This window comes from Rutidosis leptorrhynchoides, chromosome 4 (assembly GCF_046630445.1).
Source record: "Rutidosis leptorrhynchoides isolate AG116_Rl617_1_P2 chromosome 4, CSIRO_AGI_Rlap_v1, whole genome shotgun sequence".
NCBI classification, from domain to species: Eukaryota; Viridiplantae; Streptophyta; class Magnoliopsida; order Asterales; family Asteraceae; genus Rutidosis; species Rutidosis leptorrhynchoides.
The window spans coordinates 476,533,920-476,606,008 of NC_092336.1; the positions used below are offsets into that span (position 1 = coordinate 476,533,920).

Genomic DNA, 72,089 nt, shown 5'->3' on the forward strand with positions numbered 1-72,089 from the left:
TTTACAAACATTGCATTCGTTTTTAAAAGACAAACTTTCTTTACATCAAAAATTAACGGCATGTATACCATTTCATATTACATCCAACTATAATTGACTTAATATTAATCTTGATGAACTCAACGACTCGAATGCAACGTCTTTCAAAGTATGTCATGAATGACTCCAAGTAATATCCTTAAAATGAGCTAATGCACAGCGGAAGATTTCTTTAATACCTGAGAATAAACATGCTTTAAAGTGTCAACCAAAAGGTTGGTGAGTTCATTAGTTTATCATAATCAATCATTTCCGTAATAGTAATAGACCACAAGATTTCAGTTTCTATAAATATCCGTACACTCGCAAGTGTATAAAAGTATTCTATAAGTTGTAGGCACCCGGTAACAAGCCTTAACGTTCATGTTTTACCCTCTGAAGTACACCAGATCAGGTGTGTTTAAAATAACCTCGAAGTACTAAAGCATCCCATAGTCAGGATGGGGTTTGTCAGGCCCAATAGATCTATCTTTAGGATTCGCGCCTACCGTACATAGACAAGTAGTTTAATGTTACCAAGCTAAGGGTATATTTCTGGTTTAAACCCACATAGAATTTGTTTTAGTACTTGTGCCTATTTCGTAAAACATTTATAAAACAGCGCATGTATTCTCAGCCCAAAAATATATATAAAAAGGGAGTAATGAAACTCACCATACTGTATTTCGTAGTAAAAATACATATAACGTCATTTAACAAGTGCAAGGTTGGCCTCGGATTCACGAACCTATATTAATTATATATATTTATATGTTGGTCAATATTTGTCTAACAATTTTTGGTCAAGTCATAGTGTACCACAATCCTAATGCTCGAGACTAATATGCAAAAGTCAACTTAACCCAAAATGACTTCTAAAATTTATACGTGTTTATTATATAACTTAACTATAGTCATTTTATATATTTAAATATATTTATTAGATTTTATAATAATAAAAGTCATTTATTAATAAAAATTTATATTAACGTTTATATATGATAAAATATACTTTTATATATCTTAAGTAGTAAAATTTATAAAGTTCACTTAATATCGTAAAACTATAGTGGTAAGTATTATTAATGTAATTATATTACGCGTGGTGAAAAATATCTTTGTATCCCCTATTTATTTGATAAAATAATATTGATCATAATAATAATAAGTAAAAGTTGTATTATTTTGTAATAATAATTATTATTATTCTATAAAAAAATAACAATATTTATATTTACTAAAAATGTTGTTATGATAAAATGATAATACTAACATAATAGTAATAATGATATTTTATAATAACAATTATATTTCTATTAAAATAATAACGACGATAGTAATAATAATCATTTTAACAATAATACTAAATTTCAGTTGACTATAACTTCTAATTCGTTCATCGAAACCATTCGATATCTAAATGAAAAGTTCTTAATTTTTCGCTAGCTTTTCAATGACATGCATATCATATACCCTATCTCAGTAGCATATGTATCTAATTCAGGATTCAACAACCCTATCTAAGGACAATATCGAATGTACAAGCATGCATAATCCTATATACTCGAGCACTAGTCAGGGATACACTATTGAAATATAAAAGTTAAGTTATGAGTGCTCACGTATCAATATTGAGATTCAATATTGCAGGAAAGTACGTAGACGAAACGAAAATGATAAACGTTAGGTTGACCTCACGAGCAATACCCTCGATCAATACCCATAACCTCCATAGCTATAACCCATAATTTTCTTAGCTTTATTCCGTTTGAAAACTTATTTTAAAATCGTCTGAATATAACTCCGTCGTAGTATTTTATGTATACTAATAATATCTTGAAATAATACAAAGAAAATATATATGTGTAATTCGATTGAGAGAGTTTAGAGAAATATATTTTCAAGTTTCTATGAAATAATAAAACCTATTGAATTCTATTTATAATAGATTTTTGAATTATTAAAGTGAATTATTAAAGTATGAATTATTAAAGTGAATTATTAAAGTATGAATTATTAAAGTGAATTATTAAAGTATGAATTATTAAAGTGAATTATTAAAGTATGAATTATTAAAGTGAATTATTAAAGTATGAATTATTAAAGTTAAAGTAAAGTAAAAGTAAAGTAAAGGTAAAGTTAAAGTATAGTAAAAGTATAAAACTATGTACGTATAATACGCGTATAAATATATATAATATTAATTTAAATCGTTATATATATTTGATAAAATAAAATATAAATATCGTTATTTTATCATACTAGTTAAGTAATGAGTGGTCAAAAAGAATAGATTTCTTAAATCACAGTGGACCTCATAACATAGGCCCGTAATCATATCATAATGTATCTGATAATTCAATCATTTGATATTATCTCTTAATTCTGTCAATAAATATATCGAAACAAATACGTTCATGTAAAGTATCATATATCTAATACTTTGTTAATGTTTTCAGTTAATATTATATATTATATACACATATCTATATACACATAATTGTTCGTGAATCGTCGAACACGGTCAAAGGATAATTGATTACATGAATGTAGTTCCAAACTTTTTGAGATTCAACATTACAAATTCTGCTTATCGTGTCGGAAACATATAAAGGTTAAGTTTAAATTTGGTCGGAAATTTTCGGGTCGTCACAGTACCTACCCGTTAAAGAAATTTCGTCCCGAAATTTGATCGAGGTCGTCATGGCTAACTATAAAAATGTTTTCATGACGAATATGAGTTGATAAATAGAGTTTTATCATCATTGAGTAATATAGATAAAACAATTTGATTACGCGAAGAGTATAAGTGAAGCTATCGCAAGAGAGTGAAATGAGTAAACGTATATTTATTTTAACCGATGACGTAGTTATGATTGATTTCCAGAATTCATTGGATTTAAAGAAAATCTTTGCAATAAGATTTGGTTCTTCGGCGATTAAGAAAATCATGACCTTCTTTGATTAAATGCGATAATCTGTCTCGATTTCTCTGTCTGATATTTTACTATAAATCCACCCCCTTCGTTTCTTTATTTCCACAGCTCACACCTTCTAGTCTTTCTCCCCAATTCATACTTTAAAGGATTCGTTAATATGCTTCATCCAGTATTGATTCTTGATATACTCTTAACTTTCATATCTGTCATTCTTCTTTTTCATCTACCACCGGAGGAAGTTATTTTCTTCTACCATTACCTTGGGGTTATTGTGTTTTTTATTCTCCCGTGTCTTTATATTGCTATACGCATTGATATACACGGTTTGTAATTTTGAGGTTGTTATCGGGCTTTATATTCTCCATTATATTTCGGAGCTTCATGCTTTCATTTTCTCTTCCCAGCCTTAAGTCAAGCGGATAATGGTCCAGAATTCGTAGATATGAATTTTTGGATGAACATAGTTAATGTTCCAAGAAGAAAATCGTAATGGCACGATCTTAATTTGGCAACTTACCAAGATATCTGAAAATATAGAGCTATCAAGATGATATGTTCTTAATATGTTTGGAAATTGGGTAGAATGTAAGAGTCGTGTAAATAGTACATGATGACGGTATGTTCTATGAATCATCACGTTCCATTAGAAACTCAGCATGACTTATTGTAATATAATCACGTTGATCAAGTGTCATTATATTATACTAACTCATGTTTCAGTTCCCAACACTGCTTTAAAAACATTCATATTTTAAATTCGAATTTTTTTTTTCTTCAGAATTTAGAAACTAACACAGTTTCTTTTTATGTTGTAACGCAGATATTGCGAAGAGATAAAAGATTTCGGATAAGAATAGTTGTGAAAATATCTTCAGGAATATCGAAGATATTTATAATAAAAGATACGATAATATCTTAGAATTCTTAACATAGATGGATGATGAAGAAGATTTATCTGTGAAGGTTTAGAATAAGAAGTAAGGTGTTTGCTAACGATTTCAGTAGACACTGAAACATTTGGATCCTTTGAAGGCAGGTTTAGTCTTTGTGATTTGTCCACAGCCTCCTTCATGGTCTGCTCAATTCATTTTCCAGTTTCAAACCTTCTTTTTTTCTCAGCTTTACCACCATACTATTCTTTATCATCAAACTTTTGACTGTTAAAGTCGTTTACAGTTTTTGCTGCTTCATCAGCATTTTTCCAATTTCGGAGAACTAGTTCATAGTTTGGGGATGTTTTTCAGAAAATTCACATTCGAAGTATGTAAGTCTAGGAGATAGACGTTATATGTATACATATAACTTTTAACATAAAATTGTCGCGAAATTCAAAATATTGATTGCTAATTCCCAGTAGTTGGTGTGACAATTATTGTTACAGGATGTAGGTGAGTACATGATGGGGTTTTAATGAATAAGTATAGTGAATTTTCGGAGAGGCTTAAGTAGAAGGTTAATGAAGTTGTTGATAAGTTTACTGCTAATGTGACGAGATATGAAAGGTTCCCCGGTAACCATTATGAAGGGTTTATTCGTATAAACAAATGAAGGTGATTTGCTGGAGCTGTGACAAAACTGTCTATTTTGGAAAGAGATTGAAAAATTATATTTGGTAATAAATATCAAAGGATTTGACATGGATACGTGTTAAACTATAACTTTGGTTTCGAGAGCTTTTCAGGCGCATGACAGTGGGTAATGTGTGGTTGGATAATCATCTCGCATGTCTTTAGGAATTTCGAAGTGTTTGAACACATATTGTAATTGTTAATATACATATGATGTTCTAAGATTTTGAATGATACAAATATTTTTGTGAGTTCCATGAATAGAAATGAGGTTCTAGGACAGTTTTGAAGTCAAAGTATAGTTTTGAAAGATGTAGGAATCTAAGAGTGATGATTTCGGTTATATCTTGAATCGAATTCTGAGATTTTAAAATCAGAATATGTAATTAGATTTTGAATGAGTATGGTTGTTTTGATTTCTATAAAAGAATGTATATTGTTGTGAAAGTAGGGAGTATAATGGATGACTTGCTGAATCAGATTCGAAGAATGTAACATATTAATTGTGAATTTATATATCTCTCGGGTATTATCTACCCGTAAAAAAAAATTCACAATTAATATTTTGTACAAAAGAATTTTATTACAGTCTTTATGGAAATATATATGTGTATATTTCTTCAGATGTAATATAGATTTAATGAGTTAATATTAAATTAAACTCATTTGATTTATGGTTAAGGCTAGGATAGATAATTTCTAAACTTTAGAAATTACATAATCGCCGTAGAATGTTTCCCCAATGAAGTTATGAATCAATACTTAATCGTTGTGGTATTCCTTGGTATCTACATGGCGTATGACGTCGATGCTCGTGGGACAGATTGTGAAGTTGAGATTTGCGATGCGGTTGTTGTTGGTGGTGGTAATGGTACTGTTGATGTTGTTGATGGTGGTACTGGTTATGCTGCTGGTGCTGCTGCTGGTGTTTGTAACCTTTGCACCATATTCTCCAAAGCCACTACCCGAGCGCGAAGCTCGTTGACTTCTTCTATTACACCGGGGTGATTGTCGGTTCGGACGAGCGGATAAATAAGATCTAGAATTTGGTGTAGTATATAATCATGACGAGATACTCTGGAAATGAGAGAGTATATAATCATGACGAGATACTCTGGAAATGAGAGAGAAAATGGTGTTTCGGACAGGTTCGCCGGTAAGTGCTTCAGGTTCATTGCCAAGAGGGCAATGTGGTGGATGAAAGGGATCACCTTCTTCTTGTCTCCAATGGTTAAGTAGAATACGAACCCATCCCCAATTCATCCAGAATAGATGATGGCTAATTGGTTGATCCATTCCGGTCACGCTGCTTTCGGAGCTCATGTGGAAATCCATATCGGCATAGCTGTCGGAATCCGAGGAACTCAAACTGGTTGTGTCATAACCCGTCCTTAACCATAAGAACGTGTTAGATAACGTATGATTTCATTACGAGGTATTGACCTCTATATGCGACATTTTTAAAAAGGAAAACTGCATATATTATACATTACAAACCAAACCATTATTTTTGTTACAAGCTTTAGACAATAAAAAGATGATTATCGTTTAACGATAATCTTCGACTTACAAACTTTACAAATGATAATAACAACACGATTTCTAGCATATTTTACAACACACGTCCTCGGATATGCAGTTTTATTTTTGACACAAATATGAGTACGCATGATCCTGCTTAGATTCAACATAATGCAGCGGAAGCTTTAATTATCACCTGAGAATAAACATGTTTAAAAACGTCAACATAAAGTTGGTGAGATATAGGTTTAGTGCGCAGCAATATATATATATAGACCACAAGATTTCGTATATAAACATTTCAATAAAAATATTCTAAGTGGTTGAGCACTTGGTAACCATACTTAACATTTTCACGTCGCATATTCCCTTTAATATGAAATCTTACTACACCGTACCAAGTGTAGTCACAAAACGAAGTACTGTGCAACCGTTGAATACTGGTCGTCCAGTCCGATTGGGGTTGTCAGGCCCGATAGATCTATCAACAGGATTCGCGTTTACAATACCGCTGTAAATATTAGTTACCAAGCTACAGGGAAGTATGCCAGTGGTACAACTCAACGTAGAACATATTTTTCAGTTACTTGTGTCCATATCGTAAAACATAAAATACATGTATTCTCATCCCGAAATATTTAGAGTTTAAAAGTGGGACTATATACTCACTCTTGTCTTGATGATATATATATTTTGACTCGGTCTTCCGGTTGATATCACGAACCTATCCATATATAATATATCAATATGTTTTCATTTTAAAACAAACGTTATATATATATATACTTGTTATACTTTTAATATTTTGAATATTTCCTTAGTCCGTAGTTAGCATTCCGATGTTAGTAACTCAATTTTTAATGGTTCATTTTTAGATGTTTAATATACCCGCAATAAACAAAACCCCCAACGAAATAAATAAAACCCCATCGTATATGTATTGGTCGAGATTAATCTTGACCCATGGTACCGGTGTTGTCAAATGACGTGTTGCGTACATAAAGTACCGGTGTTGTCAAATGACGTGTTGCGTACAATCATGGGATCTTATGATTAATCTTCTCGTGTTGTTTACGGGTGATCCTGAACCATATGAAATTGAATTATGAGTACATATATATAAAATATCATGTTATCTTAGAAGTATGTGATTTTATGTAAATTTTTCCAATGAATCCCGAAGTTGAAAATGTCTAGGATAGCCAATTTTGTTTCGGTCATAGTTTCTTCGTTACAAGTCCGTTTTCGTTGATTCAAATTGCCATCTTCTTGGATCGAGTTCTTCTTTAAGACTATGAACTGTAAATACCTTGGTTTGTATTCAAAATCATACGGCATAGGTGAAAGTTTAGTGAAACATATGAAGTTAAACATTTTTGTTACAACAAAATCATTTAATGACCATTTTTCCAAAAATACTTATACTTTGAAAAACCAAGTTTTACCTTGTTAAATTAACATATAAATAAGTTATGTTACATGTCTTGAAGTATTTTAAAAGTTAAGTTAGAAGGATCTATTTAGTTTGCAAACAAGTTTGAAAACATTCAAACTATGTTCTTGTTGTTAAACTTTTGTACCACAAAATAAGATAGCTATATATATATGAATCGAATAAGGTTATGAACATAGATTCTACCTCAAGTTCCTTGGATGAAGTTGCTGTAAAAGAGAAGTAAGAAGCTAGAATCAAAAGGGTGATAGAAGTGTATGAAAGATTGGAAGTAAGTTGGTGTTCTTGGAGGGTTTTCTTGAAGTGTTTTTGTATGGTTTTCTTATGGTGTTTTAGTATGGTTTTTGAAACTAGATCTTCTTGGAAACTTTGCTGAATTGATTAAGGGTTTTAAGGGTTGTGAAAGAGTGTGTGTTTAACTAAAAATGAGGTTAGAAAATGAACTAGAAATGGTGATACTTATAACCTAAAAAAAACATGTATCATGTAATACATGATAAGATTTTTAGTTTGTAATTTTGTTAATTAGTCAAGTAATCATCCAAAAGTAATTACCTAGCTCTAAGGGCATGAATAATGGCTGGTTAGGTGGTGATTTTGATGTGTATTTACTATTAGTAAATACGTATAGAAGCTAGGTATGATACGAGTACAAATACTCTAAATATACGTATAGAAATTTTGTGAAAAATGGAATGAGGATTCAAATATAGCTATCTTTTGTGAATACACTTATATGATTTTATGTATTTAAGTTCTTAAAAGTGATTAAATACATTACTTATACAATATATGTATAAACATTATAGTCTTAAGTATTTAAGTCAAATAACGTTACGTATTGTTATCGTTTTGAAAACTTAAGTTAGTAGTTTCAAAATACACATATAACTTGTTGTTATTAATACAAAATGAGATATTAAAACATTCATTAATCATGTTAAATATGTATATATACATATATATACACAAACGTATAATTATCATATATTGTATAGTTCGTGATATCATCGGTCAAACTAGACGGTCAAACGTTGTGTAAAACTCTTTTCGGAAATATAAGTCTCGACAATTTGGATTGCTTATCATGTTGGCAAGGTTTAATTTATGTAAATATTAATCTTATAAGTATAGTATGATCGAAAAAGTGCGGGTCGTTACATTACCTCCCCGTTAAATAAATTTCGTCCCGAAATTTTAAAATTGTACCTATTTTGCGTCATCGAGAAACAAGTGTGGATACTTTTGCTTCATCTGATCCTCTCGTTCCCAAGTAAACTCGGGACCTCTTCTAGCATTCCAACGAACCTTAACAATCGGTATATTGCTCTGTTTGAGCTTTTTAACTTCACGGTCCATGATTTCGATTGGTTCTTCGACGAATTGTAGTTTCTCGTCGACATGGATTTCTTCAAGAGGAATGGTAAGGTCTTCCTTTGCAAGACACTTCTTAAGGTTCGAGACGTGAAAGGTATTATGTATTCCGGCGAGTTGTTGTGGTAACTCGAGTCGATAAGCTACCGGTCCAATGCGTTCGATGATCTTAAACGGGCCTACGTATCTTGGGTTCAGTTTACCCCTTTTGCCGAAACGTATTACACCTTTCCAAGGTGACACCTTTAGCATAACCATGTCCCCGACCTGAAACTCTAATGGTTTCCTTCGAACATCGGCGTAGCTCTTTTGGCGACTACGGGCTGTTTTCAATCTCTCCTTGATTTGCACTATCTTCTCAGTCGTTTCATGTATGATCTCGGGACCAGTTAAATGTCGATCTCCTACTTCATTCCAACAGATAGGAGATCTACACTTCCTTCCGTACAATGCTTCGAATGGCGCAGCTCCAATGCTCGCATGATAACTATTATTATACGAGAATTCTGCTAACGGTAGATATTTATCCCATCCGTTTCCAAAATCGATCACACATGCCCTGAGCATGTCTTCGAGAGTCTGAATTGTTCTTTCACTCTGCCCGTCCGTTTGCGGATGATATGCGGTGCTCATATCCAAACGAGTTCCTAGGGCCTCCTGTAGTGATTGCCAGAACTTTGAGGTAAATCTACTATCACGATCAGATATAATGGAAATAGGTATTCCATGCCTTGAAACAATTTCCTTTATATACAATCGTAATAGTTTCTCCATTCTATCCGTTTCCTTTATAGGCAAGAAATGTGCAGACTTGGTGAGACGATCAACAATCACCCAAATGGTGTCGTATCCCCAGGCAGTCTTTGGTAACTTCGTGATGAAATCCATGGTAATACCGTCCCATTTCCATTCTGGAATTTCTGGTTGTTGAAGTAACCCTGATGGCTTCTGGTGTTCTGCTTTAACCTTGGAACAAGTTAAACACTCCCCAACATATGTTGCAACGTCTGTTTTTAAATTAGGCCACCAATAATGCGTCTTAAGATCTTGGTACATCTTTCCAACTCCAGGATGTATCGAATATCTTGTTTTATGTGCCTCGTTCAATATCAACTTCCTTAATCCACCCAACTTCGGTACCCAAATACGATTTGCAAAATATCTAATTCCGTCTTCCCGTATAACGAGTTGCTTCACATACTTCTTCATTATTTCATTCTTTATGTTTTCTTTATTGAGTGCTTCTTGTTGAACTTCTTTGATTTGTGAGTTGAGATTCATGCGAATTTTTATATTCATTGCTCGAACTCGAATTGGTTCTCGTTCCTTTCTGCTTAAAGCATCGGCCACCACGTTCGCCTTTCCGGGATGATAACGAATTTCACAATCATAGTCGTTTATTAACTCGACCCACCTACGTTGCCTCATGTTCAATTGTTTTTGATCGAAAATATGTTGAAGACTTTTATGATCAGTAAACACGGTGAATTTAACCCCATACAAGTAGTGTCTCCACATCTTCAATGCAAACACGACTGCTCCCAATTCTAGATCATGCGTCGTATAATTTCGCTCGTGAATCTTCAATTGTCGGGATGCAAATGCAATAACTTTCTTCCGTTGCATAAGAACACAACCAAAACCTTGTCGCGAAGCGTCACAATATATTTCAAAATCATCGTTCCCTTCTGGTAACGATAAAATAGGCGCCGTAGTTAACTTCTTCTTCAGTAATTGAAATGCGTTCTCCTGCTCCGAGGTCCATTCATATTTCTTCCCTTTTTGCGTTAACGCTGTCAACGGTTTAGCTATTCGGGAAAAATCTTGAATAAACCTTCTATAATAACCGGCTAAACCCAAAAATTGGCGTATCTGCATTGGTGTCTTAGGAGTCTCCCATTTTTCAATGGCTTCAATTTTTGCTGGATCAACCTGAATTCCTTTGCTACTAACAACGTGGCCAAGAAATTGTACTTCTTTCAACCAGAAAGCACACTTAGAAAATTTAGCATAAAGTTGTTCTTTTCTCAACAACTCCAGTATCAACCTTAAATGCTCTTCATGCTCTTGCTCACTCTTGGAATAGATAAGAATATCATCAATGAAAACGATAACAAACTTATCTAAATACGGACTACAAACTCGATTCATGAGGTCCATGAATACAGCTGGCGCATTCGTCAATCCAAACGGCATAACCAAAAATTCGTAATGACCATAACGTGTCCGAGAAGCAGTTTTCGGAATGTCCTCTTCTTTGACGCGTAGTTGATGATAGCCCGATCTTAAGTCGATTTTCGAATACACACATGATCCTTGCAATTGATCAAATAAGTCATCAATTCTCGGTAGTGGATACCGATTCTTGATAGTTAACTTATTTAATTCACGATAGTCTATACACATCCTAAAAGATCCATCTTTCTTCTTAACAAACAAAATTGGAGCTCCCCACGGTGAAGTACTCGGTCGTATGAATCCACGGTCCAGTAATTCTTTTAACTGACTTTGAAGTTCTTTTAACTCGGACGGTGCAAGTCTATATGGAGCACGAGCCACTGGTGCAGCTCCTGGTACTAAATCTATTTGAAATTCTACCGATCTAAATGGAGGTAATCCCGGCAATTCTTCCGGAAAAACTTCAGGAAAATCTCTTGCCACAGGCACGTCGTTGATGCACTTTTCTTTCTTTTCGACTTTATTAACATGTGCTAAAATAGCGTAACATCCCTTTTCTAAACACTTCTTGGCTTTCAAACAGCTAATGAGTTTTAGCTTTGAATTACCCTTCTCTCCATAAATCATCACTGGCATTTTATCCTTACCAGGAATACGAATTGCCTTCTTGGCACAAACAACTTCCGCTCCTATTTTGGACATCCAGTCCATGCCGACTATTACATCAAAACCTCCTAATTCTACGGGTATTAAGTCGATTTTAAACGTTTCTCCAGCTAGATTTATTTCACAATCACGACAAATTTTATCGGCTTCAATTAGTTTACCATTAGCTAACTCAATCAAGTACTTAGCATCTAAAGGTAATGATGAACAATTCAATTTAGTGTAAAAATTTATACACACGTAGCTTCTATCGGCGCCAGTATCAAATAAAATAGATGCTGATAAGTTATTAATGGTAAACGTACCCGTAACAAGCTCCGGGTCTTCTCGTGCCTCTCTAGCATTAATAACAAACGCTCTTCCACGTGCAGGTCCGCCATTCTGATTCGGGCACTGACTCTTATAGTGACCTTGTTTTCCACAACCAAAACAAGTAATGGTAGCCAAAGCAGTTCTATTTGCGTTGGTGGCAGGAGTCTTGTTGCCATTTGTAACGAGAGCCTTACAATCTTCCGCAAGATGACCTTGTCGATTACACTTGGTGCATAACACACTACAGTAACCAAAGTGATGTTTGTGGCAAAGGTTGCATAAAGGACTTTGTCCTTTGTAACCAAAGCCTGAACCGCTACCCGCACCTTTCGTGGTTTCTTGTTTCTTATAAGGTTGTTGTTGGTTACCTTGATCATAACCTCCATTCCACTTTTTCTTGTTCCCCAATACCTTCACCTCAGTATTGAATGCTTTCTTGTCCAAAATGACCTGATCCATTAGCTCATTTGCCATGGTTATAGCTTCATGAATTGTCTTAGGTTTCGATGCTGTAACATTTGCCTTGACCTTTTTGGGCAAACCAGCTTTGTACATTTCAATCTTCCGTTCTTCGGTTGGAACCAATTCAGGACATAGCAAAACTAATTCCATGAATCGCTGGTTGTAGTTGGTGATTTCAGTACCAACCACCTTCAAACTTCGTAACTCATCTTCTAACTTAATAACCTCATTCCTTGGACAATACTCGGTGATTATCATTGCTTTGAATTCTTCCCATGGAGTATCATAAGCTACATCTCCTCCTACCGCCTTCACATAATTCTTCCACCATGTGAGTGCACTATCTTGTAAAGTGCACGATGCAAACTTGGTCATGTCTTTTTCATCACAACCACTGATTTTAAACACCGTCTCCATCTTTTCTATCCATCGGGTTAAACCGATCGGCCCTTCCGTTCCACTGAATGATGAAGGCTTGCAAGCTTGAAACGTCTTGTAGGAGCATCCTACACGAGGATTTGGATTAACTGCAGCAGCTCTTGCAGCCTCAACCCATAACATTCTGTCGTTCACTCGCTGGTTGATGAGTTCCTCGAGTTCTTGTTCCGTCATTCGATTCAATCGCGCCATTTCCTAATGAAAGAAAATAATTATTCACATGGATTATTATAGATGTAGTGTGTATTTATAGTACATTATAGCTTATTAATAATATGAACTAGGTATTATTATAAAAGCCTTTTCTTCTTATTAGCGTTTTATAATTATATCTTGGGTAGTACCTACCCGTTAATGTTCATACTTAATAGCTTAGTACAGAATCAATTACTACAATCTAAATAATACTTAACCATGGAAAATTATTGCATTTCATACTTCAATATTTTACATATGCTTATCTTACATCGAACATTAAGCAAACCACACTATTAATATTATACAAAACATTATTCGGTTCCATGGTTTGACACAGCAGCGCATCGTTTGATCTATTTTCTAGGACGTTTAGACACAAAGATTTGCTTAACGCTTATCCTAACTGTCTGCCTATATTTTGGCTGTGGGACTGAAGAACTGGATGCCGGGACAGAACGAATAGGAATAGCGGGGATAGGGGTGGTAGTGTTGAGTGGAATTGGTGCTACGTCATTCTCACTAAGTTCGGGATTTGAATTTTCTAATTCATTCGCTTTTCGTTTCTTTCCTTGATCGAATTTTTCTTTCGTAATTTCTAGTATTTCTTCCTCGGGTTCACTTTCCTCCTCGGGTTCACTTTCCTCCTCGGGTTCACTTTCCTCCTCGGGTTCACTTTCCGGGTTCTTTATAGTTGGTTCATCCGGAATTTGTGAGTCTTCCCCAAGGATATCATTTTCGTCATCGGACAGGTTAATGACTGGAACGCCATCTGAAGATTCTGATTCGGAGTCGTTGATTGTGATAACAATTTTTGAGCTCGACATCTATCACACAACAACTAACCCATTAGTACTTATATAATATTTACATATAAATTTTAACCAACAGTGATAAGCAATGGTTTTTTTTTTTTTAAATCAGACCCGGTCAAAGTCCAGACTTACTAATGTATCCTAACGGCTTCTCGGTTAGACACACTAATGCAGACCTGGTTCGCTAAGACCAACGCTCTGATACCACATGTCATAACCCGTCCTTAACCATAAGAACGTGTTAGATAACGTATGATTTCATTACGAGGTATTGACCTCTATATGCGACATTTTTAAAAAGGAAAACTGCATATATTATACATTACAAACCAAACCATTATTTTTGTTACAAGCTTTAGACAATAAAAAGATGATTATCGTTTAACGATAATCTTCGACTTACAAACTTTACAAATGATAATAACAACACGATTTCTAGCATATTTTACAACACACGTCCTCGGATATGCAGTTTTATTTTTGACACAAATATGAGTACGCATGATCCTGCTTAGATTCAACATAATGCAGCGGAAGCTTTAATTATCACCTGAGAATAAACATGTTTAAAAACGTCAACATAAAGTTGGTGAGATATAGGTTTAGTGCGCAGCAATATATATATATAGACCACAAGATTTCGTATATAAACATTTCAATAAAAATATTCTAAGTGGTTGAGCACTTGGTAACCATACTTAACATTTTCACGTCGCATATTCCCTTTAATATGAAATCTTACTACACCGTACCAAGTGTAGTCACAAAACGAAGTACTGTGCAACCGTTGAATACTGGTCGTCCAGTCCGATTGGGGTTGTCAGGCCCGATAGATCTATCAACAGGATTCGCGTTTACAATACCGCTGTAAATATTAGTTACCAAGCTACAGGGAAGTATGCCAGTGGTACAACTCAACGTAGAACATATTTTTCAGTTACTTGTGTCCATATCGTAAAACATAAAATACATGTATTCTCATCCCGAAATATTTAGAGTTTAAAAGTGGGACTATATACTCACTCTTGTCTTGATGATATATATATTTTGACTCGGTCTTCCGGTTGATATCACGAACCTATCCATATATAATATATCAATATGTTTTCATTTTAAAACAAACGTTATATATATATATACTTGTTATACTTTTAATATTTTGAATATTTCCTTAGTCCGTAGTTAGCATTCCGATGTTAGTAACTCAATTTTTAATGGTTCATTTTTAGATGTTTAATATACCCGCAATAAACAAAACCCCCAACGAAATAAATAAAACCCCATCGTATATGTATTGGTCGAGATTAATCTTGACCCATGGTACCGGTGTTGTCAAATGACGTGTTGCGTACATAAAGTACCGGTGTTGTCAAATGACGTGTTGCGTACAATCATGGGATCTTATGATTAATCTTCTCGTGTTGTTTACGGGTGATCCTGAACCATATGAAATTGAATTATGAGTACATATATATAAAATATCATGTTATCTTAGAAGTATGTGATTTTATGTAAATTTTTCCAATGAATCCCGAAGTTGAAAATGTCTAGGATAGCCAATTTTGTTTCGGTCATAGTTTCTTCGTTACAAGTCCGTTTTCGTTGATTCAAATTGCCATCTTCTTGGATCGAGTTCTTCTTTAAGACTATGAACTGTAAATACCTTGGTTTGTATTCAAAATCATACGGCATAGGTGAAAGTTTAGTGAAACATATGAAGTTAAACATTTTTGTTACAACAAAATCATTTAATGACCATTTTTCCAAAAATACTTATACTTTGAAAAACCAAGTTTTACCTTGTTAAATTAACATATAAATAAGTTATGTTACATGTCTTGAAGTATTTTAAAAGTTAAGTTAGAAGGATCTATTTAGTTTGCAAACAAGTTTGAAAACATTCAAACTATGTTCTTGTTGTTAAACTTTTGTACCACAAAATAAGATAGCTATATATATATGAATCGAATAAGGTTATGAACATAGATTCTACCTCAAGTTCCTTGGATGAAGTTGCTGTAAAAGAGAAGTAAGAAGCTAGAATCAAAAGGGTGATAGAAGTGTATGAAAGATTGGAAGTAAGTTGGTGTTCTTGGAGGGTTTTCTTGAAGTGTTTTTGTATGGTTTTCTTATGGTGTTTTAGTATGGTTTTTGAAACTAGATCTTCTTGGAAACTTTGCTGAATTGATTAAGGGTTTTAAGGGTTGTGAAAGAGTGTGTGTTTAACTAAAAATGAGGTTAGAAAATGAACTAGAAATGGTGATACTTATAACCTAAAAAAAACATGTATCATGTAATACATGATAAGATTTTTAGTTTGTAATTTTGTTAATTAGTCAAGTAATCATCCAAAAGTAATTACCTAGCTCTAAGGGCATGAATAATGGCTGGTTAGGTGGTGATTTTGATGTGTATTTACTATTAGTAAATACGTATAGAAGCTAGGTATGATACGAGTACAAATACTCTAAATATACGTATAGAAATTTTGTGAAAAATGGAATGAGGATTCAAATATAGCTATCTTTTGTGAATACACTTATATGATTTTATGTATTTAAGTTCTTAAAAGTGATTAAATACATTACTTATACAATATATGTATAAACATTATAGTCTTAAGTATTTAAGTCAAATAACGTTACGTATTGTTATCGTTTTGAAAACTTAAGTTAGTAGTTTCAAAATACACATATAACTTGTTGTTATTAATACAAAATGAGATATTAAAACATTCATTAATCATGTTAAATATGTATATATACATATATATACACAAACGTATAATTATCATATATTGTATAGTTCGTGATATCATCGGTCAAACTAGACGGTCAAACGTTGTGTAAAACTCTTTTCGGAAATATAAGTCTCGACAATTTGGATTGCTTATCATGTTGGCAAGGTTTAATTTATGTAAATATTAATCTTATAAGTATAGTATGATCGAAAAAGTGCGGGTCGTTACAGGTTGAGGGATCCATCTTGTATGATCAGGGAAAGAATTTTTTTTGTATGAAATAGATTGTAGAATTTAGATTTGGTATTCTTCAATACATAATTTACATATGTATATATAATACCAAAATCCCATAAATTACGGAGGAATCTTTGAAAGATGTCAGTCAAAGTTCACAGTAACAGATATGCTAAGATAAGAATTCGTCTATACACTATTATGCAATAAATGTAGGAAAACGCATCTATACTTAAGAATGATAAGCAGGTAATTTCCTAAGGGTGGTAAGTAGATGATTTCAGACTAAAAATGATAAGCAAAACTTTTGACATGCAGACACGGTCGAAGTCCAGACTCACTGATGCATCTTAACAACTATCAGTTAGACACACTAATGCAAGACCTGGTTCGCTAAGACCACCGCTCTGATACCAACTGAAAGGATCCATTCATATACATTATAAACGATTCACAATAGTTGATTACATCGCGAGGTATTTGACCTCTATATGATACGTTTTACAAACATTGCATTCGTTTTTAAAAGACAAACTTTCTTTACATCAAAAATTAACGGCATGTATACCATTTCATATTACATCCAACTATAATTGACTTAATATTAATCTTGATGAACTCAACGACTCGAATGCAACGTCTTTCAAAGTATGTCATGAATGACTCCAAGTAATATCCTTAAAATGAGCTAATGCACAGCGGAAGATTTCTTTAATACCTGAGAATAAACATGCTTTAAAGTGTCAACCAAAAGGTTGGTGAGTTCATTAGTTTATCATAATCAATCATTTCCGTAATAGTAATAGACCACAAGATTTCAGTTTCTATAAATATCCGTACACTCGCAAGTGTATAAAAGTATTCTATAAGTTGTAGGCACCCGGTAACAAGCCTTAACGTTCATGTTTTACCCTCTGAAGTACACCAGATCAGGTGTGTTTAAAATAACCTCGAAGTACTAAAGCATCCCATAGTCAGGATGGGGTTTGTCAGGCCCAATAGATCTATCTTTAGGATTCGCGCCTACCGTACATAGACAAGTAGTTTAATGTTACCAAGCTAAGGGTATATTTCTGGTTTAAACCCACATAGAATTTGTTTTAGTACTTGTGCCTATTTCGTAAAACATTTATAAAACAGCGCATGTATTCTCAGCCCAAAAATATATATAAAAAGGGAGTAATGAAACTCACCATACTGTATTTCGTAGTAAAAATACATATAACGTCATTTAACAAGTGCAAGGTTGGCCTCGGATTCACGAACCTATATTAATTATATATATTTATATGTTGGTCAATATTTGTCTAACAATTTTTGGTCAAGTCATAGTGTACCACAATCCTAATGCTCGAGACTAATATGCAAAAGTCAACTTAACCCAAAATGACTTCTAAAATTTATACGTGTTTATTATATAACTTAACTATAGTCATTTTATATATTTAAATATATTTATTAGATTTTATAATAATAAAAGTCATTTATTAATAAAAATTTATATTAACGTTTATATATGATAAAATATACTTTTATATATCTTAAGTAGTAAAATTTATAAAGTTCACTTAATATCGTAAAACTATAGTGGTAAGTATTATTAATGTAATTATATTACGCGTGGTGAAAAATATCTTTGTATCCCCTATTTATTTGATAAAATAATATTGATCATAATAATAATAAGTAAAAGTTGTATTATTTTGTAATAATAATTATTATTATTCTATAAAAAAATAACAATATTTATATTTACTAAAAATGTTATTATGATAAAATGATAATACTAACATAATAGTAATAATGATATTTTATAATAACAATTATATTTCTATTAAAATAATAACGACGATAGTAATAATAATCATTTTAACAATAATACTAAATTTCAGTTGACTATAACTTCTAATTCGTTCATCGAAACCATTCGATATCTAAATGAAAAGTTCTTAATTTTTCGCTAGCTTTTCAATGACATGCATATCATATACCCTATCTCAGTAGCATATGTATCTAATTCAGGATTCAACAACCCTATCTAAGGACAATATCGAATGTACAAGCATGCATAATCCTATATACTCGAGCACTAGTCAGGGATACACTATTGAAATATAAAAGTTAAGTTATGAGTGCTCACGTATCAATATTGAGATTCAATATTGCAGGAAAGTACGTAGACGAAACGAAAATGATAAACGTTAGGTTGACCTCACGAGCAATACCCTCGATCAATACCCATAACCTCCATAGCTATAACCCATAATTTTCTTAGCTTTATTCCGTTTGAAAACTTATTTTAAAATCGTCTGAATATAACTCCGTCGTAGTATTTTATGTATACTAATAATATCTTGAAATAATACAAAGAAAATATATATGTGTAATTCGATTGAGAGAGTTTAGAGAAATATATTTTCAAGTTTCTATGAAATAATAAAACCTATTGAATTCTATTTATAATAGATTTTAGAATTATTAAAGTGAATTATTAAAGTATGAATTATTAAAGTGAATTATTAAAGTATGAATTATTAAAGTGAATTATTAAAGTATGAATTATTAAAGTGAATTATTAAAGTATGAATTATTAAAGTGAATTATTAAAGTATGAATTATTAAAGTTAAAGTAAAGTAAAAGTAAAATAAAGGTAAAGTTAAAGTATAGTAAAAGTATAAAACTATGTACGTATAATACGCGTATAAATATATATAATATTAATTTAAATCGTTATATATATTTGATAAAATAAAATATAAATATCGTTATTTTATCATACTAGTTAAGTAATGAGTGGTCAAAAAGAATAGATTTCTTAAATCACAGTGGACCTCATAACATAGGCCCGTAATCATATCATAATGTATCTGATAATTCAATCATTTGATATTATCTCTTAATTCTGTCAATAAATATATCGAAACAAATACGTTCATGTAAAGTATCATATATCTAATACTTTGTTAATGTTTTCAGTTAATATTATATATTATATACACATATCTATATACACATAATTGTTCGTGAATCGTCGAACACGGTCAAAGGATAATTGATTACATGAATGTAGTTCCAAACTTTTTGAGATTCAACATTACAAATTCTGCTTATCGTGTCGAAAACATATAAAGGTTAAGTTTAAATTTGGTCGGAAATTTTCGGGTCGTCACACCCTTAAAGTTCTGTTAATTAGTCTACCTAAATTACCAAACACGTCTAATTAAACAAACAATGTAACGGGTTATTTAGGGTTCCATATTGAACGGGTTAATAAACAAGCATGTCTAATTAATAGGAAGTTAGTTAGTTACAGAAGAGTTAGGAAATAATTTGATAACCAGGAATGGATTTTGATAAGTATATATAATATAATTATAATATTATAAAATTTTATATACCTTAAATAAATAAGATTTATATTGAAGTTATAAATACTATAAAATATAAAAAATCTTTTCATAAATATAAAAACACACGTTTTTTAGTTTTTTTTTCCGGCTTGCTCTTGTTTGCTTGTTTAGCTTCGTCGCAGGATTCAAAGATAATGGAGACTTCAAAATCATCAGAGGTAATTGAATATTGCTTTTACTTTATACACTTGGGCGTTTGTTCTGAAAGTTTGTACAAATATATCACATGATTCACACATGTTTTAATCAGGCTTATAAATCAGGTTTATAACACATGTTACATTGGATCTATAGCACTAGAATTTGACTATATAACACACCATGATTCACACGATTACCCAACACGCTTGTAGACATGTAGTGCAGACCTGGAGTAGAACTGGACAAACAAACGACACACAACCATCTAACTGTTTTAACACTCCAGATTACACAACACGATTCTAAACATCATACAACACTATATAACAACATATAAACTTTATTAACATCATATAAACACACTATATGTAACCTATAACATATAAACCCTTATTATGCAATGAAAGAAAGTTATACTATATAGTAACAATAGGCAAACACAACCTGATAGTAGTAGCAGAACCAACCGGGTCAGCTTAAACAAAACCTGGATAACAACTCAACGCTATGTTTGGTGAAGTAATAATAACTCAAAACCTGGATAACAAAACCTGGATAAACTGATTATTTACCTGCTACACAATATGGCAACCAAAAGAAAACCAAACATATAAACCTATTCTAATATATATATGCCTAATTTAGAAACCAATTTAGAAAAAAACCCATGAGGTAGTATACATGTCATATCAGACCCAATAACCAATATGATAAGCAATGTTGACCTTATAACCACCTTCAGTGGCAATCATAACCCAAAGTACAATCTTTACCCTAATCATAACCCTAAGTACAGTTGCATTGGCAAATTACCATAAACAAAGATAGTTATATTAGCAGATCAAAACTTCATACAAAAGGAGCATCACAAATATTCATTAGCTCCAATATAAAGTAGAATCACAAATATACATTTAAAAACATAGTTATATTAGCATCAATAATATTCATCACAAATTACAATTTTATTGGATTGTTCTCACTCATACCTATGCCATCTTTGACGAAAACATTTTTTGAAAGCTTCTGTAATAAGATTCTTTCAGACTTCCTTCTTCTTGGTGGAGGACTGGGTTTCATTCTGAAATTTGTTAGCTCTGCATCAATATATCTAATCAGTGGATCTTGCTCTGTATTAACTTCTTCCATCAACATTTCTTCATCAATATCGTCAGAAAACTCTGCAACTTTTTCTGCTTCATTAACCTTTTTAGACACTCCATCTTTTATTTCTTGAACCACAAAATCTTCTTCTTTATCCATATTTTCTTCTTCGTCTTCGTTCATCACCATCTGGACATCATCATATGAAACATACTCTGCATCTTCTTCAATCACTGCGTCTTCTTTTTCATTGATGTTGTCATGAACATTTAAATTTTCATCAGGCATTTCTTTTTCAACATCCTGTTCATTAACAAACATGAATAACTAAATGTGGTAAGTAATTTAAAAGTCTAGAAAAAAACAACATTTAGTTCAATCAGTTACCTTTATGTATTTCGATTGTTTCACTATTTTTTTGGTGAATTTCTGATGTTTAACATCCTCATCATCATCAACATCCTTTTCATTTTCACATTCCCCTTCAGCAGCACCTTCCACTAAATTATCAACTTCCCATTCATTAGCACACCTCTCATCAACATCTTTTTCATCTTCATCATTCTCTTCATCATCAACATCTTCTTCATCATTATCATCATTATCTTCATCATCAACATCCTCACCATCATCACTCTTTTCATTTTCCTGAGCCCATTCATCAGCACCTTCCACTTCATTATCACCTTCATCTTCATTATCAGCCTTCTCATCAACATCCTTTTCATCTTCATCATTCTATTCATCATCAACATCTTCATCATCTTCATCATCATCATTCTCTTCATCCTCTTCATCATCAAGCTTTTCCTTTTCTTGAGACTTCTCATTAGCACCTTCCACTCCATTATCACCATCATCTTCATCATCAGACTTCTCTTCATCATCAACATCATCTTCATGATCAGAATTCTCATCAACATCCTCTTCATCATCTTCTTTCTCTTCATCATCTACATCTTCTTCATCATCATCATTCTCTTCATCATCATCATTATCTTCATCAACAACATTCTCTTCATCATCATGCTTTTGGTTTTCCTGAGACTTCTGATTAGCAAACATGAAATATAAAATGTAGTAAGTAAGCATTTAAATATTGTAAGAAACATATAATCAGTTAAATCAGTTACCCTCGTTCCTTTATCGTCTGATTTCTGTTTCGTTATGATTTTGCTGTATCCTATTGTGCTACTTATACCCCTTTTTCGACCACCGTGTTCCTTCCCCACATGAGTTAACAAGGCATTCCTGCCTTCTTTATCTGTCCTAACCTGGAAAAAAAACACAAGTAATCAATTATAGAAAAATTATAAGTTGGTTAGTCTAAAAAGTTCAAATATAAATATATTACAATTTTCTCTATAAGCGGCGCAAATGTTTCTACTGCCGTCTTCCCTTTGTCATCCGGCTTCATCCTGCCCAGCACGTAATACCTCGCTGTAGGATCTTTGATATTGTGGTATGGTGTACGTTTATGAGGATCATTTGCTTCTGTATCCCATTGTGCTTTTTTCCCACGATATCCCGAACGACCAACTCGAGCATACTTTTCTTTTTATTTTTGTAAAGCGTTTTTCCTGCCTTTTTCTCTTAGTTCCTACACAGTTTTAATGCGATTAAATGCCTTTTTCAAAGCGTTACAATATCACAATGTACCTCCAAACCTGATACAAATCAGGTTGAATAGCACTTACTCGTCTAGCAGGCGTATCTTCGAGTTCACAAAATTTTTCCCATTTTTCTGGAGTTATGAAATCGTAATCTTTTACTTCCACATAAGGAAGCTTGCCTTCATCCATATTAGTTCTTAACTTGTGCTTAAATCTCGTAAACGCTGTGTTGCATTTTTGCAGTGTTGTTTATCGTGCAAAATCGTCTTCAATATTATGAAGTTCCTGTATAACGTAATCTAATGTAAGTGTTGAATGTTGTAACATATATAAATAAAAATTAATTAAACAAAATCTTAGATTTTAATACCTTTATTTTTTTCCATAAAGTTTATTTTTGATCAGGAGACACATGCTTCCAATCCTTTACAAGAAAATCACAAGTGCTCCTAGTTAAGACGCCAATGTTGCTCGAAAAAATAGCTTGGGTTTTTCCAATAGCTTGGCCAAACTCGTCAAATTCAATCTTCAACTTAACAACCGCTGACTTCTTTTTCAGTTTATTTACACTTCTTTTTTTATTTTTTTGTTGCATCTGTACACAAAATGCAATAGAAAAGATACACATCAAATGCAATAGAAAAGATACACATCTAAGCACCTGCATATACAAATTAAGATAATAGTACAACAAACACAGGCTTATACACAGGCTTATACACCTTAATATCATTTCAAACACATGCAGTCTTATTATTGTGTTATGAATAACACAGCAAACATATCACACATACACAAAATGCAATAACAAGGAAATTGACTGAACTCATAACCAAACCCATTTCAAAGACTAAATGCGCGACAATAATATTCACGTTTTTTTCTGAACAAAAAAAAGTAATAAATTTAGATTATCAAATATACAAAATTAATTATTAATTATAATTACTGATAGGAATTAACCTTTGAAATACACTCCTTTTCTCTTGTGATAAGTTGCTTCGTGTAAGGCATGGTAGCAAAGTAGAATCGTGCTGAGACCGAATCTATAATAGAACAGAAATCGAATAGGGTATCGAACAATTAGGGTTTACAGATTCAAGTGATTTGGGTTACTTCGCGGTTTTTTTAGAACACAGACAGATAAAAACTCAATTGAGGTAACACAAGAGAAATGATAATGAGGTAATGGGATTATGATCGATAAAAACTCAATTGATTTTGATTTGGGGTTTTTTTTTAACAGTAGACGATACTTGATATTTTTATAGAAAATAAATGTAAATCAGTCAGGTTAACACAATTGCTTAGATGGTTAGGATGTTGCTTGGTAGAGAGGAGGTCGTGGGTTCTAGTCCCTTTTCCAACTTTTTACATTCTTAATTATTAATAATGTATTAACTTTTTCAATGTTGCTTGTAGATGGATCGGAATACTTGGATGTACGAGATAGGTCGCGCTACCTCTGAGTTTATGGATAGTGTAGATGAATTTATTACAGTTGCTGAGACTGATCAACTAGAAAAAGGAAACACCGCAATTAGTTGTCCTTGTAAGAAATGCAAAAATGCACGGTGGTATGCTGATTCAACCGATATTAAAAGTCATCTAATTGCACACGGATTTATGAGAGGGTACACATGTTGGTCTTTTCATGGTGAGTCATTAGCTGACCTTAACCCGTCTGGTTCGGATAACGATACCGATAATGAAGACGATTCATACAATAGTGGCAATAATGTTAATTTTGATGACATGTTTGACGATTTGGATATGGAGGATAATGTTGCTGATAAGTATCATGACAGATTACAACAACTATTTGTTGACGCTGAAAAACCTTTATATACCGGTTGTATGAATTTTTCAAAACTTTCGGCCGTGATACAACTGGTTAATTTAAAATCAAACAATGGTTGGAGCGACACAAGTTTCACTAGCCTGTTAGAGTTGTTGAACAAATTGCTACCAGAAGGTAATGAGTTGCCGGTTTCAACATACCAAGCAAAGAAATTAATGTGCCCAATGGGATTGGAAATACAGAGAATACATGCTTGTCCAAATGATTGTATGTTATACAGGAATGAAGACAAAGACCTTCATCAATGTAAGGTATGTGGTACATCTAGGTATAAACGTGGAAAACCGACTGATAATGTTGATAGTGATGTGTCAGAAAATGGACCTCCTGCAAAATTATTGTGGTACTTGCCTATCATACCAAGATTAAAGAGATTATTTGCGAATGAGAAAGATGAAAAATTATTACGTTGGCATGCTGAAGATCGTAAAAATGATGGTAAAATGCGACATGTGGCCGATTCACTTCAATGGAAAAATTTTGATAAAGATTTTGAAGAATTTGGGGATAAGATACGTAATATAAGGTTCAGACTCAGTTCAGATGGAATTAATCTGTTCGGAGATTTGAGTAGCCGTCACAGCACGTGGCCTGTTCTTCTATGCATTTATAACCTACCGCCTTGGCTATGTATGAAAAGAAAATACATAATGATGTCTCTTTTGATTCAAGGCCCAAAGGAACCTGGAAACGACATTGATGTTTATTTGCAACCATTAGTTGATGAAATGATGGAATTATGGAGTACCGGCATACACGTTTATGATGCATACAAGAAAGAATACTTCCAACTACGGGCAATGCTTTTTTGCACCATTAATGATTTTCCTGCTTATGGTAATTTGTCTGGATATAGTACGAAGGGGAAAAAGGCATGTCCTATTTATGAGGAAAATACTCACTCGATATGGCTCACAAATTGTAAGAAACCGGCATTTATGGGGCATCGGAGAGAGCTTGCTGAGAATCACCCGTATCGTAAAAAGGCGGATTTATTTGATGGTACTATAGAGGATAGAAAACTACCAGCACCGTTGGATGGAGAAACTACACTCTCCAAAGTTGCTAATATAAAAGTTGTGTGGGGAAAGAAAGGTTTTGGTCCTCCAAAAGGTATTTGGAAGAAAAAGTCTATTTTTTGGAAATTACCCTACTGGAAGCATTTACGAGTCCGACATTGTATTGATGTTATGCATTTTGAGAAAAATGTGTGTGAAAGTTTGATAGGGTTACTATTGAACATTCCTGGAAAAATAAAAGATGGAATTAAAGTTAGAAGGGACATGGAATTAATGAATATTAGACCAGAGCTACAACCTAAAGATATTGATGGAAGGTCCACCAAGTTTCTTCCTCCGGCCTATTATACTATGTCGAAGTTCGAGAAAACTAAATTTTGTCAATGTTTATGTAACGACCCGCACTTTTCCGATCGTTCTATACTTATGAGATTAATATTTACATAAATTAAACCTTACCAACATGATAAGCAATCCAAATTGTTGAGACTTATGTTTTTGAAAAGAGTTTTACACAACGTTTGACCGTCTAGTTTGACCGATGATATCACGAACTATACAATATATGATAATTATACATACATATTTAACATGATCTAAGGATGTTTTAATATCTCATTTTGTATTAATAACAAAAAGTCATAAGTATATTTTGAAACTACTAACTTAAGTTTTCAAAACAATAACCATACGTAACGTTATTTGACATAAATACTGATGATTTATAATGTTTATACATATATCGTATAAGTAATGTATTTAATCATTTTTAAAGGGCTTTTATACATAAAACAATATAAGTATATTTACAAAAGATAGTTATATTTGAATTCTCGTTCCGTTTCCTCAATAATCCTATACGTATATCTAGGGTACTATACACAGCTTCTAGAAGTATTTACTATTGGTATATACCAATAGAAATCTTCAATTATTGGAATAATATGTCATTCATGACATAATAAATTTTAACTTATCTTAGATATTTTCACTAAAAACCAAATTTTCAAGCCTATAAATAAGCACCATTTCTAACTCATTTTTACACATTCATTTTCCAAATTTTACTTCCAATTTTCACACACACTTGCAAGAACTCTCTCAACTTTTATTTTACTACTTCTTTCCAGCAACTTTACATTTTAAACTTGAGGTAAAAACTCTACTTCAACTCTTTTTCAATTCATATATTTAAAGCTATATATATAAGAGTTTATAAACTAGAACATAGTTTGAATGATTTCAAACTTGTTCGCAAACTAAATAGATCCTTCTAACTTAACTTTTAAAATACTTCAAGACCTGTAACATATCTTAATTATATGCTAACTTAACAAGGTATAACTTGGTTTTTCAAAGAACACCTTAAAAACTGTTTTTATGACGTCGGAGTGCAACCGGGGGCTGTTTTGGGTTGGATAATTAAAAACCATCTTAAACTTTGAATTGGAGGTTTATTTTCTGGAAAAATGATTTTTACTATGAATATGATAACACATAAAAATTTCATGATTTAACTCAAAGTATAAGTATTTTTAGAAAAATAATCATTTAAGGTTGTTTACATGATGGAAAATGATTAACTTCATAAGTTTCACTAAAGTTTGACCTATGACCTGTGATTTCGAATACAAACTAAGGTATTTACAGTTCATAGTCTTAAAGAGGGACTCGATCCAAGGAAGTGGCAAGTTGAATCAACGAAAACGGAGTTGTAACGAAGAAACTATGACCGAAACAAAATCGGATATCCAAGACTAGTTTAGCCACGAAAATAATTGGGAAAAAATTAAATAAATCACATCTTTTTAAGTTAACATGATATTTTATATATATGTACTTATAATTCAATTTTATATGGTTCAGGATCACCCGTAAACAACACGAGAAGATTAATCATAAGATCTCATGATTGTACGCAACACGTCATTTGACAACACCGGTACTTTATGTACGCAACACGTCATTTGACAACACCGGTACCATGGGTCAAGATTAATCTCGACCAATACATATACGATGGGGTTTTATTTATTTCGTTGGGGGTTTTATTTATTTCATTGCGGGTATATTAAACATCTAAAAATGAACCATTAAAATTGAATTACTAACAACGAACTGCTAACTACGGACTAAGGAATTATTCAAAGTATTAAAAGTATAACAAGTATATATATATGTGACGTTTGTTTAAAAAGAAAAGGTATTGATATATTATATATGGATAGGTTCGTGATATCAACCGGAGACCAAGTCAAATTATATATATATCTTCAAGACGAAAGTGAGTATATAGTCCCACTTTTAAACTCTAAATATTTCGGGATGAGAATACATGTATTTTATGTTTTACGTTATGGACACAAGTAACTGAAAAATATATTCTACGTTGAGTTGTACCACTGGCATACTTCCCTGTAGCTTGGTAACTGTTATTTACAGCGGTATTGTAAACGCGAATCCTGTTGATAGATCTATCGGGCCTGACAACCCCAACCGGACTGGACGACCAGTATTCAACGGTTGCACAGTACTTCGTTTCGTGACTACACTTGGTACGGTGTAGTAAGATTTCATAATAAAGGGAATATGCGACGTGATTAAATGTTAAGTATGGTTACCAAGTGCTCAACCACTTAGAATATTTTTATTAAACTGTTTATATATGAAATCTTGTGGTCTATATATATATTGCTGCCGGCACTAAACCTATATCTCACCAACTTTATGTTGACGTTTTAAACATGTTTATTCTCAGGTGATAATTAGAAGTTTCCGCTGCATTATGTTGAATTTGAGCAGGATCTTGCGTACGCATATTTGTGTCAAAAATAAAACTGCATACCCGAGGATTTGTGTTGTAAAATATACTAGAAATCGTGTTGTTATCATTATTTGTAAAGTTTGTAAGTCGAAGATTATCGCTAAACGATAATCATCTTTCTATCGTCTAAAGCTTGTATCAAAAATAAGATTTGTGGTTTGTAATGTAAAATATATGCAGTTTTCTTTTAAAAATGTCTCATATAGAGGTCAATACCTCGCAATGAAATCATACGTTATCTAACTCGTTATTAGGGTTAAGGACGGGTTATGACATGTGGTATCAGAGCGGTGGTCTTAGCGAACCAGGTTTGCATTAGTGTGTCTAACTGATAAGTCGTTAGGATACATTAGTAAGTCTGGACTTTGACCGGGTCTGATTTAAAAACCATTGCTTATCATTGTTGGTTAAAATTTATATGTAAATATTATGTAGTACTAATAGGTTAGTTGTTGTGTGATAGATGTCGGGCTCAAAACTTGTCATCACATTCAGCGACTCCGAACCAGAATCTTCAGATGGTGTTCCAGTCATTAACCTATCCGATGACGAAAATAATATCTTTGGGGAAGACTCACAAATTCCGGATGAACCGACTATAGAGAACCCGAGGAGGAAAGTGAACCCGAGGAGGAAAGTGAACCCGAGGAGGAAAGTGAACCCGAGGAAGAAATACAGGAAATTACAAAAGACGAGTTCGAACTAGGAAAGAAACGAAAGGCTAATGAATTAGAAAATTCAAATCCCGAGTTTAGTAAGGATGATGTGGCACCAACTCCACTAGACACTACCACCCCTATTCCCGCTATTCCTATTCGTGCTGTCCCGGCATCCAGTTATTCAGCCCCACAGCCAAAATATAGGCAGACAGCTAGGATAAGCGTTAGGCCATTCCTTGAACCTAAACGTCCTAGAAAATAGACCAAACGATGCGCTGCCGTATTAAACCATGGGATCATATAATGTTTTGTATAATATTATTAGTGTGGTTTGCTTAATGTTCGATATAAGATAAGCATATGTAAAATAGTGAAGTGTGAAATGCAATAATTTTCCATGGTTAAGTATTATTTAGATGGTAGTAATTGATTCTGTACTAAGCTATTAAGTATGGACATTAACGGGTAGGTACTACCCTAGATATAATTATAAAACGCTAATAAGAAGAAAAGGCTTTTATAATAATACCTGGTTCATATTATTAATAAGCTATAATGTACTATAAATACACACTACATCTATAATAATCCATGTGAATAATTATTTTCTTTCATTAGGAAATGGCGCGATTGAATCGAATGACGGAACAAGAAATCCAGGAACTCATCAATCAGCGAGTGAACGACAGAATGTTATGGGTCGAGGCTGCAAGAGGTGCTGCAGTTAACCCAAATCCTCGTGTGGGGTGCACTTACAAAACTTTTCAAGCTTGCAAGCCCTCATCATTCAGTGGAACAGAAGGACCAATCGGTTTAACCCGGTGGATAGAAAAGATGGAGACTGTGTTTAAAATCAGTGGTTGTGTTGAAAAGGACATGACCAAGTATGCATCGTGCACTTTACAAGATAGTGCACTCACGTGGTGGAAAAATTATGTGAAGGCTGTAGGAGGAGATGTAGCTTATGATACTCCGTGGGAAGAATTCAAAACAATGTTAATCAACAAATATTGTCCAAGGAACGAGGTTAGGAAGTTGGAAGATGAGTTACGAAGTCTGAAGGTTATTGGTACTGAAATCACCAACTACAATCAGCGATTCATGGAATTAGTTTTGCTATGTCCTGAATTGGTTCTAACCGAAGAACGGAAGATTGAAATGTACAAAGATGGTTTGCCCAAAAAGGTCAAGGCAAACGTTACAGCATCGAAACCTAAGACAATTCATGAAGCTATAACCATGGCAAACGAGCTAATGGATCAGGTCATCATGGATAAGAAAGCATCCAATACTGATGTGAAGGTATCAGGTAACAAAAGAAAGTGGAATGGAAATTATGATCGAGGTAACCAACAACAATCTTTTAAGAAACAAGAAACCATACAAGGTGCAGGTAGTGGTTCAAGCTTTGGTTACAAAGGACAAAATCCTTTATGCAACCGATGCCACAAACATCACTCTGGCTACTGTAATGTGGTATGCAACAAATGTAATCGAAAGGGTCATCTTGCTGAAGATTGTAGGGCTCTCGTTACAAATACAAATGGTACCAAGACTCCTGCCACCAATGCAAATAGAACTGCTTTGGCTACCATTACTTGTTATGGGTGTGGAAAACAAGGTCACTATAAGAGCCAGTGTCCGAATCCAGAGAAGAATAATGGATCTGCACGTGGAAGAGCATTTGTTATTAATGCTAGAGAGGCATGTGAAGACCCGGAGCTTGTTATGGGTACGTTTACCATTAATAACTTATCCGCATCTATTATATTTGATACTGGTGCCGATAGAAGTTACGTGAGTAGAGGCTTTTACGCTAAATTGAATTGTTCATCATTACCTCTAGATGCTAAGTACATGATTGAGTTAGCTAATGGTAAACTAATTAAAGCCGATAAAATTTGCCGTGATTGTAAAATAAATTTAGCCGGAGAAACATTTAAAATTGACTTAATACCCGTAGAATTAGGAAGTTTTGATGTAATAGTCGGCATGGACTGGATGTCCAAAGTAGGAGCTGAAGTTGTGTGTGCCAAGAAGGCAATTGGCATTCCTTGTAAGGATAGAATGCCGGTGATGATTTATGGAGAAAAGGGTAACTCAAAGCTAAAACTCATTAGTTATTTGAAAGCTCAAAAGTGCTTGAAGAAAGGGTGCTATGCTATCTTAGCACATGTTAATAAAGTCGAAAAGAAAGAAAAAGAGAAGTGCATCAACGACGTGCCTGTGGCAAGAGATTTTCCTGAAGTTTTTCCGGAAGAGTTGCCGGGATTACCTCCATTTAGATCTGTAGAATTTCAAATAGATTTAGTACCAGGAGCCGCACCAGTGGCTCGTGCTCCATATAGACTTGCACCGTCCGAGTTAAAAGAACTTCAGAGTCAGTTAAAAGAATTACTGGATCATGGATTCATACGACCAAGTACTTCACCGTGGGGAGCTCCGATTCTATTTGTTAAAAAGAAAGATGGATCTTTTAGGATGTGTATAGATTATCGTGAATTAAATAAGTTAACTATCAAAAATCGGTATCCACTACCGAGAATTGACGACTTATTTGATCAACTCCAGGGATCATGTGTTTATTCGAAAATTGACCTAAGATCGGGCTATCATCAACTACGTGTCAAAGAAGAAGATATACCGAAAACTGCTTTTCGGGCACGTTATGGTCATTACGAATTTTTGGTCATGCCGTTTGGGTTGACAAATGCGCCAGCTGTATTCATGGACCTCATGAATCGAGTTTGTAGTCCATATTTAGATAAGTTTGTTATCGTTTTCATTGATGATATTCTTATCTATTCCAAGAGTGAGCAAGAGCATGAGCAGCATTTAAGGTTGATATTAGAGTTGTTGAGAAAAGAACAGCTATATGCTAAATTTTCTAAATGTGCTTTCTGGTTGAAAGAAGTGCAATTTCTTGGCCACGTTGTTAGTAGCAAAGGAATTCAGGTTGATCCAGCAAAAATTGAAGCCATTGAAAAATGGGAGACTCCTAAGACACCAATGCAGATACGCCAATTTTTGGGTTTAGCCGGTTATTATAGAAGGTTTATTCAAGATTTTTCCCGAATAGCTAAGCCGTTGACAGCGTTAACGCAAAAAGGGAAGAAATATGAATGGACTTCTGAGCAGGAGAGTGCATTTCAATTACTGAAAAAGAAGTTGACTACGGCGCCTATTTTATCGTTACCAGAAGGGAACGATGATTTTGAAATATATTGTGACGCTTCGAGACAAGGTTTTGGTTGCGTTCTTATGCAACGGAAGAAAGTTATTGCATACGCATCCAGACAATTAAAGATTCACGAGCGGAATTATACGACGCATGATCTAGAACTGGGAGCAGTCGTGTTTGCATTGAAGATATGGAGACACTACTTGTATGGGGTTAAATGCACTGTGTTTACTGATCATAAAAGCCTTCAACATATTTTTGATCAGAAACAGCTGAACATGAGACAACGTAGGTGGGTTGAGTTAATAAACGACTATGATTGTGAAATTCGTTATCATCCCGGGAAGGCGAACGTGGTGGCCGATGCTTTAAGCAGAAAGGAACGAGAACCAATTCGAGTACGAGCGATGAACATAAAAATTCGCATGAATCTCAACTCACAAATCAAAGAAGTTCAACGAGAAGCACTTACTAAAGAAAATATAGGAAATGAAATAATGAAGAAGTATGAGAAGCAACTCGTTATGCGGGAAGATGGAATTCGATATTTTGCAAATCGTATTTGGGTACCGAAGTTGGGTGGATTAAGGAAGTTGATATTAAATGAGGCACATAAGACAAGATACTCGATACATCCTGGAGTTGGAAAGATGTACCAAGATCTTAAGACACATTATTGGTGGCCTAATTTAAAGACAGACGTTGCAACATATGTTGGGGAATGTTTAACTTGTTCCAAAGTCAAAGCTGAACACCAGAAGCCGTCAGGGTTACTTCAACAACCAGAAATCCCAGAATGGAAATGGGATGGTATTACCATGGATTTCATCACGAAGTTACCAAAGACTGCCTGGGGATACGACACCATTTGGGTGATTGTTGATCGTCTTACCAAATCTGCACATTTCTTGCCTATAAAGGAAACGGATAGAATGGAGAAATTATTACGATTATATATAAAGGAAATAGTTTCAAGGCATGGAATACCTATTTCCATTATATCTGATCGTGATAGTAGATTTACCTCAAAGTTCTGGCAATCACTACAGGAGGCACTAGGAACTCGTTTGGATATGAGTACCGCGTATCATCCGCAAACCGACGGGCAGAGTGAAAGAACGATTCAGACTCTTGAAGACATGCTCAGGGCATGTGTGATCGATTTTGGAAACGGATGGGATAAATATCTACCATTAGCAGAATTCTCGTATAATAATAGTTATCATGCGAGCATTAAAGCTGCGCCATTCGAAGCATTGTACGGAAGGAAGTGTAGATCTCCTATTTGTTGGAATGAAGTAGGAGATCGACAATTAACTGGTCCCGAGATCATACACGAAACGACTGAGAAGATAGTACAAATCAAGGAGAGATTAAAAACAGCCCGTAGTCGCCAAAAGAGCTACGCCAATGTTCGAAGGAAACCATTAGAGTTTCAGATCGGTGACATGGTTATGTTAAAGGTGTCACCTTGGAAAGGTGTAATACGTTTTGGAAAAAGGGGTAAACTAAACCCAAGGTATGTAGGCCCGTTCAAGATCATCGAACGCATTGGACCGGTAGCTTATCGACTCGAGTTACCGCAACAACTCGCCGGAGTACACAATACCTTTCACGTCTCAAACCTTAAGAAGTGTCTTGCAAAGGAAGACCTCACCATTCCTCTTGAAGAAAACCATGTCGATGAGAAACTACAATTCATCGAAGAACCAATCGAAATCATGGATCGTGAAGTTAAACAGCTCAAGCAGAGCAACATACCAATCGTTAAGGTTCGTTGGAATGCTCGAAGAGGTCCTGAGTTTACTTGGGAACGAGAGGATCAGATGAAACAAAAGTATCCACACTTGTTTCTCGATGACGCAAAATAGGTACAATTTTAAAATTTCGGGACGAAATTTATTTAACGGGTAGGTACTGTAACGACCCGCACTTTTCCGATCGTTCTATACTTATGAGATTAATATTTACATAAATTAAACCTTACCAACATGATAAGCAATCCAAATTGTTGAGACTTATGTTTTTGAAAAGAGTTTTACACAACGTTTGACCGTCTAGTTTGACCGATGATATCACGAACTATACAATATATGATAATTATACATACATATTTAACATGATCTAAGGATGTTTTAATATCTCATTTTGTATTAATAACAAAAAGTCATAAGTATATTTTGAAACTACTAACTTAAGTTTTCAAAACAATAACCATACGTAACGTTATTTGACATAAATACTGATGATTTATAATGTTTATACATATATCGTATAAATAATGTATTTAATCATTTTTAAAGGGCTTTTATACATAAAACAATATAAGTATATTTACAAAAGATAGTTATATTTGAATTCTCGTTCCGTTTCCTCAATAATCCTATACGTATATCTAGGGTACTATACACAGCTTCTAGAAGTATTTACTATTGGTATATACCAATAGAAATCTTCAATTATTGGAATAATATGTCATTCATGACATAATAAATTTTAACTTATCTTAGATATTTTCACTAAAAACCAAATTTTCAAGCCTATAAATAAGCACCATTTCTAACTCATTTTTACACATTCATTTTCCAAATTTTACTTCCAATTTTCACACACACTTGCAAGAACTCTCTCAACTTTTATTTTACTACTTCTTTCCAGCAACTTTACATTTTAAACTTGAGGTAAAAACTCTACTTCAACTCTTTTTCAATTCATATATTTAAAGCTATATATATAAGAGTTTATAAACTAGAACATAGTTTGAATGATTTCAAACTTGTTCGCAAACTAAATAGATCCTTCTAACTTAACTTTTAAAATACTTCAAGACCTGTAACATATCTTAATTATATGCTAACTTAACAAGGTATAACTTGGTTTTTCAAAGAACACCTTAAAAACTGTTTTTATGACGTCGGAGTGCAACCGGGGGCTGTTTTGGGTTGGATAATTAAAAACCATCTTAAACTTTGAATTGGAGGTTTATTTTCTGGAAAAATGATTTTTACTATGAATATGATAACACATAAAGATTTCATGATTTAACTCAAAGTATAAGTATTTTTAGAAAAATAATCATTTAAGGTTGTTTACATGATGGAAAATGATTAACTTCATAAGTTTCACTAAAGTTTGACCTATGACCTGTGATTTTGAATACAAACTAAGGTATTTACAGTTCATAGTCTTAAAGAGGGACTCGATCCAAGGAAGTGGCAAGTTGAATCAACGAAAACGGAGTTGTAACGAAGAAACTATGACCGAAACAAAATCGGATATCCAAGACTAGTTTAGCCACGAAAATAATTGGGAAAAAATTAAATAAATCACATCTTTTTAAGTTAACATGATATTTTATATATATGTACTTATAATTCAATTTTATATGGTTCAGGATCACCCGTAAACAACACGAGAAGATTAATCATAAGATCTCATGATTGTACGCAACACGTCATTTGACAACACCGGTACTTTATGTACGCAACACGTCATTTGACAACACCGGTACCATGGGTCAAGATTAATCTCGACCAATACATATACGATGGGGTTTTATTTATTTCGTTGGGGGTTTTATTTATTTCATTGCGGGTATATTAAACATCTAAAAATGAACCATTAAAATTGAATTACTAACAACGAACTGCTAACTACGGACTAAGGAATTATTCAAAGTATTAAAAGTATAACAAGTATATATATGTGACGTTTGTTTAAAAAGAAAAGGTATTGATATATTATATATGGATAGGTTCGTGATATCAACCGGAGACCAAGTCAAATTATATATATATCTTCAAGACGAAAGTGAGTATATAGTCCCACTTTTAAACTCTAAATATTTCGGGATGAGAATACATGTATTTTATGTTTTACGTTATGGACACAAGTAACTGAAAAATATATTCTACGTTGAGTTGTACCACTGGCATACTTCCCTGTAGCTTGGTAACTGTTATTTACAGCGGTATTGTAAACGCGAATCCTGTTGATAGATCTATCGGGCCTGACAACCCCAACCGGACTGGACGACCAGTATTCAACAGTTGCACAGTACTTCGTTTCGTGACTACACTTGGTACGGTGTAGTAAGATTTCATAATAAAGGGAATATGCGACGTGATTAAATGTTAAGTATGGTTACCAAGTGCTCAACCACTTAGAATATTTTTATTAAACTGTTTATATATGAAATCTTGTGGTCTATATATATATTGCTGCCGGCACTAAACCTATATCTCACCAACTTTATGTTGACGTTTTAAACATGTTTATTCTCAGGTGATAATTAGAAGTTTCCGCTGCATTATGTTGAATTTGAGCAGGATCTTGCGTACGCATATTTGTGTCAAAAATAAAACTGCATACCCGAGGATTTGTGTTGTAAAATATACTAGAAATCGTGTTGTTATCATTATTTGTAAAGTTTGTAAGTCGAAGATTATCGCTAAACGATAATCATCTTTCTATCGTCTAAAGCTTGTATCAAAAATAAGATTTGTGGTTTGTAATGTAAAATATATGCAGTTTTCTTTTAAAAATGTCTCATATAGAGGTCAATACCTCGCAATGAAATCATACGTTATCTAACTCGTTCTTAGGGTTAAGGACGGGTTATGACATTTTACGTGGTATTAAGGTTCCATCAGGATACTCTGCTAACATTAGGAAGTTGGTTTCGATGAAAGATTTGAAGTTACTTGGTATGAAGTCACATGATTGTCATGTACTAATGACCCAGATGATTCCTATCGCAATTCGTGGAATTCTTCCCAACCGTATTCGACACACAATAACAAAACTATGCTTATTTTTCAACATAATTCATTCAAAGGTGATTGATCCTGATGTGCTGGATGAATATCAAAGAGATATCATACTTACTCTTTGCGAACTCGAGATATACTTTCCACCTTCTTTCTTTGATGTCATGGTTCATTTGGTATCTCATATTGTAGGAGAAATAAAGGCATGTGGTCCAGTTTTCTTATGGTATATGTATCCATTTGAAAGATATATGGGTATCTTGAAAGGTTATGTAAGGAACCTTAATTGACCCGAAGGTAGTATCGTTGAAGGATATGCATCCGAAGAGGAGATCGAATTCTTGACAAACTATATGGATGGGTTTAAAAGTGTCGGGATTCCACAAAGTCATCATGAAGGAAGACTAGCAGGTCAAGGGACACTTGGGCGCAAGACGGGCTATTCAAATGTTGCCGATTATCAAGAGGCTCATTTTAATGTCTTACAACACACTACATCTATTGATCCATTCATACAAGAACACATGGCGTTCTTGAGACAACAAAACCCTAAAAAGAGGGCAAAGTGGTTGGCAAATCAACATAAAATAACTTTTTCAGAATGGTTGAAAGACAAAGTTAGGAGGACACTTCCAAATATTGATAAAACGATCGAAGCTTTGGGATTCGTCCCTAAACATGTGTTCCAATATCAAGGATATGACATAAATAGGTATACCTTTTAAACTAAAGCTCAAGACTAGAAGAGTAAAACGCAAAATAGCGGTGTCACGGTGATAGCCTCATTGACGGAATTCACCATGGTCAATCGTGAAGAAAGATCAAGGATCGCTAAAAAATCTTATTATGGTGTCATTCAAGAAATATGGGAATTAGATTATGGTTATTCGTACACTATACCCTTGTTCAAGTGTAAGTGGGTTGATAATGACCGCGGTGTTCAAGTTGATGAAGATGGTTTTACAACTGTTAATCTTTCCACCAATGGATATAAAGAAGAACCATTCATTCTAGCAAAACTAGTTACTCAAGTATTCTTTATCGAAGACCCAAAGGATCCTAGATGGCATGTGGTTCAGTATGGAAAACGACGGATTGTTGGTGTCGAGAACGTTGTTGATGAGGATGAGTACGACTAATTTGACGAGTTACCGCCATTTTCAGTTGGTGTTCAACCTATGAATGAAGTTGTTGTTGGAAATAATACAATCTACTTTAGAGAAGACCATCAGGAAGGAGACGAGGTTGCAGACACAAAAAAATTGTTAAAACCTATGATTGATTACCTTTTTTTTGTACACACACGAGTATATTTTTAATGACTTATGCAACATGTCTTTTATGTCTTTTGTTAATTTTTTTTACCATGAAAAATTTACTTTATGTTATTACCTTTTAAATTAATAATACCAATCTATACAATACATATACAAATAATTCTAAAACACACACACACACACACACACACACACACACACACACACACACACACATATATATATATATATATATGCACATTTTTCAATATTAATACCGGGAACAAACCGCGATCACTAGACCATCCAACTTCTTCGTATACCCTAAACCATCCCACTTCGTCATCAAACCACCGGAAACACCCTACTCCATCATCATAGAACGGCGATTATTTGACGAACAAAATTGATTTCGTCCTCACGGCCGAAGGATTGTCTCAAATACAGGTATTGATGGTTTTTTTAGTTATCTAATTGTTCTTTACTCGAATATTCTTGCTATTGACGTAATGACCATAAAATCATACTATTATACTTGAATCGAGTTGTGTTATTAGGAAACAATAATCAAAAATTAGGTTATATACATGCACATTTTGTCTTAGATTATTCAGAAAATGGAAACAATAGGGTTTAAAAGTGGTTAATAGATGCTGCAGAAAGAGTCTAATATATTTTGTGTTAAAGACGAAGTGCCCTAAATATCAGACTATTATACCTAAATCTAGTTGTGTTAATTTGACCATAATTATTATTGTTACCTACATAACTGATATGTACATATATGTTGATTTTACAGAAGCAGACATAATCTCTGAAGTTGTCATTTATGGCTACCTACAATCGTCCACCATCGTTCATCCACATAATATGATTAGCAGATAAGCTTGAACTGGTATTGTTTCGTTGCTGTTTTAACCTTAAAATTATATATTTTATACATCAAAACCATTGTAAGACATATCAGGTTATTATGTTTTGTTACAGGCTTTGCCACATGGATGGTATGTTGACCATTATGATACCATGGTTCCAAGACATTCTGTTATCATCCACACCCTGCTAGGATATAAATCTGAAGTTACATTTTCGATGAATGATCGTAGCCGTATGATACTTGGCGATGGCTGGTTGAAGATCATGAATGATCTTGATATTGGAGAAGGTGATATCCTACTAATGACTGGAATCGACAAAAGAAACTACGAGTTGGCTATTTACTCACCTGACCTGTTTCAAAAGAATTTTTATGATCCATTCACATCTTTCAAACTATTGACTTGAATTCAGGAAAAAGTGTATGCAAATGCTCCATACAGACGTTTCCCTTCATTCATGAAATTCGTCAACAATCCAAATGAACCAGGATTGGTATGTTCATTTTTCGCTCTCGCATATGTAACACACATTTAGTATGTGTACATGATTATTATCTTAACAAATTAGTTTTATATTTCTTTAACAAAAATAGCATTATTTTTGATTGGATGTAGATACTGCCAAAGGAATGGTTAACAACTACTTTCGGAAACTCTGGACCCAAACAACAAATGATTGTTCACTTTCAAAGATGGTACAACAAAAGGGTGGTGGTAATCTCAGTTGAAGACGATGTTGTTTTGTGGGAAGGATGGTCTGAGTTGCTTACATACCCTAAAGTGGCGTCTGGTAATTGTATGGTCTTTTATGCAACTGATTCAGAAAATCTTGTGCTGGTGCTTTATAACCACCGTGGTGTAGAAAAGGGTTGTTTATTGACTTTTCAGCTGATGGACGATGATGTTTCTACTAACTGGGAAAGAGGATCAACTTCCCAATCCATTCCTGAAATCATTTACATTGATGACAGTTCAGATAGTGATACCGAAAGTGATACCTCAGAAGATGAACCAATGCCTCAACAACATCAACATCTTGATCGTGTTGTGATTATCAAAATACCGTCTGGTAACTTGTTGGTAGGCTTCTTATCTATTTAAAGTTTAACATTCATCAACTGATAAATGGTGGTACACTACTTGTCTTATCTTTTTACATATCAATGTTTTATGCTTCATCATTATAGAATAACAATTTGGTTAAACCATTGGCTAAATATGTATTTTCTTTTTTGTTAGCATCTTCCAACAGAGTTTATTGGACTCCCAGGACTGAGGAGTGGGTGTTATGTGAGTTGCTTTAATCATGATGGTGATGAATTCCAGTGGCGTTTAAAGCAGGAGACAGGGAAAAAGAAACCAAATCTGGCAGTTACTTACGGTTTTCCAGAGTACCGATCAATCAATGGCCTGATTCCTGGTCAATATTATGAACTAATGTACAATCTGGAGCAACAAAACGTTTATCTTTAGTTGGTTGATTTAAACAATTGTACTTACTATTGGTGTATAAGTGCTGTACATTCTGGATGTTGTTAGGTTACTAATTTTTTGTTGCACTTGTACCATGTATTTAAGTGTGTTTGTTGTAAACTTTTGGATACGGTAATGTTTTCCAATGATGCATGCAGTTTAGTAATATTTACTTCTTGCATTACTTTTGATTACAAATCTGCAACTCAATGCAATTTTAAGCATTTACCAATGATGGAACAATAGACTCATTTAAAACATACATTTCATTAGAAAATCTTCTACATTTACTACATTGAAAAAGCCAAATACATACAATTTACCATGACAAGTGAACCAGCTTTTAAGGTTGTTACTTGTGACGCGCAACTTCAAATATGATCAAACTTGAATTAGACAAAATAGTTTATTGTGCACTACAATGTTCCATTAGTAAACAAGATTAAAGAACCTACACATTGAACAATAATTGTATGCGATTACGGTAGTAATTTACCAAACATCAACATCGACTATTAAATACGAACATAATTTACATATCATAATATAGAATTCTTACATACATTAGTAAATCTAAAACATAAATTGTACTCCGGTGAGGAACTAAAAAAGTTATCAAAACATGTACACGTGCAAATCGTACATAGACTACAACTACTCCACAAATTAGAGTTATTAAAGCTGCACTATCAAAAGACTATTGACCCTAATGAGATTGTTAAAGTGGGCGGCGTCCATCCATGACCATGAAAAAACTCTTGTACCGATGTGAGAACCCAATCATACACCTATCACCTACTTTGTACCCATTCAAAGCCACAAAGTACTCCCATCCTTTCAAAACAAAAAGCTTTTTTTTGGTTACATCTGTGGCCTGTTTTATGTCCCACTAATGGAATATCCCTTCCATATCCAAGCATATATAGGTGCAGCCAGCCTTGAGTTCTCGGATGCGGTTAAAGTCCCTAGGTAGTTCCTAAATGACATTGACATATTATTTGTTAATGATTTCATAATTATTTGTCATTGCTATATACACAAATACGTTTAACTGTTTCTCTAAAAAAGTATCTAACTCACCCAAAAAGTTCCCCTTGGTATGTCGAAGAAGATGTATGTGACATCAACGGTGCTCCATATGTTATACCTTTCAATTCTATTCAGTTGGTCAAGGGCGAGTGCACGTGTTTGACTAGTAGAGGCATCATTGTTTCCAACTGTATTTGTGATTCAATTCATTAATATGAAAACAAAGAACAAAATACTCAATTACATCACAGATCAATTGTTAGATTTAAAATGGTTAGATAAAATGTATATGCTGTCATTTTGAAACCTAAGCAAACTATATTGGTATTGTAGCTTGAAAGTTCACAATACATATTGCTTTAACATAAATCAAACCCTAAGTAACCTGTTGGGAATCTGCAGATAATTAGCAAATAATATATACATGTGCAATATCATAAATGAACATTTGGTATGAACTTAAAGGTATAACACAATAAATTTATAGACTCACACCTACATGAGTGTAATTCCAAAAAAAAAAACACTGATATTATATATCCACATAACTAGATAAAATCGATTCAGGTTCAAATAAAAAAGCATAAATACATGTGAAGTGTAGATCTGTTGTTTGATTTTAATGATTTATAATAAACAAATGTGATGATAAACTTTGTTCTAAATTTTTTAGGTTTTCAATTCGGAAAACCCTGTGCTTACAGTTAATAAACAACAAATTTTGTTTTAGAAAACACATTAACCTGAGCTCGACATGGCAAGAGATGGTTGTAGTTGATCGCTACTGCAAGTACAGAGATGGTGGCAGGTGAAAAGATACTCAGTATGAGGTACTTGAGAAGGTGAGGGATTTTTTGTATTGCCTTTTTTTTTAAACAGATATTTTTTAAAAATACCGGATCATTTTTGCGTGGGCCGGGTCAAGTAGCGTATTATGGTGTATTACGGCGTATTAAAAAATACCAAATATTTTACTATAGGTAAAATACCTAAACTTCTTCATCATCAGATCAGCTTAATGGCCAAATCCCACCATTTGGTCTCGAAAATTTCAAATTAACCGCCAACCTAATTAACACCACTAATTGACACAAAACAACCCGATCATAATTGAAACAAACCGCCAGTCTCATTCACTGTTTTATTATTTTCACAAACCCTAGCAGTGATCCATACTCCCACGAACTCTGTAGGTAACTGCAGAAACCCCCTAAATTCGATAAATTCAAGAACTTGATACATCAAACATCATGGTACGTTTATGATTTCAATTCTATTGTATGCATACCTAGAACTACTAGTATTGTTAAGGTATTAGTCTTGTTATTATTGTTAGCTTCTTATTATTGATTTTTTTAATGTATACAGAGCCAAAACAATAGGCCTAAACGAGGAGTTAGCAAACTTAAAGAAAAATCGGTGATTCCATTTGTGGTTGAATTTGACGAATTTGGGCATGCTATAGGAAAATATCAAGCTTTGTTTTCCAGTAACATAGGTGTTTTACAAGGCGTATGATTGATTTTCTTAAGGATGATTGGAAAGTAGTATCTGACGATGAGAAAGACGCGTTATGGTTGGACATAAAGGTATCAAATCATAACTTATAAGAATTTTGTTTCATAAAGGTATCAGAATTTGTTAAACTAATGTTTAATTATATATATGTAACAACATTTACAGCAACATCATTTTATCAAAGATGATTTTGCGAAGAAACAAACGCTTCATCATTGCAACGGGACTTTTAAGAGATTCAGGGCCAAGTTAAGAATGTATATGGTTCAAGGCAAGCTTTCTTATCAAGAAGTGCCTGATTATGGTTTCATAACTCCAGTAAAATGGACAGAATTTTGTCAACTTGAAAACACACTAGCAAAAAGGGTTAGTGTTATGCATTTGCTTTTAAACATGTATGGAATTACATTTTTAAATTGATGGCAACTAATGTGCTTTTTAATCCCATGCAAATTGTAAAGGAATTACGAGAAAAAGGCAGAGCAAACGCCTTGAAACAATCAAAAGATAATTACACCCGTGTAGGTCGTTCAGGTTATCGAGGCCATAAAGAAGAATGGGAGTCGGAGAAAAAAGATCCTGAAAGGCGTACCGTATACCACGGTATCTCCAATCCTGCTGCAAGGAATTATGTACTCGGAAGGATGAAGCGAACGAAAGAATTGAAAAGGCCAATAGTTCCAGATACGAATGTGTCCCTTGTAGATAAAATTGTAATATACTTTAAATTGATTTTATAGCCTTATTAACCTAGAATTGTTTTATAACCGATTAATTTTCTTGTTTTGTTCTAGGTTAATACAGATAAAAAAGGTGATGATGCCTTGTTAGTGAATGTGGGGAAAGAACACGGCGGTAGAGCCAGAGGTGTTAGCAGCATGCTAGGATATAGCAAATTCGGTAAGAAATAAAAGGGAGAGCAATTCGTAATAATGGAAAAGGTACAGGAATTTGTGGCTCAGGAGGTGCAAAGGGTGGTGGTACTGGAAAGAGAAAAAACAGGAACACATGAAACTTCACATGAAAGAGCTACAACACTTGAACATCATTACCCGACAGAACATCACGACACTACAGGAAATATGCAACTGGTAGACGAACAAGTCGACGAACCGGTAGACACACTGGAAGTCTTACAGGTAGACGAACTGGAACAGGTAAACGAATAGGTGGTGTTGAATGACAAGTTTGTTGAGAGAAAACGGGGAATGGAAGATCACCCAGTTGTGGAGAAACAAGTGGAGATCCAGCAAATAGAGGTGGAACAAGATAGAGTGGCTAAAAAATAGAAAGTGGATGCACTAGGCATGTGAAAAGAAGTGATTCATGAACCAAGGGTTCAAGAGCAAAGGATCAAGAACCAACCATTTGCAGACTTGCAAAACATAAAGGTAACTGGTCTTCTTTTATTTCAAAAGCTAAATGGATAATTCAATACACATTTAAAGTATTAAATACTCTACATATTATATTTGTTGTTTTTAATTTTTACAGGACGAAGTTGAAATCTTGTTATTTAACCCACATCGTATAGAGTCTCTTGTGTGTGGTCAGGGTACACTATATCCAACCAACGAATTTACTCAAGTAAATGGGGAAAAAGTTATTCCTTTTTACATGAAGGTGAAAATAAACAACTTTACTAAGGACAACACGTCATTGAGGCTTCCAATACCAGTCAAAGACTTGTCAAAAAATACAGTGAAGGAGGTTTTAGGTGATGTGGTTGGAAGTTTTGTACAATGGCCTCTCATGAAAATGACTCGCGTCACCAAGGTACATGTACTGTAGAGCTTACTTACCCATTTCTTGTGTTAATCTAAGTATTATAAATTATATCTTCATTCAGGAATTGGAGGCATATGTAAATGACATCAGTGCCCAAAAAAATAGTACACAGTTCAAGTGGTGACACCACAAAGACTAATGGAATTGCAACAAAAAAAGGTTATTAATGTTTATATTCTGAATAATTTTTTTCATGTAATACTTTCTGTATAGTTGAATACTCTGCCAATATTTGGATACTCTAAATACTTGTATAATTTTTACTATAAATATATTTAAATTTCATGTGTGTAACTTTATAGGTGAAGACAGAAATTGTTTTGTTCCACCCTACGATTTCAGAACCTACACCGTGTGCTAGGGGGCATATGCATCCAACCGATGAGACTACCTTGATACATGGAAAGCATGTGCTTCCGTGCTACATGAAGGTGTCCATAAACTTTGTTTTGCCTAGATTTGAATCTACATTACTTCCAATACCAGATAAAAATCTTGAGTCTAATACACTAAAAGAGGCTATTGGGGCTATGATACAATGGCCTCTCTTGAAACTTCGTCCTTCAGAGAAAAACAAGGTACATGTATATTTGCTTACATAATTTCTTGTATTGGTAAACTGAATTTAAGTGTTATATTTAATTTTGCCTCGATTGTTATCAGGATAGTGCAATGAAATCAAAGAGGGTGGGATTACAAAATAGAATAGATAAAAGCAATGTGTCTATTGGTACTGGTAGTAAGTAGGTATATATATGCTCATCAAATTTAAGTTACATCATCATACGTATATACCTATATAATTTAAGTTATCTGATGTGGTGTTACAGGTGCATCCACGTAACAATGGAGATTCAGGAATGCAACACCAAAAAAACAGAGAACAATTGTATAGTAAGCTGCTTTCAATGGAACATCTTGATAATGCTAAAAACGAACATATATTTCATAGCATTATTCCTCAAGAAAGACAAGCTTTTAGTTGCAATTGTTCTATTTACAAGTGATATTCGTTTAAATAATAAAAGGTGAAGACAAAAGACAGATTCGACGAATTGAAGACGCAAACGACCAAAAAGCTCAAAAGAACAAAAGACAATCAAAGAGGTTCCAATTATTGATAAGAAACGTCTCGAAATTACAAGAGTACAAGATTCAAAACGCAAAGTACAAGATATTAAATTGTACGCAAGGACGTTCGAAAATCCGGAACCGGGACCAGAGTCAACTCTTAACGCTCGACGCAACGGACTAAAAATTACAAGTTAACTATGTATATAAATATAATATAATATATAATTAATTATATTAATTATATATATATTATATATATATTAAAAACCGTCGGCAGAGAAAGACTCCAAGGGTGTGAGATGTAAATTCATTCTCCGCGACTCGCGGAGTTTGAAGAGGATTTCACCGCGAGTCGCGGAGCCCCAAAAATTAACTTTTCCTATAAAAGCAACCGAATTCTGATCGCAATTCATAATCTTTTTCTCTCTTCTCTCATATATACGTAAACGATATATATATATATATATATATATATATATATATATATATATATATATATATATATATATATATATATATATATATATATATATATATATATATATATATAATTTATATTTTAATTTTAATTTTAATTCTAATAATAAGGGTATGTTAGCGAATGTTGTAAGGGTGTAAGTCGAAATTCTGTCCGTGTAACGCTACGCTATTTTTAATCATTGTAAGTTATGTTCAACCTTTTTACATTAATGTCTCGTAGCTAAGTTATTATTATGCTTATTTAAAACGAAGTAATCATGATGTTGGGCTAATTACTAAAATTGGGTAATTGGACTTTGTACCATAATTGGGGTTTGGATAAAAGAACGACACTTGTGGAAATTAGACTATGGGCTATTAATGGGCTTTATATTTGTTTAACTAAATGATAGTTTGTTAATGTTAATATAAAGATTTACAATTGGGCGTCCCTATAAATTACCATATACACTCAATCGGACACGATGGGCGGGGTATTTATATGTACGAATAATCGTTCATTTAACCGGACACGGGAATGGATTAATAGCCACTAGAATAATTAAAACAGGGGTGAAATTACATTCAAGGGTAATTGGTGTAATTGTTAACAAAGTAGTAAAACCTTGGTTTACACGCAGTCGATAACCTGGTGTATTCATTAAACAAAGTATTAAAACCTTGTTACAATTCGAATCCCCAATTAGTTGGAATATTTAACTTCGGGTATAAGAATAATTTGATGAGGACATTCGCACTTTATATTTATGACTGATGGACTGTTATGGACAAAAACCAGACGGACATATTAAATAATCCAGGACAAAGGACAATTAACCCATGGGCATAAAACTAAAATCAACACGTCAAACATCATGATTACGGAAGTTTAAATAAGCATAATTCTTTTATTTCATATTTAATTTCCTTTATTTTATATTTAATTGCACTTCTAATTATCGCACCTTTATTTATTGTTATTTAATTGCACTTTTAATTATCGTACTTTTTAATTATCGCAAGTTTATTTTATCACACTTTTATTATTCGTAATTTCATTATCGTTATTTACTTTACGCTTTAATTTAAGTCTTGTATTTATTTTATATTTTACATTAGGTTTTAACTGCGACTAAAGTCTTAAAATCGACAAACCGGTCATTAAACGGTAAAAACCCCCCTTTATAATAATAATATTACTTATATATATGTTTGTATTTTTATAAAAGTAAACTAATATAGCGTTGAGCTTTGTTTAAAGATTTCCCTGTGGAACGAACCGGACTTACTAAAAACTACACTACTTTACGATTAGGTACACTGCCTATAAGTGTTGTAGCAAGGTTTAAGTATATCCATTCTATAAATAAATAAATATCTTGTGTAAAATTGTAGCATATTTAATAGTATTTCGCACCAAAAATAATACTATTTCGTATACCTTAGCTTTGACATCAAGTATTTTTGGCGCCGCTGCCGGGGAACACTCTTAAACCCCGGAAGCGCAACGCTAATATAAAAAAAAGATTTTTATTTTACTTTTATTAAAAGTCGCTTTTGTAAAAATACGTTTTAAAAATTCGAAAATATAAAAAGAAAAACAAAAATTTATATATTTTTAAAAGTTTGTTAAAAGTTTTATAAGTTTCTTTATTTTTATTTTAGTTTATAAAAAAAATATAAGTTTTATTTAAATATCTTTTATTTATATAAAAAACAGAAAAAAATAAATAAATAAATAAATAAAGAAAAACGCGTTGAAATTATAAGCTGTCATCTGAATTTCTGAACCCCGCGACTCGCGGGGTTTTCTTTAATAAATACCGCAACTCGCGGAGCTTCTCTGACACGCGAACAGGAAGCCCTAATTCAGCATTAATTACGGGTATTAATTAATTATTATTATTATTTAACCCTAATTATTATTATTATTATTATTATTAGTTTTATTTTAAGATTTACTTTTTAATTAATTTGTATTTAGTATTAATTAGTTTTAATTAAATTGTAAAATTAATAGTTTAATAAAATAAATAATATAAAAATAATATTTTTATAAAAATTGTACTTTTTACAACTTTTTATATATTTTTATATTTTGTCCCTTTTTAATCGTTGTAGCATAACTTTTGTATTTTTAGCTCATATTTAATTTTAAACTTAGTTTTTGCCATATTCATTTTTACTCCTAGATTTTTAGGCTTTGCCGTAGAATTCCTTAAGTGCTTTTTCTTTAGACTAAGATTTAGGTACTTTAGAATTTTGCGACGCCTTTTTAAGTTTTAGTTTCTTTTTAAGTTATTTCCATTTGGGATTTAGTTTTTCCTGTAAGCTTTAATATTTTTAGACTTTTACCTATGTATCAATTATCATTCCAATTAGTAATATCAATTTGCGATTATAATTTTAAGTTAGTTGTAGTAATAAGATTAGGTTAGTCAAGTATTTTTAAGTTTTTATAAGTTTCTTTTATTTTTCCGTCACCTTTTATTTTTCAACCATTTTTCTTTTTCGACCTTTTTCGACGAACTCTTTTTCTCTCTTATTTCTCGCTATTCTAGTTTTAGGACATAGATTTTTTCTACTTCTTATCTAAATTTTCTTAAAATTACGAAAATTTATTTTAAGTGGTTAAATTAATAGACATCAAAATTTTCTGGTTCGTAGTAATAGTTGGATTTGTACGTGGACCGGGTTATTGGAGCCAAACAGTCCTCAATTATATTGAGACCAAACGAATCCTGCCCCTCTGCTGCATCTTTTGGCTATTCGAAACGTGGGCAAAATCAGAAAAGTCTATTGATTGGATAACTTATTATAATTTTTCTTTCCTTTTTAAAACTAATAGGATATTCAGTGAATGCACCGAGCAAGACGTTCATCACCTTTTGTACGTTCACCACCTGTAACTAGATCAAGACATTTAGCAAATATAACCGCCGTTGATTTTTCTTTAGAATCGTCATCCAGTCGACCAAGTACTTCAGTTCAAATTTCCGATAATCCATTTTTTGAACCCGACCTCACAATTGAGAATCCGGAAAATATTCAGGAACGGTTCGTAGATCCTGAACCACTAAACCTTCCTCCGGAACCACTAATCATTCAAACAGAGATTGTTGAGGAACGAACCATTAAATCAGAATCATCTAGTGATACCGATTCAACAAATTCAATTATGGAGAATCTGGAACCTTTAAGTATGGAAGACCGAATGAGAGCTAAACGCACTGGTCAAGGTCACGCAATTACTCATCCAGACATTAATGCGCCAGATTATGAAATCAAAGGACAAATTCTACACATGGTGACTAATCAATGCCAATTTAGTGGTGTGCCGAAGGAAGATCCAAATGAACATCTACGTACCTTTAATAGGATCTGCACACTATTTAAAATCCGAGAAGTGGAGGATGAACAGATATATCTCATGTTATTTCCCTGGACTTTAAAGGGAGAAGCCAAAGATTGGTTGGAATCGTTACCTGAAGGGGCGATCGATACATGGGACGTTTTAGTTGACAAATTTCTTAAACAATTCTTTCCTGCATCTAAAGCCGTAAGACTTCAAGCAGAAATTGTTACGTTCACACAGAAACCAAATGAAACTCTATATGAGGCGTGGACTAGATATGGAAAGTTATTAAGAGGATGTCCGCAACATGGTTTAGACACCTGTCAAATAGTACAAATATTCTACCAAGGATGCGACATCACTACAAGGAAAGACATAGATATAGCAGCTGGTGGTTCTATTATGAAGAAAACCGAAACTGATGCTTACAAAATTATTGATAATACTGCTTCCCACTCACATGAGTGGCACCAAGAAAAAGATATCATTAGATCATCTAAAGCAGCTAGAGCCGATTCTAGCCATGACTTAGATTCCATTTCCGCAAAGATAGATGCTGTGGAGAGACGAATGGAAAAGATGACTAAAGATATTCACTCAATACGAATTAGTTGTGAGCAGTGTGGAGGACCACATTTGACAAAAGATTGTCTCAATATTGAATTAACAATGGAACAAAGAGAGAATATTTCATACATAAACCAAAGGCCTTGAAATAATTATCAGAATAATTATCAACCGCCAAGACCGATTTACAATCAAAACCAGAATTATAACCGAAATATTCCATACAACAACCAACAAGGTCCTAGCAATCAACAAGTATCCAATAATACTTACAACCAGCAAAGACCGAATTTTCAAAACAAACCACCACAACAAACCGATGATAAAAAGCCGAATTTAGAAGATATGATGACGAAGCTAGTTGAAACTCAAACACAGTTTTTCACATCTCAGAAACAAACCAATGAACAAAATGCTCAAGCATTTAGAAATCAACAAGCTTCTATTCAAAATCTGGAACAAGAAGTAAGTAACCTAGCAAGGTTAATAGGTGAAAGGAAACCGGGAAGTCTACCTAGTGATACAAACGCTAACCCCCGAAATGAAACAGCTAAAGCCATTACCACAAGAAGTGGTACAACACTTAAACCACCTGAAATACCTGTAACTTCTGATGAAACTATTCCTACTCCACAAGAACCACAACCTGATCAAGATAAGGAAAAAGAACCGGTAGTTGAAAAGGTTAATGAAGATAACACAGTTAAGGATAAACCTTATGTTAAACCATACCAACCACCACTTCCTTACCCGAGTAAAATGAAGAAAGAGAAACTTGAAGCCGAGCAATCCAAATTTTTGGATATGTTTAAACAGATAAATGTAAATCTTCCTTTCATTGATGTGATTTCAGGAATGCCTAGATATGCTAAATTCTTGAAAGATCTAATCTCAAATAGAAAGAAAATGGAAGAACTCTCGGCTGTTACTATGAATGCTAATTGTTCAGCAGTACTGTTGAATAAGATACCAGAAAAACTATCTGATCCAGGAAGTTTCACAATTCCATGTTTTCTGGGTAGTCTTAGTTCAATAGAAGCATTGGCAGACTTAGGTGCTAGTATAAATCTAATGCCGTATTCACTATACACTAAACTAGACCTTGGAGAATTGAAACCAACCAGAATAAGCATACAACTAGCCGATAGATCAATAAAATATCCTAGAGGGATAATGGAGAACATGCTAGTTAAAGTAGGTACTTTAGTATTTCCAGTAGATTTTGTTGTTTTGGACATGGAAGAAGATTCTCAAGTTCCTCTCATATTAGGAAGACCATTCTTAAACACGGCTAAAGCAATGATAGACGTGTTCGGTAAGAAACTGACCCTAAGTATAGAGGATGAGAGTGTTACCTTTTCAGTTGATAGAGCAATGCAACAACCACAATCTGCAGATGATACATGTTATTATATTCAAACTATAGATGCACATGCAGAATTATTAAAAGAATTTCCAGAATTACAAGGAACAGGAGAATGTTCTTTAGGAGAAGGTAATGAACCAATTGATGAAGCTGAAATGTTAGCTACACTTATAGCTAATGGATATGAACCAACAACAGAAGAAATTCAAATGCTAAAAGAAGAAGACAGATATCGATACAAATCATCGATAGAAGAACCTCCGAAATTAGAATTAAAGCCACTTCCAAACCATTTGGAATACGCTTATTTACATGGTGAATCTGAATTACCTGTAATAATATCGTCTTCTCTTACTGAAAATGAGAAATCACAACTCATTTCTGTGTTGAAGGCTCATAAACCAGCCATTGCATGGAAGATTCATGATATTAAAGGAATAAGTCCTTCATATTGCACACATAAAATCCTTATGGAAGAAGGTCATAAAACGTATGTGCAACGCCAACGAAGACTAAATCCTAATATGCAAGATGTAGTTAAGAAAGAGATTATTAAACTGCTAGATGCAGGTTTAATTTATCCAATCTCTGATAGTCCATGGGTAAGCCCAGTTCAATGCGTGCCTAAGAAGGGTGGCATGACTGTCATTACAAATGAGAAAAATGAGCTTATTCCTACTAGGACTGTAACAGGATGGCGTGTATGTATTGATTATAGAAAATTAAATGATGCCACCAGAAAAGATCACTTTCCCTTACCTTTTATTGATCAAATGTTGGAAAGACTAGCCGGAAATAGTTACTAATGTTTTCTAGATGGATTTTCCGGATATTTTCAAATTCCAATAGCACCCGAAGACCAAGAGAAAACCACATTCACGTGCCCTTATGGTACTTTTGCTTACAAACGCATGCCATTTGGACTTTGTAACGCCCCTGCAACCTTTCAAAGGTGTATGATGGCGATTTTTCACGACATGATACAAGAATGCATGGAAGTTTTCATGGATGACTTTTCAGTCTTCGGTGATACATTTGAATCATGTCTAGCTAATCTTGAACGAATGCTTCTTAGATGCGAACAATCAAATCTAGTACTTAATTGGGAGAAATGCCATTTCATGGTTAAAGAAGGAATCGTTCTTGGACATAAAATTTCAAAAGAAGGAATTGAAGTGGATAGAGCTAAAGTAGATGTAATTGCTAAACTTTCACATCCCACCAATGTTAGAGGAGTTAGGAGTTTTCTAGGGCATGCCGGTTTTTACCGACGTTTCATAAAAGATTTTTCTAAAATTGCCACTCCTATGAATAAACTCCTAGAAAAGGATGCGCCATTCATCTTTTCAGATGAGTGTATCAAATCTTTTAATATTCTTAAAGAGAAACTCACTAATGCACCGATCATGATAACACCAAATTGGAATCTACCATTTGAACTAATGTGCGATGCAAGTGATTTTGCAATGGGAGCCGTTTTAGGACAAAGGATTGAAAAACGATTTCAACCTATTTATTACGCTAGTAAGACATTACAAGGAGCACAAACGAACTATACAACTACTGAAAAAGAACTCCTTGCTATTGTCTTTGCTTTTGACAAATTTCGATCATATCTCGTTCTAGCAAAAACGGTGGTCTATACCGACCATTCTGCTCTTAGATACCTATTTTCAAAACAAGATGCCAAACCACGATTAATTCGTTGGATCTTACTATTACAAGAGTTTGATATTGAAATCCGAGACAAAAAGGGAGCAGAAAATCTCGCCGCTGATCATCTTTCTCGTCTTGAAAATCCCGAATTAGAAGTTCTAAATGAATCAGCCATACAAGACAACTTTCCTGATGAATATCTATTGAAGATAGATTATAAAGAAATCCCATGGTTTGCAGACTATGCAAATTACTTAGTTTGTGGATTCCTTGAAAAAGGATTATCGTACCAAAGACGAAAGAAATTCTTCAGTGATATAAAACACTATTTTTGGGAAGATCCACATCTATTTAAAAGTTGTCCCGATGGAATAATACGCCGATGTGTATTTGGAGATGAAGCTAGTAAAATATTAAACCATTGTCACACAGGACCAACAGGAGGGCATTATGGGCCTCAACTAACAGCAAGAAAAGCTTATGAAGCTGGATTCTATTGGCCTACAATTTACAAAGACGCACACCTTCTTTGCAAATCCTGTGATGCATGTCAAAGGGCCGGAAAAATAAGTCAACGTGATGAAATGCCACAAAATGTCATCCAAGTATGTGAAGTATTTGACATTTGGGGTATTGACTTTATGGGTCCATTTCCAAAATCTAATAATAATCTATATATACTCGTAGCCATTGATTATGTATCTAAATGGGCGGAAGCACAAGCTCTCCCAACTAACGATGCACGAGTTGTAGTCAACTTTTTAAAACGTCTTTTTGCAAGGTTTGGAACACCGAAAGCTTTAATAAGTGATCGGGGTACTCATTTCTGTAATAATCAACTTGAGAAAGTTCTTAAAAGATATGGAGTAACTCATAAAATCTCCACCGCATATCATCCACAAACAAGTGGACAAGTTGAAAATACCAACCGAGCTTTAAAACGTATTCTAGAGAAAACTGTAGGATCAAATCCGAAGGAATGGTCCATTAAATTGGAGGATGCACTCTGGGCTTTTAGAACAGCCTACAAAACTCCAATTGGAACCACACCTTTTAGACTTGTTTATGGGAAAGCATGTCATCTTCCAGTAGAAATTGAACACAAAGCATTTTGGGCTTTGAAGACATGTAATCTTGATTTACATGAAGCCGGACGTCTACGATTAAGTCAACTAAATGAATTAGAAGAATTAAGACATGAAGCATACGAAAATTCGTTAATCTATAAAGAAAGAACGAAGAAATGGCATGATAAAAGAATCAGAAGTTCAAAAGAATTTAAAGAAGGAGACAGAGTTCTTCTTTTCAATTCACGATTCAAGCTATTTCCTGGAAAATTGAAATCAAGATGGTCTGGACCATTCATAGTCAAAAGAGTTTTCCCATACGGAACGATAGAATTAATAAATTCAAATGGGATTGAATTTAAAGTTAATGGTCACAGAGTTAAACATTACATACATGGTCCGATGGAAGTCGACAACGAAGTTAATCACAATTTCGACACCACAGCTAACTAAGTGTGGGGAGAATCAAGTCTTTAAAGGATAATATGTATTTCTGTTAGATTTAGATTGTCTGTTTTCGTGTAGTTCTCGAAAATGGAACCCGAATGGTCTTTCCCTAGCAGACCCTAAAGAACTAGTCTTCTCCCCCCATTCTGAATTTTTATTTTTTTAGGTTTTTACAAAATGAAGACTGCCTGTGAACTAAACCATGGTCTAATGCTACACGCTTTGATCACTAAACGTAATAATGACATACTACCGAGTGAATTAGTATCAGTAATCAGAGAAAGAATGGACGGAGTTAGAAAAGAATCCAGATGCGAAGATAATAAGTTACAATTTGGTAAAGGAAAATCAAAATCCGCAGCGAAAAGAAGAGCACGACACCTAGAACGATGTCACAAATGCGGAAAATGGTCACATGGAGGTAAATGTTCAAATAATCAAACCTATTCAAATACCGAATTTGTTACTTTATGCAGAGACGGACCGTTCATATGTTTAGAAGAAAAGACACTGAATGCTCGAGGTTACGCCTATGTAGCCATGGAAAACCAATTAAACCGACTATCTTATGAATGGGATAGATCATATAACTAAGAAATTTATCTCACAGGTATGTCTGTACAGTTTTTATTTTTATTTTTAACCTTTTGATAATAAACGCTAATTTGTTCGCTAAAAAGTATTAAATTGGTATTGAATAAAATTAGGTTTGGCGACCGAAATTATTGATATCATTCAAAAATTTATTACATCACTGCGAAATTTAACGTTTATTCTTAAGGTATAAATATCTTTAATCAATCAACCCAAAATATTTCAAAAATTCGTCATGAGTTAAATTAGGTCTTGGAACCGAAATTACTTTACCGAAAAGAGGGGCGCATATTTTTGATAATATTTGATTGATTAAAGTGGGATAAAAAGACAAAAAGATTTTTAATTTTATTTTTACCATGTTTTTAAAAATTAATATTTAAATCTTAAATTAATATTGTAAACTTTATAAAAACAATATATTTAAAATTGTAAATATTTGAAAAATTAATATAAGTTTGGTATGAATTTATAATATGAATTTTTAAATTAAGTTTGGTGTGAATTTTTAAAATATAAATTTTTAATTTTATGCATTTTAAATTTTAAGTTTGGTGTGAATTTTTAATATAAATTTTGAATTTTATATTTAAGTTGTGTGAATTTAAAAACAAAAATTTACTCTATCTCATTAAGTTAAAAATATGATTTTTAAAATTCGTCGTAAGTTGAAGACTAGGTCTTTTAACCGAAATTGCTTTACCCAAGGAAGGGACGAGAACTTTTAATATCATTATTTTTAATCTTATTGAATTAAAGTATGCCAAAAAAATTGAAAAAACCCAAAAATCTTAGCTTTTAAAACAATCGCTACAAAAAGACAAATTTTAAAATTTTGTCGAGGGACGGACTAGGACATCGATCCGAAACGACCTCGTCCTAAATAACAAGGGAAACAAAATTTTAAAATTAAGTAATTAATTGTTTTAATAAGTTAATGATTATAAAAAAAAAAAAAAAAAAAATACCAAACTCCGCGACTCGCGGAGTTTGGAGTGCCTTTCGCCGCGACTCGCGGAGGGACCGAAAATCAGAAAAAAATAAAAAGAGCTGAACGATCAGTTTCAGTCCCCAACCCAAAAACTCAAAAACAAACTGCGAAAACCCACGAAAAACCCCGCAAAATACACCCCAAAATCACAATTTTTAACCGTTAATCACCAAATCTTTTGCTAAAATCATGTTGAGAAGGATGCTATCTAAGAATTACTCAAGAAAAACGGTAAATTTCTACACCTAAACACCATTTAATTCGAAATTTGGTGTTCTTGAGCAATTTTTTCCCCCAATTTGATTTTGATGCTTTTTAGTGTAATTAGGCTTAAATTGTTTATGTATTATGCTTGTATAACCTAGATTGATGCTGTTTAACATGATTAGAAGCCTTAAACTTCAAATTTTGAATAATCTAGGGTTTGTGTTCTTGAGCAAATTTGGGGCTTTTTGATATAAACAGGTTATGGCCGATTTTTGTCATGAATTATTGCTAAATTGAGTAGTGTAACATGTCTAGGTAGTTGAATGATCCAAACTTTGAGCCTAAACATGATTTTGAGAATTAAAGTGGACTTTTTCAAGTCTAAAATTCATGAACTTGATTTTTGAAAGATAATGCCATTTGAGACTTGTTTAATTGCTAGTAATGATTATTTTGACATGTTATTTGAGTTGAATGCTTATGAACTTGGCGAACATTTTCGTATATGCTTATTTGAAAAAGTGTAGATTTGATAAAAATGTGAAAATGAGCTTAAGTTTGATATAAATTGATAATGTCATTGTAATTATTTTGATTGATGATTTTGCTGACACTAATGCATATTTGGATGCACAAAAATTGTGTTTGATGTGTTTTGCAGAATGAAAGGGGTGAATCTTCATCCCAAGCCCGCAATGCTCCTGCTGAGAATTTGGAACAACAGGAGGTGGATAACTACTACAAGCAGGATATACCTCATCCAGTCATGACCTTTTCCGATATGCACTTGGAAGAGTTGCACCCGAACCTGAGATTTGACAGACTTTGGATAGATTATCCAAAATATCAACGGGGTTTGCATACTCTTCATTCTAAGGTTGTTGAGGTACCGAGGGTCATAGAATGGGGACCCTTAGAAGCTGTAGAATTGGCCGGGCCAATTAGGGAATTACTTATACAGAGGTATGGTAATTCTTCTTTTAATGACTGGGTACATTTATTCACCATACGTAGACCTGTATATAAAGTATGGTGTGAAGAATTGTTATGTAGTATAGAGTTGAATGATCGGGTAGCTAGTTTAACCGATCGTTCTTTTATTAGATTTTTGTTAGGCGGTTCGATGCGCCACATGTCTTTACTGGACATGGCTCAGGCTTTACGTATATATACGCCTGAGGAGTTAGCGTCTGCCAATTGTAGAGGATTGATACTAAACGGTAGAAAGATAGATGAAAATTTTGATACACACGGTGTGTGGAGTCAAATGACAAGCCATCACCGTTTCAAAGGGGGAAATTACTCTTATTTGGATATAGATAGAGCCGAATTAAGAGTGATACATAGGTTTTTAGCTAATTCGATTACACAAAGGGGTAAAAACAAGGAAAAGGTAAATGAACAAGATTTGTTTTACCATATGTGTATTCGAGACCCACAAAGCGCTGTAAGTATACCATATTGTGTGGGTTATTATTTATCAGCTATGGTTCGGGGGATGCGACCACATAGCATAATAGGAGGTGGTATTTTTATTACTTTGATTGGTGAATATCTCGGTGTGGATATAAGTCGGGGGGGATTATTACTAGAAGAGCCGGAACCCCGCGATACTATAGGTTGAAATGTATACCATGGTGCGAAAGTTTTGAAGAGGCGAAATAACGCCGCAGTACGATACCATGGTAGACATCCACAGGTGGAGAGAAACCAGCAGCAAGGTAATGTAGGAGGGGGGAATGAGATGCAAGAAATGCATAGGTTTATAGCTTCTCAGGAATACGAAAATGCTAGACAGAGAGCATTTGAAGATTGGCAAGTTCATCAGAACCAAATCATAGCTCATTGCCAACATATAGGTAGAAACTATATTCCTACACCGAAACCCATCTTCCCTCCTTGGTCTATAGAGATGCAGCCACCATATCCTACGTATGACCCTGCCGAAGCATTCTATAGCACCTATGGTTATGCCTGGAACCCCTATTAGTACCAATATCATCCTTAGTTTACTTATTATTTTTTTATTTTGTAATTTGTAATTATTGATACGTTTAATACTTTTGTTAATATTGTAATCATTTTTATAATTATCTAACTTTTATTCTTAGATTTTAATAGATTTTGAATGTGGGGTAATATACCAAACTTCAAAAATATGTATATATGTTTGCAGTTTATCTTATGTACACAACAGGGTAAAACAACGCATTTTCAAAGACTGGCATTAAGTTCAGCAAAAGCAACTAATTTTGACGACAAGATGCAAAATATATGTGAAATAACAACAAGACGGAATGAACAAATGATGTGCACCATTTATCATTCAGCAAACAAACGCCAATATATTTGGAAACTTTGGTAAATTTAATCATTTTCACACAAATCACCCTCAATAATTTAAATTGTTACTGATTTCTTGCAAATGAGGGCATTGCAAGATCTTAAGTGTGGGAAGGGGTTAAATTCTTTCGGATTTTAAAATTTTTTTACTTTATACACTTGGTTACCATTAAAAATACTAGTAAAGCAGTAGTTGTATTAGAATCTAGTGCTCTCTGATAAAAAAGAACAACCCTAGTCTTATATACTGACTACCCAATTCTAGTAAAATTTTTCAAAATTTTCAATTAAATGAATTCAAAATCATGTTTATACATATTTATGAACGATAAAACTAGGTTTTAACACCGAAATTATTGTTACCTCGGAAAGGACATAAATTAAGAAACAAACTAAAATGTTAAAATTCATTTAAAATGGAATAGAGGACGATAAAAAGGAAAATAAAAGCCAAGTGTGGGAAAATTTACCAAGTTATCTTAAACATATGTCACATATATCTGTAACAAATAACTGAAAATACTTTTGCTTTGGACTAAACTAAACTGTTTTACCCGATGAAAGAAAAGAAGAGATGGATCTACACGATGAATCAATTCCATCATTAAAAGGAAGTAAAGTCTTCCGAAAAAGACACGCGCTTCTTGATTTAGGTCATGAAGTTGTCGTCCAGACCAGCTGTAGGTTGACGAAAAATCTAGAAAAGTCATCACTAAAATCAGCAGGAAATCCACGGACCTCAGCATTAAACAGGGTCGCCATGTGGTCAGATTTATCCTAACCATGAGAAGGATTTATCTTGTACAATGAGGGGGCACCATGCAAATTAGCTGGATAAGACTAATGAATCAGATCCCCAGAAAGGATAATCTCCTTAAAGATTAAAAATCAGCTTTTAAGACTGATATTACTCAATCCTAGAGATTGACCTTAAAGATTGAGAATTCAAACTCATGAGATTCAATGATATCTAAACTCGAGCTTGAACGAGAAAATATTTTGATCAAAATTACAAATCGATTTGTTTTCTGAAAACCCTATTTTCAATGCGTTCATTACCATTGAACGTAAAATCCTAGGAATTCACCTGGAATTCATTAGGTCACCTGAACTAAATCAGGTGTCAACCGTAAGAACGGTGGTTGCATAGCATGGTCGAAGACAGGACCTTGTGCCAGACCGAAAAATTATAAGGGTGAGCTTTACTATTGCTCCTACCAAGGATAGTAATTGCGTCCGACACGTTATAGACCATAATTAAAAGCATGTCAAGGGACATTGCCTTAACAGTTGCTTGTTCAACGCTTTCCTTTACAACCGGACGGTAGTTTATCGAAAGGTAATATACGGGACAAGTAAACTGAACGTGTTGCTTTCCAAATACAAGGTTAGCAAGTGGGTGACACAAAACAGCAAGTTTTGAGCTAAAATTTTCAATTCTGAAACCCACCAAACCCACAAAAATATTTTGCAAACACCGGTAAAGGGTTATCCCGGAAAACTTATCTAGGGTAAAAACTAGATTTAATTTTCAAAAGATCAAATGTTTTCATAAAGATCCAATTTCCTTAATGGATCTAAATTTTTATAGTCATGTGGGACTGTAAACCATATCGTTACTACCATTGTTTATACCACCTTATAGAAATCACTGATGTACAAAGTGTGAAGAATAAAGAAGTGATTCTAGTATTTCAAGACGATATTGCTTGAGGACAAGCAACGCTCAAGTGTGGGAATATTTGATAATGCTAAAAACGAACATATATTTCATAGCATTATTCCTCAAGAAAGACAAGCTTTTAGTTGCAATTGTTCTATTTACAAGTGATATTCGTTTAAATAATAAAAGGTGAAGACAAAAGACAGATTCGACGAATTGAAGACGCAAACGACCAAAAAGCTCAAAAGAACAAAAGACAATCAAAGAGGTTCCAATTATTGATAAGAAACGTCTCGAAATTACAAGAGTACAAGATTCAAAACGCAAAGTACAAGATATTAAATTGTACGCAAGGACGTTCGAAAATCCGGAACCGGGACCAGAGTCAACTCTTAACGCTCGACGCAACGGACTAAAAATTACAAGTTAACTATGTATATAAATATAATATAATATATAATTAATTATATTAATTATATTAATTATATATATATTATATATATATTAAAAACCGTCGGCAGAGAAAGACTCCAAGGGTGTGAGCTGTAAATTCATTCTCCGCGACTCGCGGAGTTTGAAGAGGATTTCACCGCGAGTCGCGGAGCCCCAAAAATCAACTTTTCCTATAAAAGCAACCGAATTCTGATCGCAATTCATAATCTTTTTCTCTCTTCTCTCATATATACGTAAACGATATATATATATATATATATATATATATATATATATATATATATATATATATAATTTATATTTTAATTTTAATTTTAATTCTAATAATAAGGGTATGTTAGCGAATGTTGTAAGGGTGTAAGTCGAAATTCTGTCCGTGTAACGCTACGCTATTTTTAATCATTGTAAGTTATGTTCAACCTTTTTACATTAATGTCTCGTAGCTAAGTTATTATTATGCTTATTTAAAACGAAGTAATCATGATGTTGGGCTAATTACTAAAATTGGGTAATTGGACTTTGTACCATAATTGGGGTTTGGATAAAAGAACGACACTTGTGGAAATTAGACTATGGGCTATTAATGGGCTTTATATTTGTTTAACTAAATGATAGTTTGTTAATGTTAATATAAAGATTTACAATTGGGCGTCCCTATAAATTACCATATACACTCAATCGGACACGATGGGCGGGGTATTTATATGTACGAATAATCGTTCATTTAACCGGACATGGGAATGGATTAATAGCCACTAGAATAATTAAAACAGGGGTGAAATTACATTCAAGGGTAATTGGTGTAATTGTTAACAAAGTAGTAAAACCTTGGTTTACACGCAGTCGATAACCTGGTGTATTCATTAAACAAAGTATTAAAACCTTGTTACAATTCGAATCCCCAATTAGTTGGAATATTTAACTTCGGGTATAAGAATAATTTGATGAGGACACTCGCACTTTATATTTATGACTGATGGACTGTTATGGACAAAAACCAGACGGACATATTAAATAATCCAGGACAAAGGACAATTAACCCATGGGCATAAAACTAAAATCAACACGTCAAACATCATGATTACGGAAGTTTAAATAAGCATAATTCTTTTATTTCATATTTAATTTCCTTTATTTTATATTTAATTGCACTTCTAATTATCGCACCTTTATTTATTGTTATTTAATTGCACTTTTAATTATCGTACTTTTTAATTATCGCAAGTTTATTTTATCACACTTTTATTATTCGCAATTTCATTATCGTTATTTACTTTACGCTTTAATTTAAGTCTTGTATTTATTTTATATTTTACATTAGGTTTTAACTGCGACTAAAGTCTTAAAATCGACAAACCGGTCATTAAACGGTAAAAACCCCCCTTTATAATAATAATATTACTTATATATATGTTTGTATTTTTATAAAAGTAAACTAATATAGCGTTGAGCTTTGTTTAAAGATTTCCCTGTGGAACGAACCGGACTTACTAAAAACTACACTACTTTACGATTAGGTACACTGCCTATAAGTGTTGTAGCAAGGTTTAAGTATATCCATTCTATAAATAAATAAATATCTTGTGTAAAATTGTAGCATATTTAATAGTATTTCGCACCAAAAATAATACTATTTCGTATACCTTAGCTTTGACATCACATCTCATACCCAACAGATCATGTGTACAAGCTGCGTATACTAGATGGATGAGTCGAGAAGATCCTACCACTGGTTTCACTCTTAAAGCAAATCCAGGAGTTTTTGGCATACCTGAAGAGTGCGTAAGTACGATTGGTGCTGATGACATCATCACACTTTGGACAAAGGGTTGCCTGGACTGCAGCATCATTTTTTCCTTCATGCTGTAAGTGCATTTAACAATTCATATGCACGTTTGACTATAGCTTTCAGGTTTTGAGCTGACATGTTATTTTTTTTTATTTTTTTCCGCATATTAGGGCTCTAGACAAGCTTATGAAAGTAGCTTTTACCGAACCATATGGATTAATGAACCCTTATTATATATGTGGAACATTTATCTCCTCAGACAAAGATTTTGTAACCAAGTACTTGAGGACCGCCTTCAACTCTACTCAACAGTCTTTCTTCGCACCATATAATCAGAAGTATGTAATCATTCCTTATATATTATTGCTTACAAAAATTTTATCGTCTAACGAGTGTATTTTAATTTGCTAGTGGCCATTGGGTGTTGGTTTTTATATCTCACACTGAGTACAAAGGAATCATACTTGATTCAGTAAATAGGACTCATAAGAAGACGAAAGATGATTATCTGATCACAGACTGCATAACGCAGTAAGAATTATTTCTAAATTAATAATAGTTGTTACATTTACATTTACATTTACATTTACACATGTAATAATAGTTGTTGATTTAGAATTATTTCTAAATCTTGATTACATTTACATTATGTCACATTACACAATATCATTTGGTCTTTTATTTGTCTAATTTTGAATAGGACTTGGGGACCTTTGCAATGGAATGTAGTTAAGGTTAGTCATCCTAGCTGTCTACAAACAGTCCTCCAAGTTGTTCATCCATGTTTTCATGTTCATTACGTGTTACATGTTAAATTAATACATGTGTATAAACTTGTGGTTATAATGCAGTGTAATCAACAACCCGGCAGTTGGGAGTGTGGATATTATGTGCTCAATTGGATGCATTCGATCGTACACAGTCGTATAAAAAAGGAAGTTATTAATATTGACGAAGTAAGTATTTTAAGTTATGAATTATTAAACTTTATCTTTAGGTATATGTTACAAAAAGCTTATATTATATATGTATATATGTATATTTATATACGTATATAAAATTTACAGCTATCATGGGATGAACGTTGTTTATCTACAATCGATCTCGACAATATTATGGAAAAATGGCATTTGTGGTCTCCTTTTTGATGTCTGGTATGTGTAACCTTTATGTGATCTGATATTGCGTGTCAACGGTCTTGGAGATTTGGTATTATTGTTAAAGTCCATATATTCATGCATGTTCAGACTACTTTTCTTTCAAAACAGGTAAAGCAAATCAATGGATTTTTTGAAGAGCAGGTGGATTTTTTGAGCTAAAGGATGCTTTGCTTTGAAATGGATTAGTAGTCAGCTTTTTTCATTTGTAATACCTAGATGATTTAGATTTATGACATTTTTCATTTGTGAATGTTATGAAGATAATTTATATGTATATTTGGGTTTTCTTTATTAATAAAATTAATTACTGTTTTATTCTTGTTAATCTGTTACATTTACTAGTATTTACCAATTCCGCAATTCTGCAATTCAACACGTCTACTAGCACAACCAATTCAACACGTCTAATTGATTTTTAAATTTCTGTTACAATACAACACGTCTACTTGCAGAAGTCTGTTATATTTGGTGGCAATTTGAAATATTTAATTTTTAAATTTTTAAAAATTTAAAATTTTAAATATTTTAAAAATTTTGGCGGGTTTAAAAAAATATCCCGGAACACGTCTAATTGCAAATAGATCAACACGTCTAATTGCAACTACAATAACACGTCTAATTGCAACTAGATGAACACGTCTTATTACATCTAGATGAACACGTCTAATAGTGACTAACGGAAAATACAGAACACGTCTAATAGTAGGTAACGGAACACGTTAAATTGCAACTAACGGAACACGTCTAAATGAATGTAACAGACCACGTCTATTTGAAGATAACGGAACACGTCTAAAAGACACAAATGGAACATCCTAATCTAACGATTTTACAATACGTCTAAGTACTGGTTTTTAGAGCGGTTCCTTGAACCGCACTATATGAGTACACTCATTTGGAGCCCTCACATATAGACGTGTTATGGAACACGTCTAAAAGACTTTTTCCACACGTCTAAAAGTGCCGAAATGTAGTAGTGTTCCTTAAAGTTGAATTGAATGCACAACAACCTCTCAATTGAGAATTAAAACAAAAATATTGATGTGTATTTATTTCAACTAAGATAAAAGGATGGTACTATCCACAATTCTCTATAAGAATCACATACTCAAGTAAACTTGCTCATCACCATTCAAACTCAATCCAAAAAGATGAGACCCATTGCAGGCAAAACTCAAGTTTATTTAAAGAGTGTTTGTCATCCATTTTTACACACACTTCAATTCACTTATTTCTCTCTCTTTCTACAATATTAGTCATACTTTCAAGGTCTTCGACTCCGTGCGGGAAACCTAGTACCCAGAGAAGAACGTTGAAGATTGTATTAGGAGCGGTCTGGAGTTTGAAGTTGTCACTTTTGTATTCGAAACTCGTCAAATCTGCTGGTACTTCTATCCTATGTCTTTATATAATGTTTTCCATTATTTTGCTTTGTGATATTGTTGCCATGATTAGCGAGTAGTTATCTTTAGTGTATGCTATGATGTAGTCAGTTATAATGCCGAAATAATATTATGGTTTGTGTATGCTATCGAGATGCTTTCCGATTATGCTTTAAACTCAATCACTTTTCCAACTAATAGAACGTAGTTATCGACTCTGTTATTGGGAAGTCGCAAACCCCGATTCAGAGTACACTATCTGTGTCACCCCTTGGTAAGAGAAGTCTATAGGATATAACGTAAGTTTGACTGAGGCACACCGGTTGTAGTAAGTCCACCGAGCCTTGGACTCCGAATGAGGACTCTTTCATAGTGAAACATCTAACTAGACCCCTAGTACATTGTCGGTCATAGACCATGCTAGTGTAGTCACCAAGCATATAAACTTCGTACATACACGCTGAAGCACAAAGATTGTTATAAGCTATACCTCTGCTAAGTATGGACATGGAACCCGGTCAGTGCTGATTAGTACACTTCACCATAACGTGGTCTAAAGCATTGCAACACGCTTAAGGGATTCTTAGTTAATTAAGGAACTATTTGTTTAAACACATAAAGGATTGGACCGTTAGGATAACCGAAGGTGTTCATAGAAGTCAAACCTGACTTGGCCATGGTGTTCTTTATGGTTGAACTCTTTTAAGGGCCTAACTATCTTTTAAACCCAATCATTAGCGAAAGCATCGAAACACATCACGTCTCTCGAATATGGTAAACTCTGTATTCTATTATGTTTAAGAAAGTTTAGACCTTTTTGGAATGTTAATACGTCAGCCAACCGAGTCGCTCAATTGGATGAGTCGTCTGAACGTGTATACCTGTAGTCAGACTGCACGGGCGTCGGGGGTAAGGGACGTTGCTATCTATTCAGAATCTTCAAGCCTATCGCATTACCCAGTGACATGTCTTATGACATGGGCGTTTAGGACCAGTGTAATGAATACAAGGTCACTACCTATTCATGAGCCAGTATTCCATAATCTCGATAAAGTAACTGATGAAATCATAGTTTACGCTTGATTTAACCTTATCTGAATTACAAATTTTATGGCATTTACTTTAGTTTATCTTATAAACTAAAAAACCCAAAATTAGGAATAACCCACTACTCCTTCACTTTAGGATTATTTTAAGATTTAATTATAGGTTCGATTCTCCTGATATCTTAAAAATATGACCATAGGTCATACTTCCCTTACTCATAATAAGGAGTAGTACGATTTACCCCCGCTAAATATAAATTTAAAACTATTGCTCTCTCTTGATAAGTCGTTTCTGACGCCTTGCGACCTGACGACACCACCTGACGACACCGCATAAATAAAACCGTCCGTTTCTGCCATATCATAAGTAAGAGTAAGTTTTTGCCGCCGCTGCCAGGGAACTGGTACCAGACAATACTGCTTTTATCAAACTCATTCACAAGCATTTAGTGGTGTCTAAGAAAGACAATTATACACGAACTTGGTTATTGGATTTTCCGAACAGTCTCCAATAATATTGGAACCAAAAGGATCCTGCCTCTCCGTAGTCGGCCTGGCCACTTGGTTTGTTGAATAGTTCGTGCGAGGCTCTGTTATCGAAATACCAGGGAATCAGTAGCAAGAGCCAAAAAAATATTTAAAGTTAGGATAATTACCTTAGATTACCTCGGATAAGTTAGACTACCCTAGATTACTTTAGATTACCTTAGAATAATTTAGATTACCTTAGATTAAATTAGGGACTTAGCTTATCTACTTAAAATTTAAAACAAAAAGGCATACCCAGTGTATGACCCAAACCTGATCTATACCAGGACCGTTGTTATTCGTACCTGATCTAGACGCAATAATCTCTAAAGCACGCAAAGAAGAACGAATCAGAAATCGAATGGCTTTACGCGTTACTTTAGCAGAAAGCACCAAACCCTCGATTAAAGGTCGAGGAGGACCGATTAGATTCCCAGAGATTCAAGGACACTCATTCGAGTTAAAACATCACATTATACAGCTTATTCAAAACCGCTGTCAATTTCATGGATTACCAAATGACGATCCTAACTCTCACCTTGATAAATTCATATCTCTTTCAAACTCCTACAAACAGCCATGGATAGGACACGATATAGTCTGACTATACTTGTTCCCCTATTCTCTCACTCATCATGCACAAACATGGTTTGAAGGATTGGAAAAAGATTCCATCACGTCATGGACCGAAATGGCTACTAAATTCCTAACCAAATATTTCCCTCCTTCTAAACAATCCAAGCTTAAGAATGACATCATTAACTTTAAACAAAGTTATGATGAATCTCTTTACACTGCATGGGAGCGATTTCAAACCCTGTTGAAGAAATGCCCTAATCACTAGTTATAACAGTCAGCCCAAATATGTACCTTCTACAATGGTCTTACGGTAAATCATAGGACGACGATCGATGCAACAGCTCAAGGAAATATGATGAACCAAACCGCAGATGAAGCATGGGAGTTGCTCAAAAACACGACAATGCATCATCATGACTGGAACAGTGGTGAAACAACTTCGTCGCCTGCCCCACTCTCCGCACTTAACAATCAAACAGAGTCCATAAAATCCCTTACGAATAAGATGGAATCTCTAAACAACTCAGAGAATTGAAGACGGAGCTGCAACAGGTTAACCAGGTTCAGGCTTGTGTTAATTGTATCAACCCGCAACCCACTGAAGAATATCAAGTTGAGTACGAGAACCTTGACCGTTCAGTCTGTTACGTTCAATACCCAGCTCGTCAATCAAATTCCGGATTCAATCAACAACCTAGGGTTAACCAATTTTAAAGAAACAACCAGCCTTTTCGCTATCGTTACCCACCTTATCCACCTCAACAATCTCAATTGACTTGCGATCAACCACTTCCACTCACTCGTCCACCAGCTGAGGAAAATTCCCCAACCACCCAAATTACAAAAGTAATCAACCCTACTCTCGGGAATGATGATCAGTTGACTCAGTTCATTCAAGGACAACAACAGCTAAATAAGAGAACTACATCTAGATAAGACCAGATAGAGATACTCATGAGAAATCAATTGGCTCTGCTCAAAAGTCTAGAAATGCAGCTCGGACAGTTATTACAACGCCTTGAAACCAGACCCCAAGGGAGTTTACCTAGTAATACTACCCAAAATCCCTATATAGAGGAAGCAAAGCATATGGATTCCATAATTCAAGAGGAAGAACCATGGAGAAGGTCAGCTAGGGTCAAAAACAAATCGACATATATTCAGAAGCTGTCCACTGCAACTCCAGTTCGTGTACCCTATCCGGGGAGGCTACAGGAGGAACCATCCAAGCTTAATTCCTACAAACTTGATGGAAGATTCCCGGACACCATGTCCAAAGTTCCCAACCAGAAGAAATATATCCAAAGGCTTCTCTCTAAGAATCAAAGGATACCAGATTCTAACAAAATTCCACTGAGTGAAGAATGCTCGACATTACTCAGAAAGTCTCTACCACAAAATCTAGGATATATGGGTCGATTCATTTTCCTATGTTCAATCTACCAGTCTGGAACCATTCATGCTCTAGCAGATTTAGGAGCAAGTATCAACATAATCCCCTATTCTCTCTACAAGAGATTAGAGCTAGGAGACTTGTTACCCACTAAAATGACAATCCAACTTGCTGATCACACAATTCGATATCCTAAGGGCATAGTTGAGAACGTCTTGGTGAAATTCGAAAAATTCTTGTATCCTATGGACTTTGTAGTGATGGACATTAAGGAAGACCTACACACACCGATAGTGTTAGGAAGACCTTTCATGAATATGGCTAAGATTGTCATTGATGTGTACAATCAAACCTTGATCTTACGATCACATGGGGAGAGCGTTACCTTCAAAATTGACCGACCTACTGATCTTTCTGGACAGGCAGAGATGTTTACTATTTCTACTGGACGGATCACTTCTGATGAGGAGTCTCCACCATCAGCCAATGATATCAAGATGGGTGTCGAATCACAGTCTGCTGATGACCCAGAAATGGAAGAAGAGGGTCCCAGGGAAGAAATAGAGGAAGAGGAAGAATCTCAGGAGAAAGTGGAAATGGGAGACGTAAAAGAAACTGCGATAATACCCTCTCTAAACTTGGAACGTCACAAAGAATTAATGAGGCTCGAGATGGAAGATCATAGTTTAATCATTCGTTTCAAGAAGAAAATTGATACGGCTGAGATTAAAGATATAGAGATTGACCCTGCAAGTGTTGAAATGAAGAACCAGAATACTGAAAAAGCCCGTTCACCAGACGAATCCACAGAAGAATACTATACCGATGATGACGAGGAAGAGCAACATGAAGACATTCTGGATGACTCATATTCACCACTAGAACCAGATCAGGAGGAGCCGGACTCTTTTTCAGATCAGATTTCTGTCATATCTAACCATGCTGACATGATAACTGATATCGGCTAAAAAGTCATGTTTTTACCCCCGATATTGAGTCCCAAAAAGCATAGAGTTCAAAACTTTGTCGGCAAATGTGACGATCGCTCCAAATCCATATGGATAAACACGTCATTCATTGATTTCATTGCGATGTATTTGACCTCTATATGATACGTTTTGTAAACATTGCATTCTTTTGAAAAGGCACACCATAAATGAATATTTAAATCAAAGGTTTTCGACATCTGATGATTTCTACATATAGACAATCACCGTAAATAATAGTTTACAATAGTACTTCCATTGACAATGCAGTCAAAATAAGATACATGGTGATGATTTGGTGAATGCAACGTTTCCTTGAAAAATATGCCATGTACAACTCCATGCACATAGCTTGTCTAACATATAAGCAAACAGCGGAAGACTTCTAGGAAACCTGAGAATAAACATGCTAACAAGTGTCAACACAAAGGTTGGTGAGTTCATAGTTTTAGTGTTTCGCATAATCTGTATATAAAAGTGGATCACAAGATTTCAGTTGTTTCATCCAGAAATGTTTATCAAAACTTTGCCAATAGATTCTACGTAACAGAGCACCCTGGTAACTAAGATTTAATGTTATAATGATAAGTACCCCATTCGTTTTAATACACGCAAACCAACGTGTCCTAAACTCAAATAACATACGTCCGTTAAAAGGCTAGCACTCTAGCTCGGACGGGGATGTCAAGCCCTATGGATCCATATACTGTTATTCGCGCCCACCAGTCCATATCCTATGTACTGGCAGCTACTAGTTACCAAAGCTAAGGGATTTTCAGTTCAAACTCAGTGTAGAATTAAGTATGTACTTGTATCCATTGCGTTTAAAATAAATTGCATGTATTCTCAGCCCAAAAATATATATTGCAAAAGCAATTAAAAAGGGAGCAATGAAACTCACCTTAGCAGCATATAAAGTTGTTCACCAAAATGTGACCGAAACTCGGATTACCAATTAATCGTAGATCTCAACCTAGAGAACATATGTTGGTCAATAAATGTCTATCAAGCTAGGTCAAGTCATAGTGTATCACAATCCTAATGCTCGAGATCGACATATAATAGTTATCCAAAGTCGTTTCAAAAAGTCAATTTTGACAATAGTTCAACAAAACGAGACGTGCCTTATATAAGGATTCATTTACTCTGTTGGTAATATTTAAAAGTTCACTTTATCAATCTCGTAAAAAAGTTGTTCAAATCTTAATTGCAGATTCAAAAGCAATTTCAATTAACGTCAATCATAATTCAATTGATCATATCTTTTAATCCGTTCATCGAAACTATTCGATATCTAAATGAAAAGTTATTGATTTTTCACCAGCTTTCCAAAAACATGTATATCATATACCTTTTACCAGTAATATATGTATTTAATTAGTGATTCATTATAAACTATTTAAAAATGAAATTTAGCATACAAGCATATATAAATATATATACTCGAGCACTAGACATGGATACATAATTAATATATAAAAGATAAGATATGAGTGCTTACGTATCAGTATTGAGATTCAATATTGTAGGAAAGTACGTAGACG

At 33.8% G+C, this 72,089-nt stretch overlaps 1 protein-coding gene and 1 non-coding gene across 2 annotated transcripts; one reads left to right on the forward strand and one right to left on the reverse strand.

The window, feature by feature from the left end:
• Positions 1 to 24,496: 24,496 nt before the first annotated feature.
• Positions 24,497 to 38,223, forward strand: LOC139842314 (uncharacterized). Its single transcript, XM_071832466.1, has 5 exons — positions 24,497 to 24,526; positions 24,608 to 26,382; positions 37,341 to 37,458; positions 37,567 to 37,724; positions 37,869 to 38,223. Exons 1-5 carry the CDS (start codon positions 24,497 to 24,499, stop codon positions 38,221 to 38,223), a joined length of 2,436 nt encoding a protein of 811 aa, XP_071688567.1.
• A 30,104-nt stretch (positions 38,224 to 68,327) lies between these two features.
• Positions 68,328 to 68,433, reverse strand: LOC139845917 (small nucleolar RNA R71). Its single transcript, XR_011758670.1, has one exon. It is a non-coding gene; the product is annotated as a small nucleolar RNA R71 (small nucleolar RNA).
• Positions 68,434 to 72,089: the final 3,656 nt, after the last annotated feature.

What these genes read in the sequence shown, in the direction of transcription:
- LOC139842314 (XM_071832466.1), top strand. Translation starts at nt 24,497, where the DNA reads ATGGTTAGGATGTTGCTTGGTAGAGAGGAG. An exon ending in TGTTGCTTGGTAGAGAGGAG is followed by an intron (nt 24,527 to 24,607) that starts GTCGTGGGTTCT and finishes TGTTGCTTGTAG; the next exon opens with ATGGATCGGAATACTTGGAT. An exon ending in CCTAAAGATATTGATGGAAG is followed by an intron (nt 26,383 to 37,340) that starts GTCCACCAAGTT and finishes CTTAGGGTTAAG; the next exon opens with GACGGGTTATGACATTTTAC.